Source organism: Schistocerca serialis, chromosome 8 (assembly GCF_023864345.2).
Source record: "Schistocerca serialis cubense isolate TAMUIC-IGC-003099 chromosome 8, iqSchSeri2.2, whole genome shotgun sequence".
Taxonomy (NCBI): domain Eukaryota; kingdom Metazoa; phylum Arthropoda; class Insecta; order Orthoptera; family Acrididae; genus Schistocerca; species Schistocerca serialis.
This window is the reverse complement of record NC_064645.1, coordinates 210539548-210605392: the sequence shown is the minus strand read 5'-3', so window position 1 is coordinate 210605392 and position 65845 is coordinate 210539548. Positions and strand designations below refer to the sequence as shown.

The window sequence follows — 65845 nt, the reverse complement described above, 5'->3', positions numbered from 1 at the left end:
ACACACTGTGTCTTCTTGTGCTGTACTTGATGTGTGAGTTAAAAGTTGCCTTGCACTCTGTCATTAAATCGATTAGTATCGTGAGAAAGTACCACTGAAAGAGTAATGAAATTTGTGTTAGCAGTGAAGACAGTTTCGCAAAAATATTCGCTTGTTTTGAGAGTCTTCAAGACCTGCTACCAGCTCCAATCAGCGCCATTTATCCCACACATTAGAGAAGTGTGTTTCATAGGTATGCCTATAAGACACTAAACTCGGAATGTGAGAACATGGCGACAATACGTGCCATCACGTATTGCTGCCGCCTAGCGGCAGCTGTGTGAACCTGCTGCTGCTGCTCTGGGTGGATGCTGCGAGAGCAAGCGACTCTACGATCTAAGTTTTACATCCAATACTGCCAAATAATACAGTTAACAGAGCTGCCACTTACTACGAACGACACCTCGCAGTAATTAATTCACAGATTAGCACTCGGCAGGCCTTGTGTTCCTCGCCAGAGCTGCGTAAAGCTACGTCCAAGCCGAACCATATTTGACGCGACGCCATAACTATATATACAATTTCAGAGGGCTCGCGCAAGGATGACACGCAAAATCGTGAAGCGTTCCACATTTTTTTCGCAATCTCACTCTCTCCTGTCTCACATCAGCTGCTAATACCCTCAGCCACCTACACAAGTTTCGCTTCATATCTGCACCCACTTGTCACAAACTATGCTGTCCATTTACGCAGTTCTCCTCCACTCTCTTTCATTCACAACAGAACATGATAAAACTGGCAATAAACCTATCCCTTACATCACCAATGCACATCTAAAATGTCACTCTAATAACAACTCAGCAAGCACACCAAAACCACAACTACACTGACACAAGTACATGTCACTAGCACCCCTTAAGCTCATTCACAAACCTGACACAAATCACAGCCAGTCTAAGACTAAGCCTAGCACAGGCAAAAGCCTCTTCTCTTCCTCAGTATCACACTCTGCTGTCACAACATCTCTTCCTACTGTCTCAATCACGTCATTTCATAACACACACCTACTGCCACACACAACATTTGGAAACCTTGCATCAACTTTACACAAGATAGCTGCATGTTCCAAATCTTTCTCACTCGCATACTTTCACTCACACTACTGCTTAAATACACTCTAGCGCTCTAAAATTAGCTTGCATTACCTAATATTTATTTTTCTCTAACGCCTACAAAGCTTCTGGTGCCTGTATGCCACTATCACATACTGACTGCACACAGACCCACAACATTTAACTTTATTCATCTTCATGGCTGCAGCTGATGCCATAATTGTTTCAGCACCATAAATAAACATGTGAAGGAAGATGTCTCTTTAATCATTAAGTGTGCAAGCTACCCCTTTACAGGAAGTTCATTTAACATTATGTTTCAAGTAACTTTCCTAGTGGCCTTGCTATCCAGCTGCAGCCTCATAATACAGACTGCAGGTGACACCTCATCAGATTCTTAACTGAAGCATATCTGCCTGTGTAATAAGCCACTGCCCTACACCTAAAAACCAACTATTACAGCAAATCTGTGGTGCACAAGCATGTCATGTACAAATTTCACTGGTGTGACGCACAAAGTATTTTCCCACATGTCTGGCAATCTGCCACTACATATAGTTACCTAAATTAAATTCAAAAGTGTCAGCCAATGAATACCACAACACTGAAGTGTTTAGAAAGCAGACCAGTATGCTAGTATTAACATATAGTATTTAGATGTGAGGCTCTACTATTTTGACAGCACTTTGAATCCCATCAATGTCATACAAGTCGATGCTGTTCACAATTACAGCTGATGCACCTCTCATCCTGTGTCTAGCAGAAAGAATGGACAAACCCTGCATGCAATATTCATCATGTCACATACACAGAAGCTCTAGCACATAAGCAGATACAGAGGCAGTCAAGACACAAAACACTAGCAAGCTTCAGGATTTTGGAATAGACAGCAACATCACAAACCAGTTTGTGTCACATGACACCAGTAGCTACTCAGTTATTAACTGCTTTCAGATACTAAATCTATCACTCTTTGTTTTGCACTAGCAATTCTTCCTGTAATAACAACATTCACCAAACTGGATTACATCTGACTGACATTTCACAGGAACATAACTACAGCTACTAACACAATGCTAACCTGGTTTCTCTTACCACATGTCCCCTCAACATTTTAGGCTCATTCACACATCTCCATCACAGTGTTTCACTGTTGCCAAGTAGACCTGCCCTGTGTAAACTTGGATCAACACAAATATATCACCTGGTATTGTACTGAAAACGGAACTATGTCCATCATTCCTACTACTACCTCACACAACTCGCATTCACCCATCCATGCGCTAGTAGTGACCTACACTGCTGTGTTTCAAAGTGTGCAATATGAATGGTGTTTTTAATGGTTCGTGAGGCTACTGTGTCTCCTTTTGCAGTCACAATTGTCTTCTGGCGCCATTGGATGAATAGGAGTTACTCAATAATTTACATGGTCACACACTGTGTCTTCTTGTGCTGTACTTGATGTGTGAGTTAAAAGTTGCCTTGCACTCTGTCATTAAATCGATTAGTATCGTGAGAAAGTACCACTGAAAGAGTAATGCAATTTGTGTTAGCAGTGAAGACAGTTTCGCAAAAATATTCGCTTGTTTTGAGAGTCTTCAAGACCTGCTACCAGCTCCAATCAGCGCCATTTATCCCACACATTAGAGAAGTGTGTTTCATAGGTATGCCTATAAGACACTAAACTCGGAATGTGAGAACATGGCGACAATACGTGCCATCACGTCTTGCTGCCGCCTAGCGGCAGCTGTGTGAACCTGCTGCTGCTGCTCTGGGTGGATGCTGCGAGAGCAAGCGACTCTACGATCTAAGTTTTACATCCAATACTGCCAAATAATACAGTTAACAGAGCTGCCACTTACTAAGAACGACACCTCGCAGTAATTAATTCACAGATTAGCACTCGGCAGGCCTTGTGTTCCTCGCCAGAGCTGTGTAAAGCTACGTCCAAGCCGAACCATATTTGACGCGACGCCATAACTATATATACAATTTCAGAGGGCTCGCGCAAGGATGACACGCAAAATCGTGAAGCGTTCCACATTTTTTTCGCAATCTCACTCTCTCCTGTCTCACATCAGCTGCTAATACCCTCAGCCACCTACACAAGTTTCGCTTCATATCTGCACCCACTTGTCACAAACTATGCTGTCCATTTACGCAGTTCTCCTCCACTCTCTTTCATTCACAACAGAACATGATAAAACTGGCGATAAACCTATCCCTTACATCACCAATGCACATCTAAAAATGTCACTCTAATAACAACTCAGCAAGCACACCAAAACCACAACTACACTGACACAAGTACATGTCACTAGCACCCCTTCAGCTCATTCACAAACCTGACACAAATCACAGCCAGTCTAAGACTAAGCCTAGCACAGGCAAAAGCCTCTTCTCTTCCTCAGTATTACACTCTGCTGTCACAACATCTCTTCCTACTGTCTCAATCACGTCATTTCATAACACACACCTACTGCCACACACAACATTTGGAAACCTTACATCAACTTTACACAAGATAGCTGCATGTTCCAAATCTTTCTCACTCACATACTTTCACTCACACTACTGCTTAAATACACTCTAGCGCTCTAAAATTAGCTTGCATTACCTAATATTTATTTTTCTCTAACGCCTACAAAGCTTCTGGTGCCTGTATGCCACTATCACATACTGACTGCACACAGACCCACAACATTTAACTTTATTCATCTTCATGGATGCAGCTGATGCCATAATTGTTTCAGCACCATAAATAAACATGTGAAGGAAGATGTCTCTTTAGTCATTAAGTGTGCAAGCTACCCCTTTACAGGAAGTTCATTTAACATTATGTTTCAAGTAACTTTCCTAGTGGCCTTGCTATCCAGCTGCAGCCTCATAATACAGACTGCAGGTGACACCTCATCAGATTCTTAACTGAAGCAAATCTGCCTGTGTAATAAGCCACTGCCCTTCACCTAAAAACCAACTATTACAGCAAATCTGTGGTGCACAAGCATGTCATGTACAAATTTCACTGGTGTGACGCACAAAGTATTTTCCCACATGTCTGGCAATCTGCCACTACATATAGTTACCTAAATTAAATTCAAAAGTGTCAGCCAATGAATACCACAACACTGAAGTGTTTAGAAAGCAGACCAGTATGCTAGTATTAACATATAGTATTTAGATGTGAGGCTCTACTATTTTGACAGCACTTTGAATCCCATCAATGTCATACAAGTCGATGCTGTTCACAATTACAGCTGATGCACCTCTCATCCTGTGTCTAGCAGAAAAATTGGTCAAACCCTGCATGCAATATTCATCATGTCACATACACAGAAGCTCTAGCACATAAGCAGATACAGAGGCAGTCAAGACACAAAACACTAGCAAGCTTCAGGATTTTGGAATAGACAGCAACATCACAAACCAGTTTGTGTCACATGACACCAGTAGCTACTCAGTTATTAACTGCTTTCAGATACTAAATCTATCACTCTTTGTTTTGCACTAGCAATTCTTCCTGTAATAACAACATTCACCAAACTGGATTACATCTGATTGACATTTCACAGGAACATAACTACAGCTACTAACACAATGCTAACCTGGTTTCTCTTACCACATGTCCCCTCAACATTTTAGGCTCATTCACACATCTCCATCACAGTGTTTCACTGTTGCCAAGTAGACCTGCCCTGTGTAAACTTGGATCAACACAAATATATCACCTGGTATTGTACTGAAAACGGAACTATGTCCATCATTCCTACTACTACCTCACACAACTCGCATTCACCCAACCATGCGCTAGTAGTGACCTACATTGCTGTGTTTCAAAGTGTGCAATATGAATGGTGTTTTTAATGGTTCGTGAGGCTACTGTGTCTCTTTTTGCAGTCACTATTGTCTTCTGGCGCCATTGGATGAATAGGAGTTACTCAATAATTTACATGGTCACACACTGTGTCTTCTTGTGCTGAACTTGATGTGTGAGTTAAAAGTTGCCTTGCACTCTGTCATTAAATCGATTAGTATCGTGAGAAAGTACCACTGAAAGAGTAATGCAATTTGTGTTAGCAGTGAAGACAGTTTCGCAAAAATATTCGCTTGTTTTGAGAGTCTTCAAGACCTGCTACCAGCTCCAATCAGCGCCATTTATCCCACACATTAGAGAAGTGTGTTTCATAGGTATGCCTATAAGACACTAAACTCGGAATGTGAGAACATGGCGACAATACGTGCCATCACGTCTTGCTGCCGCCTAGCGGCAGCTGTGTGAACCTGCTGCTGCTGCTCTGGGTGGATGCTGCGAGAGCAAGCGACTCTACGATCTAAGTTTTACATCCAATACTACCAAATAATACAGTTAACAGAGCTGCCACTTACTAAGAACGACACCTCGCAGTAATTAATTCACAGATTAGCACTCGGCAGGCCTTGTGTTCCTCGCCAGAGCTGTGTAAAGCTACGTCCAAGCCGAACCATATTTGACGCGACGCCATAACTATATATACAATTTCAGAGGGCTCGTGCAAGGATGACACGCAAAATCGTGAAGCGTTCCACATTTTTTTCGCAATCTCACTCTCTCATGTCTCACGTCAGCTGCTAATACCCTCAGCCACCTACACAAGTTTCGCTCATATCTGCACCCACTTGTCACAAACTATGCTGTCCATTTACGCAGTTCTCCTCCACTCTCTTTCATTCACAACAGAACATGATAAAACTGGCGATAAACCTATCCCTTACATCACCAATGCACATCTAAAAATGTCACTCTAATAACAACTCAGCAAGCACACCAAAACCACAACTACACTGACACAAGTACATGTCACTAGCACCCCTTTAGCTCATTCACAAACCTGACACAAATCACAGCCAGTCTAAGACTAAGCCTAGCACAGGCAAAAGCCTCTTCTCTTCCTCAGTATCACACTCTGCTGTCACAACATCTCTTCCTACTGTCTCAATCACGTCATTTCGTAACACACACCTACTGCCACACACAACATTTGGAAACCTTACATCAACTTTACACAAGATAGCTGCATGTTCCAAATCTTTCTCACTCACATACTTTCACTCACACTACTGCTTAAATACACTCTAGCGCTCTAAAATTAGCTTGCATTACCTAATATTTATTTTTCTCTAACGCCTACAAAGCTTCTGGTGCCTGTATGCCACTATCACATACTGACTGCACACAGACCCACAACATTTAACTTTATTCATCTTCATGGATGCAGCTGATGCCATAATTGTTTCAGCACCATAAATAAACATGTGAAGGAAGATGTCTCTTTAGTCATTAAGTGTGCAAGCTACCCCTTTACAGGAAGTTCATTTAACATTATGTTTCAAGTAACTTTCCTAGTGGCCTTGCTATCCAGCTGCAGCCTCATAATACAGACTGCAGGTGACACCTCATCAGATTCTTAACTGAAGCAAATCTGCCTGTGTAATAAGCCACTGCCCTTCACCTAAAAACCAACTATTACAGCAAATCTGTGGTGCACAAGCATGTCATGTACAAATTTCACTGGTGTGACGCACAAAGTATTTTCCCACATGTCTGGCAATCTGCCACTACATATAGTTACCTAAATTAAATTCAAAAGTGTCAGCCAATGAATACCACAACACTGAAGTGTTTAGAAAGCAGACCAGTATGCTAGTATTAACATATAGTATTTAGATGTGAGGCTCTACTATTTTGACAGCACTTTGAATCCCATCAATGTCATACAAGTCGATGCTGTTCACAATTACAGCTGATGCACCTCTCATCCTGTGTCTAGCAGAAAAATTGGTCAAACCCTGCATGCAATATTCATCATGTCACATACACAGAAGCTCTAGCACATAAGCAGATACAGAGGCAGTCAAGACACAAAACACTAGCAAGCTTCAGGATTTTGGAATAGACAGCAACATCACAAACCAGTTTGTGTCACATGACACCAGTAGCTACTCAGTTATTAACTGCTTTCAGATACTAAATCTATCACTCTTTGTTTTGCACTAGCAATTCTTCCTGTAATAACAACATTCACCAAACTGGATTACATCTGATTGACATTTCACAGGAACATAACTACAGCTACTAACACAATGCTAACCTGGTTTCTCTTACCACATGTCCCCTCAACATTTTAGGCTCATTCACACATCTCCATCACAGTGTTTCACTGTTGCCAAGTAGACCTGCCCTGTGTAAACTTGGATCAACACAAATATATCACCTGGTATTGTACTGAAAACGGAACTATGTCCATCATTCCTACTACTACCTCACACAACTCGCATTCACCCAACCATGCGCTAGTAGTGACCTACATTGCTGTGTTTCAAAGTGTGCAATATGAATGGTGTTTTTAATGGTTCGTGAGGCTACTGTGTCTCTTTTTGCAGTCACTATTGTCTTCTGGCGCCATTGGATGAATAGGAGTTACTCAATAATTTACATGGTCACACACTGTGTCTTCTTGTGCTGAACTTGATGTGTGAGTTAAAAGTTGCCTTTCACTCTGTCATTAAATCGATTAGTATCGTGAGAAAGTACCACTGAAAGAGTAATGCAATTTGTGTTAGCAGTGAAGACAGTTTCGCAAAAATATTCGCTTGTTTTGAGAGTCTTCAAGACCTGCTACCAGCTCCAATCAGCGCCATTTATCCCACACATTAGAGAAGTGTGTTTCATAGGTATGCCTATAAGACACTAAACTCGGAATGTGAGAACATGGCGACAATACGTGCCATGACGTCTTGTTGCCGCCTAGCGGCAGCTGTGTGAACCTGCTGCTGCTGCTCTGGGTGGATGCTGCGAGAGCAAGCGACTCTACGATCTAAGTTTTACATCGATTACTGCCAAATAATACAGTTAACAGAGCTGCCACTTACTAAGAACGACACCTCGCAGTAATTAATTCACAGATTAGCACTCGGCAGGCCTTGTGTTCCTCGCCAGAGCTGTGTAAAGCTACGTCCAAGCCGAACCATATTTGACGCGACGCCATAACTATATATACAATTTCAGAGGGCTCGCGCAAGGATGACACGCAAAATCGTGAAGCGTTCCACATTTTTTTCGCAATCTCACTCTCTCATGTCTCACATCAGCTGCTAATACCCTCAGCCACCTACACAAGTTTCGCTTCATATCTGCACCCACTTGTCACAAACTATGCTGTCCATTTACGCAGTTCTCCTCCACTCTCTTTCATTCACAACAGAACATGATAAAACTGGCGATAAACCTATCCCTTACATCACCAATGCACATCTAAAAATGTCACTCTAATAACAACTCAGCAAGCACACCAAAACCACAACTACACTGACACAAGTACATGTCACTAGCACCCCTTCAGCTCATTCACAAACCTGACACAAATCACAGCCAGTCTAAGACTAAGCCTAGCACAGGCAAAAGCCTCTTCTCTTCCTCAGTATCACACTCTGCTGTCACAACATCTCTTCCTACTGTCTCAATCACGTCATTTCATAACACACACCTACTGCCACACACAACATTTGGAAACCTTACATCAACTTTACACAAGATAGCTGCATGTTCCAAATCTTTCTCACTCACATACTTTCACTCACACTACTGCTTAAATACACTCTAGCGCTCTAAAATTAGCTTGCATTACCTAATATTTATTTTTCTCTAACGCCTACAAAGCTTCTGGTGCCTGTATGCCACTATCACGTACTGTCTGCACACAGACCCACAACATTTAACTTTATTCATCTTCATGGCTGCAGCTGATGCCATAATTGTTTCAGCACCATAAATAAACATGTGAAGAAAGATGTCTCTTTAATCATTAAGTGTGCAAGCTACCCCTTTACAGGAAGTTCATTTAACACTCTAAGCGCCAAGCCCGTAAAATTTACGTGCCTGGGATCGCGCGAAAATCACCAAGCCCGTAAAATTTACGGGCCGCTACATTTAATTTCATTCAAAACACTGCAACGTTATTTCTACGGGTTTGGCCAGCGCTATACGTTTTTCAGATGTTTATTAACAAAATGCGTCCATAGATGTCACGGCAGCGCTGTAATTCATGTTAAAACTTATCTTTGCGTTCTCAGTCTGTATATCATTCAGTTGTTTGTCATCATGTTTCGGCGCGGTTTATCAGACGCAGAAATTGCGGATTTGATCAATCATAGCGACACTCTGGATAATGTAGAGAGTGATTCAGACGATTCTGAATGCAATGGTGTGTTTGAAGGTACGTATTTCCGAATTTTCCACGTAATTGTGCAGTACGCACATATCTGTTGAACATGTGTAAACGATGTATGTAGTTACACATAATGTGATATTCTTTTTAGAAGACGAGATTGATGACAGTTTGTCTTCAGATGAAGACGAGAATGATGTTGAAGGTGTTGCTTCAAATCCAGCAGCTGTGCCGTATCCGAAAGACAGTGAGTGGACTGCAGTTGACACCTACCGACCTCTGCCTGTCAAGCTATTTCAGCAACTGGCAGAGAAAGGCACTGGAGCTGTTGGTACTGTGAACAAATCCAGGAAAGGATTGCCTAAAGATTTAGTATCTGCTAAGCTGAAAAAGGGCGAAATGTCTTTTCGGCGTAAAGATAATGTATTGGCAATGAAGTGGAAAGATAAGAGAGATGTGTATACATTGTCTACAAGGCATCAAGCAACATTTGGTACGCATACTAAGAGAAATGGGTCTGTAGTATTGAAACCACTTCAGGTACTTGATTACAACCTCAATAAAATTGGAGTGGATATTGGAGACCAACGCCTGCAGTACAATCCGTTCCAGCACAGAACTGTGAAATGGTGGCGAAAATTATATTTCCATTTGCTGCTTATGGGAGTATCAAATGCATTTTGGCTGTACAATGCAGTGCACAGGAAGAAAATTACAATAACAGACTTTATAACAGTGCTTGCAGTTCAGCTTGTTGAAGACGACACACTTGAATTCATTCCAAGAAATGAAGGAACTGTAGGTCGGCTAACAAAGAGACATTTTTTGCAGCACATACCTGCAACTACTAAGAAGTATGCTGCTCGTGTGTGTCACGTGTGCAGTTCCAGGAGCAAGAAACAGAGTGGCAAGGCTTCTCGCAAAGAGACACGATACGAATGTGAACAGTGTGGCGTTGCACTCTGCCTGGAACCTTGCTTTAAAATTTTCCACACTAAAAAACAATATGATTCTGTGTGAAATTTATATGTAATACTGTATACTATCAGAAACATGTAATGTAGTGCCACAATTTTGGTTAAAAATAAATCACAATTGTATTCCCTTATTCGTATGACTTTTTCTAAATTCTTAAAACATCTAAGTGATTTCTATAACTGTACCTTAAAGCTGTGCATTGTAAAGTAGTTTCTTTCACTCAGAATTAAAGTAGAAATGTGCAGCTTCAAGATGGTACCAAATTTGCCACAATCCAAACAGTAGATTTGATGCAGTAATTTTTTTAATATTGGTAAAATTGCCCGGTTTCTAGGGACGGGTGCATAAAATAGGCCTGGTACAGAGAGTGTTAACATTATGTTTCAAGTAACTTTCCTAGTGGCCTTGCTATCCAGCTGCAGCCTCATAATACAGACTGCAGGTGACACCTCATCAGATTCTTAACTGAAGCATATCTGCCTGTGTAATAAGCCACTGCCCTTCACCTAAAAACCAACTATTACAGCAAATCTGTGGTGCACAAGCATGTCATGTACAAATTTCACTGGTGTGATGCACAAAGTATTTTCCCACATGTCTGGCAATCTGCCACTACATATAGTTACCTAAATTAAATTCAAAAGTGTCAGCCAATGAATACCACAACACTGAAGTGTTTAGAAAGCAGACCAGTATGCTAGTATTAACATATAGTATTTAGATGTGAGGCTCTACTATTTTGACAGCACTTTGAATCCCATCAATGTCATACAAGTCGATGCTGTTCACAATTACAGCTGATGCACCTCTCATCCTGTGTCTAGCAGAAAGATTAGACAAACCCTGCATGCAATATTCATCATGTCACATACACAGAAGCTCTAGCACATAAGCAGATACAGAGGCAGTCAAGACACAAAACACTAGCAAGCTTCAGGATTTTGGAATAGATAGCAACATCACAAACCAGTTTGTGTCACATGACACCAGTAGCTACTCAGTTATTAACTGCTTTCAGATACTAAATCTATCACTCTTTGTTTTGCACTAGCAATTCTTCCTGTAATGACAACATTCACCAAACTGGATTACATCTGATTGACATTTCACAGGAACATAACTACAGCTACTAACACAATGCTAACCTGGTTTCTCTTACCACATGTCCCCTCAACATTTTAGGCTCATTCACACATCTCCATCACAGTGTTTCACTGTTGCCATGTAGACCTGCCCTGTGTAAACTTGGATCAACACAAATATATCACCTGGTATTGTACTGAAAACTTAACTATGTCCATCGTTCCTACTACTACTACCTCACACAACTCGCATTCACCCATCCATGCGCTAGTAGTGACCTACACTGCTGTGTTTCAAAGTGTGCAATATGAATGGTGTTTTTAATGGTTCGTGAGGCTACTGTGTCTCTTTTTGCAGTCACTATTGTCTTCTGGCGCCATTGGATGAATAGGAGCTACTCAATAATTTACATGGTCACACACTGTGTCTTCTTGTGCTGTACTTGATGTGTGAGTTAAAAGTTGCCTTGCACTCTGTCATTAAATCGATTAGTATCGTGAGAAAGTACCACTGAAAGAGTAATGCAATTTGTGTTAGCAGTGAAGACAGTTTCGCAAAAATATTCGCTTGTTTTGAGAGTCTTCAAGACCTGCTACCAGCTCCAATCAGCGCCATTTATCCCACACATTAGAGAAGTGTGTTTCATAGGTATGCCTATAAGACACTAAACTCGGAATGTGAGAACATGGCGACAATACGTGCCATCACGTATTGCTGCCGCCTAGCGGCAGCTGTGTGAACCTGCTGCTGCTGCTCTGGGTGGATGCTGCGAGAGCAAGCGACTCTACGATCTAAGTTTTACATCCAATACTGCCAAATAATACAGTTAACAGAGCTGCCACTTACTAAGAACGACACCTCGCAGTAATTAATTCACAGATTAGCACTCGGCAGGCCTTGTGTTCCTCGCCAGAGCTGTGTAAAGCTACGTCCAAGCCGAACCATATTTGACGCGACGCCATAACTATATATACAATTTCAGAGGGCTCGCGCAAGGATGACACGCAAAATCGTGAAGCGTTCCACATTTTTTTCGCAATCTCACTCTCTCATGTCTCACATCAGCTGCTAATACCCTCAGCCACCTACACAAGTTTCGCTTCATATCTGCACCCACTTGTCACAAACTATGCTGTCCATTTACGCAGTTCTCCTCCACTCTCTTTCATTCACAACAGAACATGATAAAACTGGCAATAAACCTATCCCTTACATCACCAATGCACATCTAAAATGTCACTCTAATAACAACTCAGCAAGCACACCAAAACCACAACTACACTGACACAAGTACATGTCACTAGCACCCCTTCAGCTCATTCACAAACCTGACACAAATCACAGCCAGTCTAAGACTAAGCCTAGCACAGGCAAAAGCCTCTTCTCTTCCTCAGTATCACACTCTGCTGTCACAACATCTCTTCCTACTGTCTCAATCACGTCATTTCATAACACACACCTACTGCCACACACAACATTTGGAAACCTTACATCAACTTTACACAAGATAGCTGCATGTTCCAAATCTTTCTCACTCACATACTTTCACTCACACTACTGCTTAAATACACTCTAGCGCTCTAAAATTAGCTTGCATTACCTAATATTTATTTTTCTCTAACGCCTACAAAGCTTCTGGTGCCTGTATGCCACTATCACATACTGTCTGCACACAGACCCACAACATTTAACTTTATTCATCTTCATGGCTGCAGCTGATGCCATAATTGTTTCAGCACCATAAATAAACATGTGAAGGAAGATGTCTCTTTAATCATTAAGTGTGCAAGCTACCCCTTTACAGGAAGTTCATTTAACATTATGTTTCAAGTAACTTTCCTAGTGGCCTTGCTATCCAGCTGCAGCCTCATAATACAGACTGCAGGTGACACCTCATCAGATTCTTAACTGAAGCATATCTGCCTGTGTAATAAGCCACTGCCCTTCACCTAAAAACCAACTATTACAGCAAATCTGTGGTGCACAAGCATGTCATGTACAAATTTCACTGGTGTGACACACGAAGTATTTTCCCACATGTCTGGCAATCTGCCACTACATATAGTTACCTAAATTAAATTCAAAAGCGTCAGCCAATGAATACCACAACACTGAAGTGTTTAGAAAGCAGACCAGTATGCTAGTATTAACATATAGTATTTAGATGTGAGGCTCTACTATTTTGACAGCACTTTGAATCCCATCAATGTCATACAAGTCGATGCTGTTCACAATTACAGCTGATGCACCTCTCATCCTGTGTCTAGCAGAAAAATTAGTCAAACCCTGCATGCAATATTCATCATGTCACATACACAGAAGCTCTAGCACATAAGCAGATACAGAGGCAGTCAAGACACAAAACACTAGCAAGCTTCAGGATTTTGGAATAGACAGCAACATCACAAACCAGTTTGTGTCACATGACACCAGTAGCTACTCAGTTATTAACTGCTTTCAGATACTAAATCTATCACTCTTTGTTTTGCACTAGCAATTCTTCCTGTAATAACAACATTCACCAAACTGGATTACATCTGATTGACATTTCACAGGAACATAACTACAGCTACTAACACAATGCTAACCTGGTTTCTCTTACCACATGTCCCCTCAACATTTTAGGCTCATTCACACATCTCCATCACAGTGTTTCACTGTTGCCAAGTAGACCTGCCCTGTGTAAACTTGGATCAACACAAATATATCACCTGGTATTGTACTGAAAACGGAACTATGTCCATCATTCCTACTACTACCTCACACAACTCGCATTCACCCAACCATGCGCTAGTAGTGACCTACATTGCTGTGTTTCAAAGTGTGCAATATGAATGGTGTTTTTAATGGTTCGTGAGGCTACTGTGTCTCTTTTTGCAGTCACTATTGTCTTCTGGCGCCATTGGATGAATAGGAGTTACTCAATAATTTACATGGTCACACACTGTGTCTTCTTGTGCTGTACTTGATGTGTGAGTTAAAAGTTGCCTTGCACTCTGTCATTATATCGATTAGTATCGTGAGAATGTACTACTAAAAGAGTAATGCAATTTGTGTTAGCAGTGAAGACAGTTTCGCAAAAATATTCGCTTGTTTTGAGAGTCATCAAGACCTACTACCAGCTCCAATCAGCGCCATTTATCCCACACATTAGAGAAGTGTGTTTCATAGGTATGCCTATAAGACACTAAACTCGGAATGTGAGAACATGGCGACAATACGTGCCATCACGTCTTGCTGCCGCCTAGCGGCAGCTGTGTGAACCTGCTGCTGCTGCTCTGGGTGGATGCTGCGAGAGCAAGCGACTCTACGATCTAAGTTTTACATCCAATACTGCCAAATAATACAGTTAACAGAGCTGCCACTTACTAAGAACGACACCTCGCAGTAATTAATTCACAGATTAGCACTCGGCAGGCCTTGTGTTCCTCGCCAGAGCTGCGTAAAGCTACGTCCAAGCCGAACCATATTTGACGCGACGCCATAACTATATATACAATTTCAGAGGGCTCCTCGATTGTACTCGCTTCGGCGGTACATATACTAAAATTGGAACGATACAGAGAAGATTAGCATGGCCCCTGCGCAAGGATGTCACGCAAAATCGTGAAGCGTTCCACATTTTTTTCGCAATCTCACTCTCTCATGTCTCACATCAGCTGCTAATACCCTCAGCCACCTACACAAGTTTCGCTTCATATCTGCACCAACTTGTCACAAACTATTCTGTCCATTTACGCAGTTCTCCTCCACTCTCTTTCATTCACAACAGAACATGATAAAACTGGCAATAAACCTATCCCTTACATCACCAATGCACATCCAAAATGTCACTCTAATAACAACTCAGCAAGCACACCAAAACCACAACTACACTGACACAAGTACATGTCACTAGCACCCCTTCAGCTCATTCACAAACCTGACACAAATCACAGCCAGTCTAAGACTAAGCCTAGCACAGGCAAAAGCCTCTTCTCTTCCTCAGTATCACACTCTGCTGTCACAACATCTCTTCCTACTGTCTCAATCACGTCATTTCATAACACACACCTACTGCCACACACAACATTTGGAAACCTTACATCAACTTTACACAAGATAGCTGCATGTTCCAAATCTTTCTCACTCACATACTTTCACTCACACTACTGATTAAATACACTCTAGCGCTCTAAAATTAGCTTGCATTACCTAATATTTATTTTTCTCTAACGCCTACAAAGCTTCTGGTGCCTGTATGCCACTATCACATACTGTCTGCACACAGACCCACAACATTTAACTTTATTCATCTTCATGGCTGCAGCTGATGCCATAATTGTTTCAGCACCATAAATAAACATGTGAAGGAAGATGTCTCTTTAATCATTAAGTGTGCAAGCTACCCCTTTACAGGAAGTTCATTTAACATTATGTTTCAAGTAACTTTCCTAGTGGCCTTGCTATCCAGCTGCAGCCTCATAATACAGACTGCAGGTGACACCTCATCAGATTCTTAACTGAAGCATATCTGCCTGTGTAATAAGCCACTGCCCTTCACCTAAAAACCAACTATTACAGCAAATCTGTGGTGCACAAGCATGTCATGTACAAATTTCACTGGTGTGACGCACAAAGTATTTTCCCACATGTCTGGCAATCTGCCACTACATATAGTTACCTAAATTAAATTCAAAAGTGTCAGCCAATGAATACCACAACACTGAAGTGTTTAGAAAGCAGACCAGTATGCTAGTATTAACATATAGTATTTAGATGTGAGGCTCTACTATTTTGACAGCACTTTGAATCCCATCAATGTCATACAAGTCGATGCTGTTCACAATTACAGCTGATGCACCTCTCATCCTGTGTCTAGCAGAAAGATTAGACAAACCCTGCATGCAATATTCATCATGTCACATACACAGAAGCTCTAGCACATAAGCAGATACAGAGGCAGTCAAGACACAAAACACTAGCAAGCCTCAGGATTTTGGAATAGACAGCAACATCACAAACCAGTTTGTGTCACATGACACCAGTAGCTACTCAGTTATTAACTGCTTTCAGATACTAAATCTATCACTCTTTGTTTTGCACTAGCAATTCTTCCTGTAATGACAACATTCACCAAACTGGATTACATCTGATTGACATTTCACAGGAACATAACTACAGCTACTAACACAATGCTAACCTGGTTTCTCTTACCACATGTCCCCTCAACATTTTAGGCTCATTCACACATCTCCATCACAGTGTTTCACTGTTGCCATGTAGACCTGCCCTGTGTAAACTTGGATCAACACAAATATATCACCTGGTATTGTACTGAAAACTTAACTATGTCCATCATTCCTACTACTACTACCTCACACAACTCGCATTCACCCATCCATGCGCTAGTAGTGACCTACACTGCTGTGTTTCAAAGTGTGCAATATGAATGGTGTTTTTAATGGTTCGTGAGGCTACTGTGTCTCTTTTTGCAGTCACTATTGTCTTCTGGCGCCATTGGATGAATAGGAGTTACTCAATAATTTACATGGTCACACACTGTGTCTTCTTGTGCTGTACTTGATGTGTGAGTCAAAAGTTGCCTTGCACTCTGTCATTAAATCGATTAGTATCGTGAGAAAGTACCACTGAAAGAGTAATGCAATTTGTGTTAGCAGTGAAGACAGTTTCGCAAAAATATTCGCTTGTTTTGAGAGTCTTCAAGACCTGCTACCAGCTCCAATCAGCGCCATTTATCCCACACATTAGAGAAGTGTGTTTCATAGGTATGCCTATAAGACACTAAACTCGGAATGTGAGAACATGGCGACAATACGTGCCATCACGTATTGCTGCCGCCTAGCGGCAGCTGTGTGAACCTGCTGCTGCTGCTCTGGGTGGATGCTGCGAGAGCAAGCGACTCTACGATCTAAGTTTTACATCCAATACTGCCAAATAATACAGTTAACAGAGCTGCCACTTACTAAGAACGACACCTCGCAGTAATTAATTCACAGATTAGCACTCGGCAGGCCTTGTGTTCCTCGCCAGAGCTGTGTAAAGCTACGTCCAAGCCGAACCATATTTGACGCGACGCCATAACTATATATACAATTTCAGAGGGCTCGCGCAAGGATGACACGCAAAATCGTGAAGCGTTCCACATTTTTTTCGCAATCTCACTCTCTCATGTCTCACATCAGCTGCTAATACCCTCAGCCACCTACACAAGTTTCGCTTCATATCTGCACCCACTTGTCACAAACTATGCTGTCCATTTACGCAGTTCTCCTCCACTCTCTTTCATTCACAACAGAACATGATAAAACTGGCAATAAACCTATCCCTTACATCACCAATGCACATCTAAAATGTCACTCTAATAACAACTCAGCAAGCACACCAAAACCACAACTACACTGACACAAGTACATGTCACTAGCACCCCTTCAGCTCATTCACAAACCTGACACAAATCACAGCCAGTCTAAGACTAAGCCTAGCACAGGCAAAAGCCTCTTCTCTTCCTCAGTATCACACTCTGCTGTCACAACATCTCTTCCTACTGTCTCAATCACGTCATTTCATAACACACACCTACTGCCACACACAACATTTGGAAACCTTACATCAACTTTACACAAGATAGATGCATGTTCCAAATCTTTCTCACTCACATACTTTCACTCACACTACTGCTTAAATACACTCTAGCGCTCTAAAATTAGCTTGCATTACCTAATATTTATTTTTCTCTAACGCCTACAAAGCTTCTGGTGCCTGTATGCCACTATCACATACTGTCTGCACACAGACCCACAACATTTAACTTTATTCATCTTCATGGCTGCAGCTGATGCCATAATTGTTTCAGCACCATAAATAAACATGTGAAGGAAGATGTCTCTTTAATCATTAAGTGTGTAAGCTACCCCTTTACAGGAAGTTCATTTAACATTATGTTTCAAGTAACTTTCCTAGTGGCCTTGCTATCCAGCTGCAGCCTCATAATACAGACTGCAGGTGACACCTCATCAGATTCTTAACTGAAGCATATCTGCCTGTGTAATAAGCCACTGCCCTTCACCTAAAAACCAACTATTACAGCAAATCTGTGGTGCACAAGCATGTCATGTACAAATTTCACTGGTGTGACGCACAAAGTATTTTCCCACATGTCTGGCAATCTGCCACTACATATAGTTACCTAAATTAAATTCAAAAGTGTCAGCCAATGAATACCACAACACTGAAGTGTTTAGAAAGCAGACCAGTATGCTAGTATTAACATATAGTATTTAGATGTGAGGCTCTACTATTTTGACAGCACTTTGAATCCCATCAATGTCATACAAGTCGATGCTGTTCACAATTACAGCTGATGCACCTCTCATCCTGTGTCTAGCAGAAAGATTGGACAAACCCTGCACGCAATATTCATCATGACACATACACAGAAGCTCTAGCACATAAGCAGATACAGAGGCAGTCAAGACACAAAACACTAGCAAGCTTCAGGATTTTGGAATAGACAGCAACATCACAAACCTGTTTGTGTCACATGACACCAGTAGCTACTCAGTTATTAACTGCTTTCAGATACTAAATCTATCACTCTTTGTTTTGCACTAGCAATTCTTCCTGTAATAACAACATTCACCAAACTGGATTACATCTGATTGACATTTCACAGGAACATAACTACAGCTACTAACACAATGCTAACCTGGTTTCTCTTACCACATGTCCCCTCAACATTTTAGGCTCATTCACACATCTCCATCACAGTGTTTCACTGTTGCCAAGTAGACCTGCCCTGTGTAAACTTGGATCAACACAAATATATCACCTGGTATTGTACTGAAAACGGAACTATGTCCATCATTCCTACTACTACCTCACACAACTCGCATTCACCCATCCATGCGCTAGTAGTGACCTACACTGCTGTGTTTCAAAGTGTGCAATATGAATGGTGTTTTTAATGGTTCGTGAGGCTACTGTGTCTCTTTTTGCAGTCACTATTGTCTTCTGGCGCCATTGGATGAATAGGAGTTACTCAATAATTTAGATGGTCACACACTGTGTCTTCTTGTGCTGTACTTGATGTGTGAGTTAAAAGTTGCCTTGCACTCTGTCATTAAATCGATTAGTATCGTGAGAAAGTACCACTGAAAGAGTAATGCAATTTGTGTTAGCAGTGAAGACAGTTTCGCAAAAATATTCGCTTGTTTTGAGAGTCTTCAAGACCTGCTACCAGCTCCAATCAGCGCCATTCATCCCACACATTAGAGTAGTGTGTTTCATAGGTATGCCTATAAGACACTAAACTCGGAATGTGAGAACATGGCGACAATACGTGCCATCACGTCTTGCTGCCGCCTAGCGGCAGCTGTGTGAACCTGCTGCTGCTGCTCTGGGTGGATGCTGCGAGAGCAAGCGACTCTACGATCTAAGTTTTACATCCAATACTGCCAAATAATACAGTTAACAGAGCTGCCACTTACTAAGAACGACACCTCGCAGTAATTAATTCACAGATTAGCACTCGGCAGGCCTTGTGTTCCTCGCCAGAGCTGCGTAAAGCTACGTCCAAGCCGAACCATATTTGACGCGACGCCATAACTATATATACAATTTCAGAGGGCTCCTCGAATGTACTCGCTTCGGCGGTACATATACTAAAATTGGAACGATACAGAGAAGATTAGCATGGCCCCTGCGCAAGAATGACACGCAAAATCGTGAAGCGTTCCACATTTTTTTCGCAATCTCACTCTCTCATGTCTCACATCAGCTGCTAATACCCTCAGCCACCTACACAAGTTTCGCTTCATACCTGCACCCACTTGTCACAAACTATGCTGTCCATTTCCGCAGTTCTCCTCCACTCTCTTTCATTCACAACAGAACATGATAAAACTGGCGATAAACCTATCCCTTACATCACCAATGCACATCTAAAATGTCACTCTAATAACAACTCAGCAAGCACACCAAAACCACAACTACACTGACACAAGTACATGTCACTAGCACCCCTTCAGCTCATTCACAAACCTGACACAAATCACAGCCAGTCTAAGACTAAGCCTAGCACAGGCAAAAGCCTCTTCTCTTCCTCAGTATCACACTCTGCTGTCACAACATCTCTTCCTACTGTCTCAATCACGTCATTTCATAACACACACCTACTGCCACACACAACATTTGGATACCTTACATCAACTTTACACAGGATAGCTGCATGTTCCAAATATTTCTCACTCACATACTTTCACTCACACTACTGCTTAAATACACTCTAGCGCTCTAAAATTAGCTTGCATTACCTAATATTTATTTTTCTCTAACGCCTACAAAGCTTCTGGTGCCTGTATGCCACTATCACATACTGACTGCACACAGACCCACAACATTTAACTTTATTCATCATCATGGCTGCAGCTGATGCCATAATTGTTTCAGCACCATAAATAAACATGTGAAGGAAGATGTCTCTTTAATCATTAAGTGTGCAAGCTACCCCTTTACAGGAAGTTCATTTAACATTATGTTTCAAGTAACTTTCCTAGTGGCCTTGCTATCCAGCTGCAGCCTCATAATACAGACTGCAGGTGACACCTCATCAGATTCTTAACTGAAGCATATCTGCCTGTGTAATAAGCCACTGCCCTTCACCTAAAAACCAACTATTACAGCAAATCTGTGGTGCACAAGCATGTCATGTACAAATTTCACTGGTGTGACGCACAAAGTATTTTCCCACATGTCTGGCAATCTGCCACTACATATAGTTACCTAAATTAAATTCAAAAGTGTCAGCCAATGAATACCACAACACTTAAGTGTTTAGAAAGCAGACCAGTATGCTAGTATTAACATATAGTATTTAGATGTGAGGCTCTACTATTTTGACAGCACTTTGAATCCCATCAATGTCATACAAGTCGATGCTGTTCACAATTACAGCTGACGCACCTCTCATCCTGTGTCTAGCAGAAAGATTAGACAAACCCTGCATGCAATATTCATCATGTCACATACACAGAAGCTCTAGCACATAAGTAGATACAGAGGCAGTCAAGACACAAAACACTAGCAAGCTTCAGGATTTTGGAATAGACAGCAGCATCACAAACCAGTTTGTGTCACATGACACCAGTAGCTACTCAGTTATTAACTGCTTTCAGATACTAAATCTATCACTCTTTGTTTCACACTAGCAATTCTTCCTGTAATAACAACATTCACCAAACTGGATTACATCTGACTGACATTTCACAGGAACATAACTACAGCTACTAACACAATGCTAACCTGGTTTCTCTTACCACATGTCCCCTCAACATTTTAGGCTCATTCACACATCTCCATCACAGTGTTTCACTGTTGCCAAGTAGACCTGCCCTGTGTAAACTTGGATCAACACAAATATATCACCTGGTGTTGTACTAAAAACGGAACTATGTCCATCATTCCTACTACTACCTCACACAACTCGCATTCACCCATCCATGCGCTAGTAGTGACCTACACTGCTGTGTTTCAAAGTGTGCAATATGAATGGTGTTTTTAATGGTTCGTGAGGCTACTGTGTCTCTTTTTGCAGTCACTATTGTCTTCTGGCGCCATTGGATGAATAGGAGTTACTCAATAATTTAGATGGTCACACACTGTGTCTTCTTGTGCTGTACTTGATGTGTGAGTTGAAAGTTGCCTTGCACTCTGTCATTAAATCGATTAGTATCGTGAGAAAGTACCACTGAAAGAGTAATGCAATTTGTGGTAGCAGTGAAGACAGTTTCGCAAAAATATTCGCTTGTTTTGAGAGTCTTCAAGACCTGCTACCAGCTCCAATCAGCGCCATTTATCCCACACATTAGAGAAGTGTGTTTCATAGGTATGCCTATAAGACACTAAACTCGGAATGTGAGAACATGGCGACAATACGTGCCATCACGTATTGCTGCCGCCTAGCGGCAGCTGTGTGAACCTGCTGCTGCTGCTCTGGGTGGATGCTGCGAGAGCAAGCGACTCTACGATCTAAGTTTTACATCCAATACTGCCTAATAATACAGTTAACAGAGCTGTCACTTACTAAGAACGACACCTCGCAGTAATTAATTCACAGATTAGCACTCGGCAGGCCTTGTGTTCCTCGCCAGAGCTGCGTAAAGCTACGTCCAAGCCGAACCATATTTGACGCGACGTCATAACTATATATACAATTTCAGAGGGCTCCTCGAATGTACTCGCTTCGGCGGTACATATACTCTGCTCTGGGTGGATGCTGAGAGAGCAAGCGACTCTACGATCTATGTTTTACATCCAATACTGCCAAATAATACAGTTAACAGAGCTGTCACTTACTAAGAACGACACCTCGCAGTAATTAATTCACAGATTAGCACTCGGCAGGCCTTGTGTTCCTCGCCAGAGCTGCGTAAAGCTACGTCCAAGCCGAACCACATTTGACGCGACGCCACAACTATATATACAATTTCAGACGGCTCCTCGAATGTACTCGCTTCGGCGGTACATATACTAAAATTGGAACGATACAGAGAAGATTAGCATGGCCCCTGCGCAAGGATGACACGCAAAATCGTGAAGCGTTCCACATTTTTTTCGCAATCTCACTCTCTCATGTCTCACATCAGCTGCTAATACCCTCAGCCACCTACACAAGTTTCGCTTCATATCTGCACCCACTTGTCACAAACTATGCTGTCCATTTACGCAGTTCTCCTCCACTCTCTTTCATTCACAACAGAACATGATAAAACTGGCAATAATCCTATCCCTTACATCACCAATGCACATCTAAAATGTCACTCTAATAACAACTAGGCAAGCACACCAAAACCACAACTACACTGACACAAGTACATGTCACTAGCACCCCTTCAGCTCAATCACAAACCTGACACAAATCACAGCCAGTCTAAGACTAAGCCTAGCACAGGCAAAAGCCTCTTCTCTTCCTCAGTATCACACTCTGCTGTCACAACATCTCTTCCTACTGTCTCAATCACGTCATTTCATAACACACACCTACTGCCACACACAACATTTGGAAACCTTACATCAACTTTACACAAGATAGCTGCATGTTCCAAATCTTTCTCACTCAAATTCTTTCACTCACACTACTGCTTAAATACACTCTAGCGCTCTAAAATTAGCTTGCATTACCTAATATTTATTTTTCTCTAACGCCTACAAAGCTTCTGGTGCCTGTATGCCACTATCACATACTGACTGCACACAGACCCACAACATTTAACTCTATTCATCTTCATGGCTGCAGCTGATGCCATAATTGTTTCAGCACCATAAATAAACATGTGAAGGAAGATGTCTCTTTAATCATTAAGTGTGCAAGCTACCCCTTTACAGGAAGTTCATTTAACATTATGTTTCAAGTAACTTTCCTAGTGGCCTTGCTATCCAGCTGCAGCCTCATAATACAGACTGCAGGTGACACCTCATCAGATTCTTAACTGAAGCATATCTGCCTCTGTATTAAGCCACTGCTCTTCACCTAAAAACCAACTATTACAGCAAATCTGTGGCGCACAAGCATGTCATGTACAAATTTCACTGGTGTGACGCACAAAGTATTTTCCCACATGTCTGGCAATCTGCCACTACATATAGTTACCTAAATTAAATTCAAAAGTGTCAGCCAATGAATACCACAACACTGAAGTGTTTAGAAAGCAGACCAGTATGCTAGTATTAACATATAGTATTTAGATGTGAGGCTCTACTATTTTGACAGTACTTTGAATCCCATCAATGTCATACAAGTCGATGCTGTTCACAATTACAGCTGATGCACCTCTCATCCTGTGTCTAGCAGAAAGATTGGAAAAACCCTGCATGCAATATTCATCATGTCACATACACAGAAGCTCTAGCACATAAGCAGATACAGAGGCAGTCAAGACACAAAACACTAGCAAGCTTCAGGATTTTGGAATAGACAGCAGCATTACAAACCAGTTTGTGTCACATGACACCAGTAGCTACTCAGTTATTAACTGCTTTCAGATACTAAATCTATCACTCTTTGTTTTGCACTAGCAATTCTTCCTGTAATAACAACATTCACCAAACTGGATTACATCTGATTGACATTTCACAGGAACATAACTACAGCTACTAACACAATGCTAACCTGGTTTCTCTTACCACATGTCCCCTCAACATTTTAGGCTCATTCACACATCTCCATCACAGTGTTTCACTGTTGCCAAGTAGACCTGCCCTGTGTAAACTTGGATCAACACAAATATATCACCTGGTATTGTACTGAAAACGGAACTATGTCCATCATTCCTACTACTACCTCACACAACTCGCATTCACCCATCCATGCGCTAGTAGTGACCTACACTGCTGTGTTTCAAAGTGTGCAATATGAATGGTGTTTTTAATGGTTCGTGAGGCTACTGCGTCTCTTTTTGCAGTCACTATTGTCTTCTGGCGCCATTGGATGAATAGGAGTTACTCAATAATTTACATGGTCACACACTGTGTCTTCTTGTGCTGTACTTGATGTGTGAGTTAAAAGTTGCCTTGCACTCTGTCATTAAATCGATTAGTATCCTGAGAAAGTACCACTGAAAGAGTAATGCAATTTGTGTTAGCAGTGAAGACAGTTTCGCAAAAATATTCGCTTGTTTTGAGAATCTTCAAGACCTGCTACCAGCTCCAATCAGCGCCATTTATCCCACACATTAGAGAAGTGTGTTTCATAGGTATGCCTATAAGACACTAAACTCGGAATGTGAGAACATGGCGACAATACGTGCCATCACGTCTTGCTGCCGCCTAGCGGCAGCTGTGTGAACCTGCTGCTGCTGCTCTGGGTGGATGCTGCGAGAGCAAGCGACTCTACGATCTAAGTTTTACATCCAATACTGCCAAATAATACAGTTAACAGAGCTGCCACTTACTAAGAACGACACCTCGCAGTAATTAATTCACAGATTAGCACTCGGCAGGCCTTGTGTTCCTCGCCAGAGCTGCGTAAAGCTACGTCCAAGCCGAACCATATTTGACGCGACGCCATAACTATATATACAATTTCAGAGGGCTCCTCGAATGTACTCGCTTCGGCGGTACATATACTAAAATTGGAACGATACAGAGAAGATTAGCATGGCCCCTGCGCAAGGATGACACGGAAAATCGTGAAGCGTTCCACATTTTTTTCGCAATCTCACTCTCTCATGTCTCACATCAGCTGCTAATACCCTCAGCCACCTACACAAGTTTCGCTTCATATCTGCACCCACTTGTCACAAACTACGCTGTCCATTTACGCAGTTCTCCTCCACTCTCTTTCATTCACAACAGAACATGATAAAACTGGCAATAAACCTATCCCTTACATCACCAATGCACATCTAAAATGTCACTCTAATAACAACTCAGCAAGCACACCAAAACCACAACTACACTGACACAAGTACATGTCACTAGCACCCCTTTAGCTCATTCACAAACCTGACACAAATCACAGCCAGTCTAAGACTAAGCCTAGCACAGGCAAAAGCCTCTTCTCTTCCTCAGTATCACACTCTGCTGTCACAACATCTCTTCCTACTGTCTCAATCACGTCATTTCATAACACACACCTACTGCCACACACAACATTTGGAAACTTTACATCAACTTTACACAAGATAGCTGCATGTTCCAAATCTTTCTCACTCACATACTTTCACTCACACTACTGCTTAAATACACTCTAGCGCTCTAAAATTAGCTTGCATTACCTAATATTTATTTTTCCCTAACGCCTACAAAGCTTCTGGTGCCTGTATGCCACTATCACATACTGACTGCACACAGACCCACAACATTTAACTTTATTCATCTTCATGGCTGCAGCTGATGCCATAATTGTTTCAGCACCATAAATAAACATGTGAAGGAAGATGTCTCTTTAATCATTAAGTGTGCAAGCTACCCCTTTACAGGAAGTTCATTTAACATTATGTTTCAAGTAACTATCCTAGTGGCCTTGCTATCCAGCTGCAGCCTCATAATACAGACTGCAGGTGACACCTCATCAGATTCTTAACTGAAGCATATCTGCCTGTGTAATAAGCCACTGCCCTTCACCTAAAAACCAACTATTACAGCAAATCTGTGGTGCACAAGCATGTCATGTACAAATTTCACTGGTGTGACGCACAAAGTATTTTCCCACATGTCTGGCAATCTGCCACTACATATAGTTACCTAAATTAAATTCAAAAGTGTCAGCCAATGAATACCACAACACTGAAGTGTTTAGAAAGCAGACCAGTATGCTAGTATTAACATATAGTATTTAGATGTGAGGCTCTACTATTTTGACAGCACTTTGAATCCCATCAATGTCATACAAGTCGATGCTGTTCACAATTACAGCTGATGCACCTCTCATCCTGTGTCTAGCAGAAAGATTGGACAAACCCTGCATGCAATATTCATCATGTCACATACACAGAAGCTCTAGCACATAAGCAGATACAGAGGCAGTCAAGACACAAAACACTAGCAAGCTTCAGGATTTTGGAATAGACAGCAACATCACAAACCAGTTTGTGTCACATGACACCAGTAGCTACTCAGTTATTAACTGCTTTCAGATACTAAATCTATCACTCTTTGTTTTGCACTAGCAATTCTTCCTGTAATAACAACATTCACCAAACTGGATTACATCTGACTGACATTTCACAGGAACATAACTACAGCTACTAACACAATGCTAACCTGGTTTCTCTTACCACATGTCCCCTCAACATTTTAGGCTCATTCACACATCTCCATCACAGTGTTTCACTGTTGCCAAGTAGACCTGCCCTGTGTAAACTTGGATCAACACAAATATATCACCTGGTATTGTACTGAAAACGGAACTATGTCCATCATTCCTACTACTACCTCACACAACTCGCATTCACCCATCCATGCGCTAGTAGTGACCTACACTGCTGTGTTTCAAAGTGTGCAATATGAATGGTGTTTTTAATGGTTCGTGAGGCTACTGCGTCTCTTTTTGCAGTCACTATTGTCTTCTGGCGCCATTGGATGAATAGGAGTTACTAAATAATTTACATGGTCACACACTGTGTCTTCTTGTGCTGTACTTGATGTGTGAGTTAAAAGTTGCCTTGCACTCTGTCATTAAATCGATTAGTATCCTGAGAAAGTACCACTGAAAGAGTAATGCAATTTGTGTTAGCAGTGAAGACAGTTTCGCAAAAATATTCGCTTGTTTTGAGAATCTTCAAGACCTGCTACCAGCTCCAATCAGCGCCATTTATCCCACACATTAGAGAAGTGTGTTTCATAGGTATGCCTATAAGACACTAAACTCGGAATGTGAGAACATGGCGACAATACGTGCCATCACGTCTTGCTGCCGCCTAGCGGCAGCTGTGTGAACCTGCTGCTGCTGCTCTGGGTGGATGCTGCGAGAGCAAGCGACTCTACGATCTAAGTTTTACATCCAATACTGCCAAATAATACAGTTAACAGAGCTGCCACTTACTAAGAACGACACCTCGCAGTAATTAATTCACAGATTAGCACTCGGCAGGCCTTGTGTTCCTCGCCAGAGCTGCGTAAAGCTACGTCCAAGCCGAACCATATTTGACGCGACGCCATAACTATATATACAATTTCAGAGGGCTCCTCGAATGTACTCGCTTCGGCGGTACATATACTAAAATTGGAACGATACAGAGAAGATTAGCATGGCCCCTGCGCAAGGATGACACGCAAAATCGTGAAGCGTTCCACATTTTTTTCGCAATCTCACTCTCTCATGTCTCACATCAGCTGCTAATACCCTCAGCCACCTACACAAGTTTCGCTTCATATCTGCACCCACTTGTCACAAACTACGCTGTCCATTTACGCAGTTCTCCTCCACTCTCTTTCATTCACAACAGAACATGATAAAACTGGCAATAAACCTATCCCTTACATCACCAATGCACATCTAAAATGTCACTCTAATAACAACTCAGCAAGCACACCAAAACCACAACTACACTGACACAAGTACATGTCACTAGCACCCCTTTAGCTCATTCACAAACCTGACACAAATCACAGCCAGTCTAAGACTAAGCCTAGCACAGGCAAAAGCCTCTTCTCTTCCTCAGTATCACACTCTGCTGTCACAACATCTCTTCCTACTGTCTCAATCACGTCATTTCATAACACACACCTACTGCCACACACAACATTTGGAAACCTTACATCAACTTTACACAAGATAGCTGCATGTTCCAAATCTTTCTCACTCACATACTTTCACTCACACTACTGCTTAAATACACTCTAGCGCTCTAAAATTAGCTTGCATTACCTAATATTTATTTTTCCCTAACGCCTACAAAGCTTCTGGTGCCTGTATGCCACTATCACATACTGACTGCACACAGACCCACAACATTTAACTTTATTCATCTTCATGGCTGCAGCTGATGCCATAATTGTTTCAGCACCATAAATAAACATGTGAAGGAAGATGTCTCTTTAATCATTAAGTGTGCAAGCTACCCCTTTACAGGAAGTTCATTTAACATTATGTTTCAAGTAACTTTCCTAGTGGCCTTGCTATCCAGCTGCAGCCTCATAATACAGACTGCAGGTGACACCTCATCAGATTCTTAACTGAAGCATATCTGCCTGTGTAATAAGCCACTGCCCTTCACCTAAAAACCAACTATTACAGCAAATCTGTGGTGCACAAGCATGTCATGTACAAATTTCACTGGTGTGACGCACAAAGTATTTTCCCACATGTCTGGCAATCTGCCACTACATATAGTTACCTAAATTAAATTCAAAAGTGTCAGCCAATGAATACCACAACACTGAAGTGTTTAGAAAGCAGACCAGTATGCTAGTATTAACATATAGTATTTAGATGTGAGGCTCTACTATTTTGACAGCACTTTGAATCCCATCAATGTCATACAAGTCGATGCTGTTCACAATTACAGCTGATGCACCTCTCATCCTGTGTCTAGCAGAAAGATTGGACAAACCCTGCATGCAATATTCATCATGTCACATACACAGAAGCTCTAGTACATAAGCAGATACAGAGGCAGTCAAGACACAAAACACTAGCAAGCTTCAGGATTTTGGAATAGACAGCAACATCACAAACCAGTTTGTGTCACATGACACCAGTAGCTACTCAGTTATTAACTGCTTTCAGATACTAAATCTATCACTCTTTGTTTTGCACTAGCAATTCTTCCTGTAATAACAACATTCACCAAACTGGATTACATCTGACTGACATTTCACAGGAACATAACTACAGCTACTAACACAATGCTAACCTGGTTTCTCTTACCACATGTCCCCTCAACATTTTAGGCTCATTCACACATCTCCATCACAGTGTTTCACTGTTGCCAAGTAGACCTGCCCTGTGTAAACTTGGATCAACACAAATATATCACCTGGTATTGTACTGAAAACGGAACTATGTCCATCATTCCTACTACTACCTCACACAACTCGCATTCACCCATCCATGCGCTAGTAGTGACCTACACTGCTGTGTTTCAAAGTGTGCAATATGAATGGTGTTTTTAATGGTTCGTGAGGCTACTGCGTCTCTTTTTGCAGTCACTATTGTCTTCTGGCGCCATTGGATGAATAGGAGTTACTAAATAATTTACATGGTCACACACTGTGTCTTCTTGTGCTGTACTTGATGTGTGAGTTAAAAGTTGCCTTGCACTCTGTCATTAAATCGATTAGTATCCTGAGAAAGTACCACTGAAAGAGAAATGCAATTTGTGTTAGCAGTGAAGACAGTTTCGCAAAAATATTCGCTTGTTTTGAGAATCTTCAAGACCTGCTACCAGCTCCAATCAGCGCCATTTATCCCACACATTAGAGAAGTGTGTTTCATAGGTATGCCTATAAGACACTAAACTCGGAATGTGAGAACATGGCGACAATACGTGCCATCACGTCTTGCTGCCGCCTAGCGGCAGCTGTGTGAACCTGCTGCTGCTGCTCTGGGTGGATGCTGCGAGAGCAAGCGACTCTACGATCTAAGTTTTACATCCAATACTGCCAAATAATACAGTTAACAGAGCTGCCACTTACTAAGAACGACACCTCGCAGTAATTAATTCACAGATTAGCACTCGGCAGGCCTTGTGTTCCTCGCCAGAGCTGCGTAAAGCTACGTCCAAGCCGAACCATATTTGACGCGACGCCATAACTATATATACAATTTCAGAGGGCTCCTCGAATGTACTCGCTTCGGCGGTACATATACTAAAATTGGAACGATACAGAGAAGATTAGCATGGCCCCTGCGCAAGGATGACACGCAAAATCGTGAAGCGTTCCACATTTTTTTCGCAATCTCACTCTCTCATGTCTCACATCAGCTGCTAATACCCTCAGCCACCTACACAAGTTTCGCTTCATATCTGCACCCACTTGTCACAAACTACGCTGTCCATTTACGCAGTTCTCCTCCACTCTCTTTCATTCACAACAGAACATGATAAAACTGGCGATAAACCTATCCCTTACATCACCAATGCACATCTAAAAATGTCACTCTAATAACAACTCAGCAAGCACACCAAAACCACAACTACACTGACACAAGTACATGTCACTAGCACCCCTTTAGCTCATTCACAAACCTGACACAAATCACAGCCAGTCTAAGACTAAGCCTAGCACAGGCAAAAGCCTCTTCTCTTCCTCAGTATCACACTCTGCTGTCACAACATCTCTTCCTACTGTCTCAATCACGTCATTTCATAACACACACCTACTGCCACACACAACATTTGGAAACCTTACATCAACTTTACACAAGATAGCTGCATGTTCCAAATCTTTCTCATTTACATACTTTCACTCACACTACTGCTTAAATACACTCTAGCGCTCTAAAATTAGCTTGCATTACCTAATATTTATTTTTCCCTAACGCCTACAAAGCTTCTGGTGCCTGTATGCCACTATCACATACTGACTGCACACAGACCCACAACATTTAACTTTATTCATCTTCATGGCTGCAGCTGATGCCATAATTGTTTCAGCACCATAAATAAACATGTGAAGGAAGATGTCTCTTTAATCATTAAGTGTGCAAGCTACCCCTTTACAGGAAGTTCATTTAACATTATGTTTCAAGTAACTTTCCTAGTGGCCTTGCTATCCAGCTGCAGCCTCATAATACAGACTGCAGGTGACACCTCATCAGATTCTTAACTGAAGCATATCTGCCTGTGTAATAAGCCACTGCCCTTCACCTAAAAACCAACTATTACAGCAAATCTGTGGTGCACAAGCATGTCATGTACAAATTTCACTGGTGTGACGCACAAAGTATTTTCCCACATGTCTGGCAATCTGCCACTACATATAGTTACCTAAATTAAATTCAAAAGTGTCAGCCAATGAATACCACAACACTGAAGTGTTTAGAAAGCAGACCAGTATGCTAGTATTAACATATAGTATTTAGATGTGAGGCTCTACTATTTTGACAGCACTTTGAATCCCATCAATGTCATACAAGTCGATGCTGTTCACAATTACAGCTGATGCACCTCTCATCCTGTGTCTAGCAGAAAGATTGGACAAACCCTGCATGCAATATTCATCATGTCACATACACAGAAGCTCTAGTACATAAGCAGATACAGAGGCAGTCAAGACACAAAACACTAGCAAGCTTCAGGATTTTGGAATAGACAGCAACATCACAAACCAGTTTGTGTCACATGACACCAGTAGCTACTCAGTTATTAACTGCTTTCAGATACTAAATCTATCACTCTTTGTTTTGCACTAGCAATTCTTCCTGTAATAACAACATTCACCAAACTGGATTACATCTGACTGACATTTCACAGGAACATAACTACAGCTACTAACACAATGCTAACCTGGTTTCTCTTACCACATGTCCCCTCAACATTTTAGGCTCATTCACACATCTCCATCACAGTGTTTCACTGTTGCCAAGTAGACCTGCCCTGTGTAAACTTGGATCAACACAAATATATCACCTGGTATTGTACTGAAAACGGAACTATGTCCATCATTCCTACTACTACCTCACACAACTCGCATTCACCCATCCATGCGCTAGTAGTGACCTACACTGCTGTGTTTCAAAGTGTGCAATATGAATGGTGTTTTTAATGGTTCGTGAGGCTACTGCGTCTCTTTTTGCAGTCACTATTGTCTTCTGGCGCCATTGGATGAATAGGAGTTACTAAATAATTTACATGGTCACACACTGTGTCTTCTTGTGCTGTACTTGATGTGTGAGTTAAAAGTTGCCTTGCACTCTGTCATTAAATCGATTAGTATCCTGAGAAAGTACCACTGAAAGAGTAATGCAATTTGTGTTAGCAGTGAAGACAGTTTCGCAAAAATATTCGCTTGTTTTGAGAATCTTCAAGACCTGCTACCAGCTCCAATCAGCGCCATTTATCCCACACATTAGAGAAGTGTGTTTCATAGGTATGCCTATAAGACACTAAACTCGGAATGTGAGAACATGGCGACAATACGTGCCATCACGTCTTGCTGCCGCCTAGCGGCAGCTGTGTGAACCTGCTGCTGCTGCTCTGGGTGGATGCTGCGAGAGCAAGCGACTCTACGATCTAAGTTTTACATCCAATACTGCCAAATAATACAGTTAACAGAGCTGCCACTTACTAAGAACGACACCTCGCAGTAATTAATTCACAGATTAGCACTCGGCAGGCCTTGTGTTCCTCGCCAGAGCTGCGTAAAGCTACGTCCAAGCCGAACCATATTTGACGCGACGCCATAACTATATATACAATTTCAGAGGGCTCCTCGAATGTACTCGCTTCGGCGGTACATATACTAAAATTGGAACGATACAGAGAAGATTAGCATATCCCCTGCGCAAGGATGACACGCAAAATCGTGAAGCGTTCCACATTTTTTTCGCAATCTCACTCTCTCATGTCTCACATCAGCTGCTAATACCCTCAGCCACCTACACAAGTTTCGCTTCATATCTGCACCCACTTGTCACAAACTACGCTGTCCATTTACGCAGTTCTCCTCCACTCTCTTTCATTCACAACAGAACATGATAAAACTGGCAATAAACCTATCCCTTACATCACCAATGCACATCTAAAATGTCACTCTAATAACAACTCAGCAAGCACACCAAAACCACAACTACACTGACACAAGTACATGTCACTAGCACCCCTTTAGCTCATTCACAAACCTGACACAAATCACAGCCAGTCTAAGACTAAGCCTAGCACAGGCAAAAGCCTCTTCTCTTCCTCAGTATCACACTCTGCTGTCACAACATCTCTTCCTACTGTCTCAATCACGTCATTTCATAACACACACCTACTGCCACACACAACATTTGGAAACCTTACATCAACTTTACACAAGATAGCTGCATGTTCCAAATCTTTCTCACTCACATACTTTCACTCACACTACTGCTTAAATACACTCTAGCGCTCTAAAATTAGCTTGCATTACCTAATATTTATTTTTCCCTAACGCCTACAAAGCTTCTGGTGCCTGTATGCCACTATCACATACTGACTGCACACAGACCCACAACATTTAACTTTATTCATCTTCATGGCTGCAGCTGATGCCATAATTGTTTCAGCACCATAAATAAACATGTGAAGGAAGATGTCTCTTTAATCATTAAGTGTGCAAGCTACCCCTTTACAGGAAGTTCATTTAACATTGTGTTTCAAGTAACTTTCCTAGTGGCCTTGCTATCCAGCTGCAGCCTCATAATACAGACTGCAGGTGACACCTCATCAGATTCTTAACTGAAGCATATCTGCCTGTGTAATAAGCCACTGCCCTTCACCTAAAAACCAACTATTACAGCAAATCTGTGGTGCACAAGCATGTCATGTACAAATTTCACTGGTGTGACGCACAAAGTATTTTCCCACATGTCTGGCAATCTGCCACTACATATAGTTACCTAAATTAAATTCAAAAGTGTCAGCCAATGAATACCACAACACTGAAGTGTTTAGAAAGCAGACCAGTATGCTAGTATTAACATATAGTATTTAGATGTGAGGCTCTACTATTTTGACAGCACTTTGAATCCCATCAATGTCATACAAGTCGATGCTGTTCACAATTACAGCTGATGCACCTCTCATCCTGTGTCTAGCAGAAAGATTGGACAAACCCTGCATGCAATATTCATCATGTCACATACACAGAAGCTCTAGTACATAAGCAGATACAGAGGCAGTCAAGACACAAAACACTAGCAAGCTTCAGGATTTTGGAATAGACAGCAACATCACAAACCAGATTGTGTCACATGACACCAGTAGCTACTCAGTTATTAACTGCTTTCAGATACTAAATCTATCACTCTTTGTTTTGCACTAGCAATTCTTCCTGTAATAACAACATTCACCAAACTGGATTACATCTGTCTGACATTTCACAGGAACATAACTACAGCTACTAACACAATGCTAACCTGGTTTCTCTTACCACATGTCCCCTCAACATTTTAGGCTCATTCACACATCTCCATCACAGTGTTTCACTGTTGCCAAGTAGACCTGCCCTGTGTAAACTTGGATCAACACAAATATATCACCTGGTATTGTACTGAAAACGGAACTATGTCCATCATTCCTACTACTACCTCACACAACTCGCATTCACCCATCCATGCGCTAGTAGTGACCTACACTGCTGTGTTTCAAAGTGTGCAATATGAATGGTGTTTTTAATGGTTCGTGAGGCTACTGTGTCACTTTTTGCAGTCACTATTGTCTTCTGGCGCCATTGGATGAATAGGAGTTACTAAATAATTTACATGGTCACACACTGTGTCTTCTTGTGCTGTACTTGATGTGTGAGTTAAAAGTTGCCTTGCACTCTGTCATTAAATCGATTAGTATCCTGAGAAAGTACCACTGAAAGAGTAATGCAATTTGTGTTAGCAGTGAAGACAGTTTCGCAAAAATATTCGCTTGTTTTGAGAATCTTCAAGACCTGCTACCAGCTCCAATCAGCGCCATTTATCCCACACATTAGAGAAGTGTGTTTCATAGGTATGCCTATAAGACACTAAACTCGGAATGTGAGAACATGGCGACAATACGTGCCATCACGTCTTGCTGCCGCCTAGCGGCAGCTGTGTGAACCTGCTGCTGCTGCTCTGGGTGGATGCTGCGAGAGCAAGCGACTCTACGATCTAAGTTTTACATCCAATACTGCCAAATAATACAGTTAACAGAGCTGCCACTTACTAAGAACGACACCTCGCAGTAATTAATTCACAGATTAGCACTCGGCAGGCCTTGTGTTCCTCGCCAGAGCTGCGTAAAGCTACGTCCAAGCCGAACCATATTTGACGCGACGCCATAACTATATATACAATTTCAGAGGGCTCCTCGAATGTACTCGCTTCGGCGGTACATATACTAAAATTGGAACGATACAGAGAAGATTAGCATGGCCCCTGCGCAAGGATGACACGCAAAATCGTGAAGCGTTCCACATTTTTTTCGCAATCTCACTCTCTCATGTCTCACATCAGCTGCTAATACCCTCAGCCACCTACACAAGTTTCGCTTCATATCTGCACCCACTTGTCACAAACTACGCTGTCCATTTACGCAGTTCTCCTCCACTCTCTTTCATTCACAACAGAACATGATAAAACTGGCAATAAACCTATCCCTTACATCACCAATGCACATCTAAAATGTCACTCTAATAACAACTCAGCAAGCACACCAAAACCACAACTACACTGACACAAGTACATGTCACTAGCACCCCTTTAGCTCATTCACAAACCTGACACAAATCACAGCCAGTCTAAGACTAAGCCTAGCACAGGCAAAAGCCTCTTCTCTTCCTCAGTATCACACTCTGCTGTCACAACATCTCTTCCTACTGTCTCAATCACGTCATTTCATAACACACACCTACTGCCACACACAACATTTGGAAACCTTACATCAACTTTACACAAGATAGCTGCATGTTCCAAATCTTTCTCACTCACATACTTTCACTCACACTACTGCTTAAATACACTCTAGCGCTCTAAAATTAGCTTGCATTACCTAATATTTATTTTTCCCTAACGCCTACAAAGCTTCTGGTGCCTGTATGCCACTATCACATACTGACTGCACACAGACCCACAACATTTAACTTTATTCATCTTCATGGCTGCAGCTGATGCCATAATTGTTTCAGCACCATAAATAAACATGTGAAGGAAGATGTCTCTTTAATCATTAAGTGTGCAAGCTACCCCTTTACAGGAAGTTCATTTAACATTATGTTTCAAGTAACTTTCCTAGTGGCCTTGCTATCCAGCTGCAGCCTCATAATACAGACTGCAGGTGACACCTCATCAGATTCTTAACTGAAGCATATCTGCCTGTGTAATAAGCCACTGCCCTTCACCTAAAAACCAACTATTACAGCAAATCTGTGGTGCACAAGCATGTCATGTACAAATTTCACTGGTGTGACGCACAAAGTATTTTCCCACATGTCTGGCAATCTGCCACTACATATAGTTACCTAAATTAAATTCAAAAGTGTCAGCCAATGAATACCACAACACTGAAGTGTTTAGAAAGCAGACCAGTATGCTAGTATTAACATATAGTATTTAGATGTGAGGCTCTACTATTTTGACAGCACTTTGAATCCCATCAATGTCATACAAGTCGATGCTGTTCACAATTACAGCTGATGCACCTCTCATCCTGTGTCTAGCAGAAAGATTGGACAAACCCTGCATGCAATATTCATCATGTCACATACACAGAAGCTCTAGTACATAAGCAGATACAGAGGCAGTCAAGACACAATACACTAGCAAGCTTCAGGATTTTGGAATAGACAGCAACATCACAAACCAGTTTGTGTCACATGACACCAGTAGCTACTCAGTTATTAACTGCTTTCAGATACTAAATCTATCACTCTTTGTTTTGCACTAGCAATTCTTCCTGTAATAACAACATTCACCAAACTGGATTACATCTGATTGACATTTCACAGGAACATAACTACAGCTACTAACACAATGCTAACCTGGTTTCTCTTACCACATGTCCCCTCAACATTTTAGGCTCATTCACACATCTCCATCACAGTGTTTCACTGTTGCCAAGTAGACCTGCCCTGTGTAAACTTGGATCAACACAAATATATCACCTGGTATTGTACTGAAAACGGAACTATGTCCATCATTCCTACTACTACCTCACACAACTCGCATTCACCCATCCATGCGCTAGTAGTGACCTACACTGCTGTGTTTCAAAGTGTGCAATATGAATGGTGTTTTTAATGGTTCGTGAGGCTACTGCGTCTCTTTTTGCAGTCACTATTGTCTTCTGGCGCCATTGGATGAATAGGAGTTACTAAATAATTTACATGGTCACACACTGTGTCTTCTTGTGCTGTACTTGATGTGTGAGTTAAAAGTTGCCTTGCACTCTGTCATTAAATCGATTAGTATCCTGAGAAAGTACCACTGAAAGAGTAATGCAATTTGTGTTAGCAGTGAAGACAGTTTCGCAAAAATATTCGCTTGTTTTGAGAATCTTCAAGACCTGCTACCAGCTCCAATCAGCGCCATTTATCCCACACATTAGAGAAGTGTGTTTCATAGGTATGCCTATAAGACACTAAACTCGGAATGTGAGAACATGGCGACAATACGTGCCATCACGTCTTGCTGCCGCCTAGCGGCAGCTGTGTGAACCTGCTGCTGCTGCTCTGGGTGGATGCTGCGAGAGCAAGCGACTCTACGATCTAAGTTTTACATCCAATACTGCCAAATAATACAGTTAACAGAGCTGCCACTTACTAAGAACGACACCTCGCAGTAATTAATTCACAGATTAGCACTCGGCAGGCCTTGTGTTCCTCGCCAGAGCTGCGTAAAGCTACGTCCAAGCCGAACCATATTTGACGCGACGCCATAACTATATATACAATTTCAGAGGGCTCCTCGAATGTACTCGCTTCGGCGGTACATATACTAAAATTGGAACGATACAGAGAAGATTAGCATGGCCCCTGCGCAAGGATGACACGCAAAATCGTGAAGCGTTCCACATTTTTTTCGCAATCTCACTCTCTCATGTCTCACATCAGCTGCTAATACCCTCAGCCACCTACACAAGTTTCGCTTCATATCTGCACCCACTTGTCACAAACTACGCTGTCCATTTACGCAGTTCTCCTCCACTCTCTTTCATTCACAACAGAACATGATAAAACTGGCAATAAACCTATCCCTTACATCACCAATGCACATCTAAAATGTCACTCTAATAACAACTCAGCAAGCACACCAAAACCACAACTACACTGACACAAGTACATGTCACTAGCACCCCTTTAGCTCATTCACAAACCTGACACAAATCACAGCCAGTCTAAGACTAAGCCTAGCACAGGCAAAAGCCTCTTCTCTTCCTCAGTATCACACTCTGCTGTCACAACATCTCTTCCTACTGTCTCAATCACGTCATTTCATAACACACACCTACTGCCACACACAACATTTGGAAACCTTACATCAACTTTACACAAGATAGCTGCATGTTCCAAATCTTTCTCACTCACATACTTTCACTCACACTACTGCTTAAATACACTCTAGCGCTCTAAAATTAGCTTGCATTACCTAATATTTATTTTTCCCTAACGCCTACAAAGCTTCTGGTGCCTGTATGCCACTATCACATACTGACTGCACACAGACCCACAACATTTAACTTTATTCATCTTCATGGCTGCAGCTGATGCCATAATTGTTTCAGCACCATAAATAAACATGTGAAGGAAGATGTCTCTTTAATCATTAAGTGTGCAAGCTACCCCTTTACAGGAAGTTCATTTAACATTATGTTTCAAGTAACTTTCCTAGTGGCCTTGCTATCCAGCTGCAGCCTCATAATACAGACTGCAGGTGACACCTCATCAGATTCTTAACTGAAGCATATCTGCCTGTGTAATAAGCCACTGCCCTTCACCTAAAAACCAACTATTACAGCAAATCTGTGGTGCACAAGCATGTCATGTACAAATTTCACTGGTGTGACGCACAAAGTATTTTCCCACATGTCTGGCAATCTGCCACTACATATAGTTACCTAAATTAAATTCAAAAGTGTCAGCCAATGAATACCACAACACTGAAGTGTTTAGAAAGCAGACCAGTATGCTAGTATTAACATATAGTATTTAGATGTGAGGCTCTACTATTTTGACAGCACTTTGAATCCCATCAATGTCATACAAGTCGATGCTGTTCACAATTACAGCTGATGCACCTCTCATCCTGTGTCTAGCAGAAAGATTGGACAAACCCTGCATGCAATATTCATCATGTCACATACACAGAAGCTCTAGTACATAAGCAGATACAGAGGCAGTCAAGACACAAAACACTAGCAAGCTTCAGGATTTTGGAATAGACAGCAACATCACAAACCAGTTTGTGTCACATGACACCAGTAGCTACTCAGTTATTAACTGCTTTCAGATACTAAATCTATCACTCTTTGTTTTGCACTAGCAATTCTTCCTGTAATAACAACATTCACCAAACTGGATTACATCTGATTGACATTTCACAGGAACATAACTACAGCTACTAACACAATGCTAACCTGGTTTCTCTTACCACATGTCCCCTCAACATTTTAGGCTCATTCACACATCTCCATCACAGTGTTTCACTGTTGCCAAGTAGACCTGCCCTGTGTAAACTTGGATCAACACAAATATATCACCTGGTATTGTACTGAAAACGGAACTATGTCCATCATTCCTACTACTACCTCACACAACTCGCATTCACCCATCCATGCGCTAGTAGTGACCTACACTGCTGTGTTTCAAAGTGTGCAATATGAATGGTGTTTTTAATGGTTCGTGAGGCTACTGCGTCTCTTTTTGCAGTCACTATTGTCTTCTGGCGCCATTGGATGAATAGGAGTTACTAAATAATTTACATGGTCACACACTGTGTCTTCTTGTGCTGTACTTGATGTGTGAGTTAAAAGTTGCCTTGCACTCTGTCATTAAATCGATTAGTATCCTGAGAAAGTACCACTGAAAGAGTAATGCAATTTGTGTTAGCAGTGAAGACAGTTTCGCAAAAATATTCGCTTGTTTTGAGAATCTTCAAGACCTGCTACCAGCTCCAATCAGCGCCATTTATCCCACACATTAGAGAAGTGTGTTTCATAGGTATGCCTATAAGACACTAAACTCGGAATGTGAGAACATGGCGACAATACGTGCCATCACGTCTTGCTGCCGCCTAGCGGCAGCTGTGTGAACCTGCTGCTGCTGCTCTGGGTGGATGCTGCGAGAGCAAGCGACTCTACGATCTAAGTTTTACATCCAATACTGCCAAATACTACAGTTAACAGAGCTGCCACTTACTAAGAACGACACCTCGCAGTAATTAATTCACAGATTAGCACTCGGCAGGCCTTGTGTTCCTCGCCAGAGCTGCGTAAAGCTACGTCCAAGCCGAACCATATTTGACGCGACGCCATAACTATATATACAATTTCAGACGGCTCCTCGAATGTACTCGCTTCGGCGGTACATATACTAAAATTGGAACGATACAGAGAAGATTAGCATGGCCCCTGCGCAAGGATGACACGCAAAATCGTGAAGCGTTCCACATTTTTTTCGCAATCTCACTCTCTCATGTCTCACATCAGCTGCTAATACCCTCAGCCACCTACACAAGTTTCGCTTCATATCTGCACCCACTTGTCACAAACTATGCTGTCCATTTACGCAGTTCTCCTCCACTCTCTTTCATTCACAACAGAACATGATAAAACTGGCAATAAACCTATCCCTTACATCACCAATGCACATCTAAAATGTCACTCTAATAACAACTCAGAAAGCACACCAAAACCACAACTACACTGACACAAGTACATGTCACTAGCACCCCTTTAGCTCATTCACAAACCTGACACAAATCACAGCCAGTCTAAGACTAAGCCTAGCACAGGCAAAAGCCTCTTCTCTTCCTCAGTATCACACTCTGCTGTCACAACATCTCTTCCTACTGTCTCAATCACGTCATTTCATAACACACACCTACTGCCACACACAACATTTGGAAACCTTACATCAACTTTACACAAGATAGCTGCATGTTCCAAATCTGTCTCACTCACATACTTTCACTCACACTACTGCTTAAATACACTCTAGCGCTCTAAAATTAGCTTGCATTACCTAATATTTATTTTTCCCTAACGCCTACAAAGCTTCTGGTGCCTGTATGCCACTATCACATACTGACTGCACACAGACCCACAACATTTAACTTTATTCATCTTCATGGCTGCAGCTGATGCCATAATTGTTTCAGCACCGTAAATAAACATGTGAAGGAAGATGTCTCTTTAATCATTAAGTGTGCAAGCTACCCCTTTACAGGAAGTTCATTTAACATTATGTTTCAAGTAACTTTCCTAGTGGCCTTGCTATCCAGCTGCAGCCTCATAATACAGACTGCAGGTGACACCTCATCAGATTCTTAACTGAAGCATATCTGCCTGTGTAATAAGCCACTGCCCTTCACCTAAAAACCAACTATTACAGCAAATCTGTGGTGCACAAGCATGTCATGTACAAATTTCACTGGTGTGACGCACAAAGTATTTTCCCACATGTCTGGCAATCTGCCACTACATATAGTTACCTAAATTAAATTCAAAAGTGTCAGCCAATGAATACCACAACACTGAAGTGTTTAGAAAGCAGACCAGTATGCTAGTATTAACATATAGTATTTAGATGTGAGGCTCTACTATTTTGACAGCACTTTGAATCCCATCAATGTCATACAAGTCGATGCTGTTCACAATTACAGCTGATGCACCTCTCATCCTGTGTCTAGCAGAAAGATTGGACAAACCCTGCATGCAATATTCATCATGTCACATACACAGAAGCTCTAGTACATAAGCAGATACAGAGGCAGTCAAGACACAAAACACTAGCAAGCTTCAGGATTTTGGAATAGACAGCAACATCACAAACCAGTTTGTGTCACATGACACCAGTAGCTACTCAGTTATTAACTGCTTTCAGATACTAAATCTATCACTCTTTGTTTTGCACTAGCAATTCTTCCTGTAATAACAACATTCACCAAACTGGATTACATCTGATTGACATTTCACAGGAACATAACTACAGCTACTAACACAATGCTAACCTGGTTTCTCTTACCACATGTCCCCTCAACATTTTAGGCTCATTCACACATCTCCATCACAGTGTTTCACTGTTGCCAAGTAGACCTGCCCTGTGTAAACTTGGATCAACACAAATATATCACCTGGTATTGTACTGAAAACGGAACTATGTCCATCATTCCTACTACTACCTCACACAACTCGCATTCACCCATCCATGCGCTAGTAGTGACCTACACTGCTGTGTTTCAAAGTGTGCAATATGAATGGTGTTTTTAATGGTTCGTGAGGCTACTGCGTCTCTTTTTGCAGTCACTATTGTCTTCTGGCGCCATTGGATGAATAGGAGTTACTAAATAATTTACATGGTCACACACTGTGTCTTCTTGTGCTGTACTTGATGTGTGAGTTAAAAGTTGCCTTGCACTCTGTCATTAAATCGATTAGTATCCTGAGAAAGTACCACTGAAAGAGTAATGCAATTTGTGTTAGCAGTGAAGACAGTTTCGCAAAAATATTCGCTTGTTTTGAGAATCTTCAAGACCTGCTACCAGCTCCAATCAGCGCCATTTATCCCACACATTAGAGAAGTGTGTTTCACAGGTATGCCTATAAGACACTAAACTCGGAATGTGAGAACATGGCGACAATACGTGCCATCACGTCTTGCTGCCGCCTAGCGGCAGCTGTGTGAACCTGCTGCTGCTGCTCTGGGTGGATGCTGCGAGAGCAAGCGACTCTACGATCTAAGTTTTACATCCAATACTGCCAAATAATACAGTTAACAGAGCTGCCACTTACTAAGAACGACACCTCGCAGTAATTAATTCACAGATTAGCACTCGGCAGGCCTTGTGTTCCTCGCCAGAGCTGCGTAAAGCTACGTCCAAGCCGAACCATATTTGACGCGACGCCATAACTATATATACAATTTCAGACGGCTCCTCGAATGTACTCGCTTCGGCGGTACATATACTAAAATTGGAACGATACAGAGAAGATTAGCATGGCCCCTGCGCAAGGATGACACGCAAAATCGTGAAGCGTTCCACATTTTTTTCGCAATCTCACTCTCTCATGTCTCACATCAGCTGCTAATACCCTCAGCCACCTACACAAGTTTCGCTTCATATCTGCACCCACTTGTCACAAACTATGCTGTCCATTTACGCAGTTCTCCTCCACTCTCTTTCATTCACAACAGAACATGATAAAACTGGCAATAAACCTATCCCTTACATCACCAATGCACATCTAAAATGTCACTCTAATAACAACTCAGAAAGCACACCAAAACCACAACTACACTGACACAAGTACATGTCACTAGCACCCCTTTAGCTCATTCACAAACCTGACACAAATCACAGCCAGTCTAAGACTAAGCCTAGCACAGGCAAAAGCCTCTTCTCTTCCTCAGTATCACACTCTGCTGTCACAACATCTCTTCCTACTGTCTCAATCACGTCATTTCATAACACACACCTACTGCCACACACAACATTTGGAAACCTTACATCAACTTTACACAAGATAGCTGCATGTTCCAAATCTGTCTCACTCACATACTTTCACTCACACTACTGCTTAAATACACTCTAGCGCTCTAAAATTAGCTTGCATTACCTAATATTTATTTTTCCCTAACGCCTACAAAGCTTCTGGTGCCTGTATGCCACTATCACATACTGACTGCACACAGACCCACAACATTTAACTTTATTCATCTTCATGGCTGCAGCTGATGCCATAATTGTTTCAGCACCGTAAATAAACATGTGAAGGAAGATGTCTCTTTAATCATTAAGTGTGCAAGCTACCCCTTTACAGGAAGTTCATTTAACATTATGTTTCAAGTAACTTTCCTAGTGGCCTTGCTATCCAGCTGCAGCCTCATAATACAGACTGCAGGTGACACCTCATCAGATTCTTAACTGAAGCATATCTGCCTGTGTAATAAGCCACTGCCCTTCACCTAAAAACCAACTATTACAGCAAATCTGTGGTGCACAAGCATGTCATGTACAAATTTCACTGGTGTGACGCACAAAGTATTTTCCCACATGTCTGGCAATCTGCCACTACATATAGTTACCTAAATTAAATTCAAAAGTGTCAGCCAATGAATACCACAACACTGAAGTGTTTAGAAAGCAGACCAGTATGCTAGTATTAACATATAGTATTTAGATGTGAGGCTCTACTATTTTGACAGCACTTTGAATCCCATCAATGTCATACAAGTCGATGCTGTTCACAATTACAGCTGATGCACCTCTCATCCTGTGTCTAGCAGAAAGATTGGACAAACCCTGCATGCAATATTCATCATGTCACATACACAGAAGCTCTAGTACATAAGCAGATACAGAGGCAGTCAAGACACAAAACACTAGCAAGCTTCAGGATTTTGGAATAGACAGCAACATCACAAACCAGTTTGTGTCACATGACACCAGTAGCTACTCAGTTATTAACTGCTTTCAGATACTAAATCTATCACTCTTTGTTTTGCACTAGCAATTCTTCCTGTAATAACAACATTCACCAAACTGGATTACATCTGATTGACATTTCACAGGAACATAACTACAGCTACTAACACAATGCTAACCTGGTTTCTCTTACCACATGTCCCCTCAACATTTTAGGCTCATTCACACATCTCCATCACAGTGTTTCACTGTTGCCAAGTAGACCTGCCCTGTGTAAACTTGGATCAACACAAATATATCACCTGGTATTGTACTGAAAACGGAACTATGTCCATCATTCCTACTACTACCTCACACAACTCGCATTCACCCATCCATGCGCTAGTAGTGACCTACACTGCTGTGTTTCAAAGTGTGCAATATGAATGGTGTTTTTAATGGTTCGTGAGGCTACTGCGTCTCTTTTTGCAGTCACTATTGTCTTCTGGCGCCATTGGATGAATATGAGTTACTAAATAATTTACATGGTCACACACTGTGTCTTCTTGTGCTGTACTTGATGTGTGAGTTAAAAGTTGCCTTGCACTCTGTCATTAAATCGATTAGTATCCTGAGAAAGTACCACTGAAAGAGTAATGCAATTTGTGTTAGCAGTGAAGACAGTTTCGCAAAAATATTCGCTTGTTTTGAGAATCTTCAAGACCTGCTACCAGCTCCAATCAGCGCCATTTATCCCACACATTAGAGAAGTGTGTTTCATAGGTATGCCTATAAGACACTAAACTCGGAATGTGAGAACATGGCGACAATACGTGCCATCACGTCTTGCTGCCGCCTAGCGGCAGCTGTGTGAACCTGCTGCTGCTGCTCTGGGTGGATGCTGCGAGAGCAAGCGACTCTACGATCTAAGTTTTACATCCAATACTGCCAAATAATACAGTTAACAGAGCTGCCACTTACTAAGAACGACACCTCGCAGTAATTAATTCACAGATTAGCACTCGGCAGGCCTTGTGTTCCTCGCCAGAGCTGCGTAAAGCTACGTCCAAGCCGAACCATATTTGACGCGACGCCATAACTATATACACAATTTCAGAGGGCTCCTCGAATGTACTCGCTTCGGCGGTACATATACTAAAATTGGAACGATACAGAGAAGATTAGCATGGCCCCTGCGCAAGGATGACACGCAAAATCGTGAAGCGTTCCACATTTTTTTCGCAATCTCACTCTCTCATGTCTCACATCAGCTGCTAATACCCTCAGCCACCTACACAAGTTTCGCTTCATATCTGCACCCACTTGTCACAAACTATGCTGTCCATTTACGCAGTTCTCCTCCACTCTCTTTCATTCACAACAGAACATGATAAAACTGGCAATAAACCTATCCCTTACATCACCAATGCACATCTAAAATGTCACTCTAATAACAACTCAGCAAGCACACCAAAACCACAACTACACTGACACAAGTACATGTCACTAGCACCCCTTTAGCTCATTCACAAACCTGACACAAATCACAGCCAGTCTAAGACTAAGCCTAGCACAGGCAAAAGCCTCTTCTCTTCCTCAGTATCACACTCTGCTGTCACAACATCTCTTCCTACTGTCTCAATCACGTCATTTCATAACACACACCTACTGCCACACACAACATTTGGAAACCTTACATCAACTTTACACAAGATAGCTGCATGTTCCAAATCTTTCTCACTCACATACTTTCACTCACACTACTGCTTAAATACACTCTAGCGCTCTAAAATTAGCTTGCATTACCTAATATTTATTTTTCCCTAACGCCTACAAAGCTTCTGGTGCCTGTATGCCACTATCACATACTGACTGCACACAGACCCACAACATTTAACTTTATTCATCTTCATGGCTGCAGCTGATGCCATAATTGTTTCAGCACCATAAATAAACATGTGAAGGAAGATGTCTCTTTAATCATTAAGTGTGCAAGCTACCCCTTTACAGGAAGTTCATTTAACATTATGTTTCAAGTAACTTTCCTAGTGGCCTTGCTATCCAACTGCAGCCTCATAATACAGACTGCAGGTGACACCTCATCAGATTCTTAACTGAAGCATATCTGCCTGTGTAATAAGCCACTGCCCTTCACCTAAAAACCAACTATTACAGCAAATCTGTGGTGCACAAGCATGTCATGTACAAATTTCACTGGTGTGACGCACAAAGTATTTTCCCACATGTCTGGCAATCTGCCACTACATATAGTTACCTAAATTAAATTCAAAAGTGTCAGCCAATGAATACCACAACACTGAAGTGTTTAGAAAGCAGACCAGTATGCTAGTATTAACATATAGTATTTAGATGTGAGGCTCTACTATTTTGACAGCACTTTGAATCCCATCAATGTCATACAAGTCGATGCTGTTCACAATTACAGCTGATGCACCTCTCATCCTGTGTCTAGCAGAAAGATTGGACAAACCCTGCATGCAATATTCATCATGTCACATACACAGAAGCTCTAGTACATAAGCAGATACAGAGGCAGTCAAGACACAAAACACTAGCAAGCTTCAGGATTTTGGAATAGACAGCAACATCACAAACCAGTTTGTGTCACATGACACCAGTAGCTACTCAGTTATTAACTGCTTCAGATACTAAATCTTTCACTCTTTGTTTTGCACTAGCCATTATTCCTGTAATAACAACATTCACCAAACAGGATTACATCTGACTGACATTTCACAGGAACATAACTACAGCTACTAACACAATGCTAACCTGGTTTCTCTTACCACATGTCCCCTCAACATTTTAGGCTCATTCACACATCTCCATCACAGTGTTTCACTGTTGCCAAGTAGACCTGCCCTGTGTAAACTTGGTTCAACACAAATATATCACCTGGTATTGTACTGAAAACGGAACTATGTCCATCATTCCTACTACTACCTCACACAACTCGCATTCACCCATCCATGCGCTAGTAGTGACCTACACTGCTGTGTTTCAAAGTGTGCAATATGAATGGTGTTTCTAATGGTTCGTGAGGCTGCTGCGTCTCTTTTTGCAGTCACTATTGTCTTCTGGCGCCATTGGATGAATAGGAGTTACTCAATAATTTACATGGTCACACACTGTGTCTTCTTGTGCTGTACTTGATGTGTGAGTTAAAAGTTGCCTTGCACTCTGTCATTAAATCGATTAGTATCGTGAGCAAGTACCACTGAAAGAGTAATGCAATTTGTGTTAGCAGTGAAGACAGTTTCGCAAAAATATTCGCTTGTTTTGAGAGTCTTAAAGACCTGCTACCAGCTCCAATCAGCGCCATTTATCCCACACATTAGAGAAGTGTGTTTCATAGGTATGCCTATAAGACACTAAACTCGGAATGTGAGAACATGGCGACAATACGTGCCATCACGTCTTGCTGCCGCCTAGCGGCAGCTGTGTGAACCTGCTGCTGCTGCTCTGGGTGGATGCTGCGAGAGCAAGCGACTCTACGATCTAAGTTTTACATCCAATACTGCCAAATACTACAGTTAACAGAGCTGCCACTTACTAAGAACGACACCTCGCAGTAATTAATTCACAGATTAGCACTCGGCAGGCCTTGTGTTCCTCGCCAGAGCTGCGTAAAGCTACGTCCAAGCCGAACCATATTTGACGCGACGCCATAACTATATATACAATTTCAGAGGGCTCCTCGAATGTACTTGCTTCGGCGGTACATACACTAAAATTGGAATGATACAGAGAAGATTAGCATGGCCCCTGCGCAAGGATGACACGCAAAATCGTGAAGCGTTCCACATTTTTTTCGCAATCTCACTCTCTCATGTCTCACATCAGCTGCTAATACCCTCAGCCACCTACACAAGTTTCGCTTCATATCTGCACCCACTTGTCACAAACTATGCTGTCCATTTACGCAGTTCTCCTCCACTCTCTTTCATTCACAACAGAACATGATAAAACTGGCAATAATCCTATCCCTTACATCACCAATGCACATCTAAAATGTCACTCTAATAACAACTGAGCAAGCACACCAAAACCACAACTACACTGACACAAGTACATGTCACTAGCACCCCTCCAGCTCATTCACAAACCTGACACAAATCACAGCCAGTCTAAGACTAAGCCTAGCACAGGCAAAAGCCTCTTCTCTTCCTCAGTATCACACTCTGCTGTCACAACATCTCTTCCTACTGTCTCAATCACGTCATTTCATAACACACACCTACTGCCTTACACAACATTTGGAAACCTTACATCAACTTTACACAAGATAGCTGCATGTTCCAAATCTTTCTCACTCACATACTTTCACTCACACTACTGCTTAAATACACTCTAGCGCTCTAAAATTAGCTTGCATTACCTAATATTTATTTTTCTTTAACGCCTACAAAGCTTCTGGTGCCTGTATGCCACTATCACATACTGACTGCACACAGACCCACAACATTGAACTTTATTCATCTTCATGGCTGCAGCTGATGCCATAATTGTTTCAGCACCATAAATAAACACGTGAAGGAAGATGTCTCTTTAATCATTAAGTGTGCAAGCTACCCCTTTACAGGAAGTTCATTTAACATTATGTTTCAAGTAACTTTCCTAGTGGCCTTGCTATCCAGCTGCAGCCTCATAATACAGACTGCAGGTGACACCTCATCAGATTCTTAACTGAAGCATATCTGCCTGTGTAATAAGCCACTGCCCTTCACCTAAAAACTGACTATTACAGCAAATCTGTGGTGCACAAGCATGTCATGTACAAATTTCACTGGTGTGACGCACAAAGTATTTTCCCACATGTCTGGCAATCTGCCACTACATATAGTTACCTAAATTAAATTCAAAAGTGTCAGCCAATGAATACCACAACACTGAAGTGTTTAGAAAGCAGACCAGTATGCTAGTATTAACATATAGTATTTAGATGTGAGGCTCTACTATTTTGACAGCACTTTGAATCCCATCAATGTCATACAAGTCGATGCTGTTCACAATTACAGCTGATGCACCTCTCATCCTGTGTCTAGCAGAAAGATTGGACAAACCCTGCATGCAATATTCATCATGTCACATACACAGAAGCTCTAGCACATAAGTAGATACAGAGGCAGTTAAGACACAAAACACTAGCAAGCTTCAGGATTTTGGAATAGACAGCAGCATCACAAACCAGTTTGTGTCACATGACACCAGTAGCTACTCAGTTATTAACTGCTTTCAGATACTAAATCTATCACTCTTTGTTTTGCACTAGCCATTATTCCTGTAATAACAACATTCACCAAACTGGATTACATCTGACTGACATTTCACAGGAACATAACTACAGCTACTAACACAATGCTAACCTGGTTTCTCTTACCACATGTCCCCTCAACATTTTAGGCTCATTCACACATCTCCATCACAGTGTTTCACTGTTGCCAAGTAGACCTGCCCTGTGTAAACTTGGATCAACACAAATATATCACCTGCTATTGTACTGAAAACGGAACTATGTCCATCATTCCTACTACTACCTCACACAACTCGCATTCACCCATCCATGCGCTAGTAGTGACCTACACTGCTGTGTTTCAAAGTGTGCAATATGAATGGCACCGAGCGAGGTGGCGCAGTGGTTAGCACACTGGACTCGCATTCGGGAGGACGACGGTTCAATCCCGCGTCCGGCCATCCTGATTTAGGTTTTCCGTGATTTCCCTAAATCGCTCCAGGCAAATGCCGGGATGGTTCCTCTGAAAGGGCACGGCCGACTTCCTTCCCTGTCCTTCCCTAATCCGATGAGACCGATGACCTCGCTGTTTGGTCTCTTTCCCCAAAACCAACCAACCAATATGAATGGTGTTTTTAATGGTTCGTGAGGCTGCTGCGTCTCTTTTTGCAGTCACTATTGTCTTCTGGGGCCATTGGATGAATAGGAGTTACTCAATAATTTACATGGTCACACACTGTGTCTTCTTGTGCTGTACTTGATGTGTGAGTTAAAAGTTGCCTTGCACTCTGTCATTAAATCGATTAGTATCGTGAGAAAGTACCACTGAAAGAGTAATGCAATTTGTGTTAGCAGTGAAGACAGTTTCGCAAAAATATTCGCTTGTTTTGAGAGTCTTAAAGACCTGCTACCAGCTCCAATCAGCGCCATTTATCCCACACATTAGAGAAGTGTGTTTCATAGGTATGCCTATAAGACACTAAACTCGGAATGTGAGAACATGGCGACAATACGTGCCATCACGTCTTGCTGCCGCCTAGCGGCAGCTGTGTGAACCTGCTGCTGCTGCTCTGGGTGGATGCTGCGAGAGCAAGCGACTCTACGATCTAAGTTTTACATCCAATACTGCCAAATACTACAGTTAACAGAGCTGCCACTTACTAAGAACGACACCTCGCAGTAATTAATTCACAGATTAGCACTCGGCAGGCCTTGTGTTCCTCGCCAGAGCTGCGTAAAGCTACGTCCAAGCCGAACCATATTTGACGCGACGCCATAACTATATATACAATTTCAGAGGGCTCCTCGAATGTACTTGCTTCGGCGGTACATACACTAAAATTGGAACGATACAGAGAAGATTAGCATGGCCCCTGCGCAAGGATGACACGCAAAATCGTGAAGCGTTCCACATTTTTTTCGCAATCTCACTCTCTCATGTCTCACATCAGCTGCTAATACCCTCAGCCACCTACACAAGTTTCGCTTCATATCTGCACCCACTTGTCACAAACTATGCTGTCCATTTACGCAGTTCTCCTCCACTCTCTTTCATTCACAACAGAACATGATAAAACTGGCAATAATCCTATCCCTTACATCACCAATGCACATCTAAAATGTCACTCTAATAACAACTGAGCAAGCACACCAAAACCACAACTACACTGACACAAGTACATGTCACTAGCACCCCTCCAGCTCATTCACAAACCTGACACAAATCACAGCCAGTCTAAGACTAAGCCTAGCACAGGCAAAAGCCTCTTCTCTTCCTCAGTATCACACTCTGCTGTCACAACATCTCTTCCTACTGTCTCAATCACGTCATTTCATAACACACACCTACTGCCTTACACAACATTTGGAAACCTTACATCAACTTTACGCAAGATAGCTGCATGTTCCAAATCTTTCTCACTCACATACTTTCACTCACACTACTGCTTAAATACACTCTAGCGCTCTAAAATTAGCTTGCATTACCTAATATTTATTTTTCTCTAACGCCTACAAAGCTTCTGGTGCCTGTATGCCACTATCACATACTGACTGCACACAGACCCACAACATTGAACTTTATTCATCTTCATGGCTGCAGCTGATGCCATAATTGTTTCAGCACCATAAATAAACATGTGAAGGAAGATGTCTCTTTAATCATTAAGTGTGCAAGCTACCCCTTTACAGGAAGTTCATTTAACATTATGTTTCAAGTAACTTTCCTAGTGGCCTTGCTATCCAGCTGCAGCCTCATAATACAGACTGCAGGTGACACCTCATCAGATTCTTAACTGAAGCATATCTGCCTGTGTAATAAGCCACTGCCCTTCACCTAAAAACTGACTATTACAGCAAATCTGTGGTGCACAAGCATGTCATGTACAAATTTCACTGGTGTGACGCACAAAGTATTTTCCCACATGTCTGGCAATCTGCCACTACATATAGTTACCTAAATTAAATTCAAAAGTGTCAGCCAATGAATACCACAACACTGAAGTGTTTAGAAAGCAGACCAGTATGCTAGTATTAACATATAGTATTTAGATGTGAGGCTCTACTATTTTGACAGCACTTTGAATCCCATCAATGTCATACAAGTCGATGCTGTTCACAATTACAGCTGATGCACCTCTCATCCTGTGTCTAGCAGAAAGATTGGACAAACCCTGCATGCAATATTCATCATGTCACATACACAGAAGCTCTAGCACATAAGTAGATACAGAGGCAGTTAAGACACAAAACACTAGCAAGCTTCAGGATTTTGGAATAGACAGCAGCATCACAAACCAGTTTGTGTCACATGACACCAGTAGCTACTCAGTTATTAACTGCTTTCAGATACTAAATCTATCACTCTTTGTTTTGCACTAGCAATTCTTCCTGTAATAACAACATTCACCAAACTGGATTACATCTGACTGACATTTCACAGGAACATAACTACAGCTACTAACACAATGCTAACCTGGTTTCTCTTACCACATGTCCCCTCAACATTTTAGGCTCATTCACACATCTCCATCACAGTGTTTCACTGTTGCCAAGTAGACCTGCTCTGTGTAAACTTGGATCAACACAAATATATCACCTGCTATTGTACTGAAAACGGAACTATGTCCATCATTCCTACTACTACCTCACACAACTCGCATTCACCCATCCATGCGCTAGTAGTGACCTACACTGCTGTGTTTCAAAGTGTGCAATATGAATGGTGTTTTTAATGGTTCGTGAGGCTGCTGCGTCTCTTTTTGCAGTCACTATTGTCTTCTGGCGCCATTGGATGAATAGGAGTTACTCAATAATTTACATGGTCACACACTGTGTCTTCTTGTGCTGTACTTGATGTGTGAGTTAAAAGTTGCCTTGCACTCTGTCATTAAATCGATTAGTATCGTGAGAAAGTACCACTGAAAGAGTAATGCAATTTGTGTTAGCAGTGAAGACAGTTTCGCAAAAATATTCGCTTGTTTTGAGAGTCTTCAAGACCTGCTACCAGCTCCAATCAGCGCCATTTATCCCACACATTAGAGAAGTGTGTTTCATAGGCATGCCTATAAGACACTAAACTCGGAATGTGAGAACATGGCGACAATACGTGCCATCACGTCTTGCTGCCGCCTAGCGGCAGCTGTGTGAACCTGCTGCTGCTGCTCTGGGTGGATGCTGCGAGAGCAAGCGACTCTACGATCTAAGTTTAACATCCAATACTGCCAAATAATACAGTTCACAGAGCTGCCACTTACTATGAACGACACCTCGCAGTAATTAATTCACAGATTAGCACTCGGCAGGCCTTGTGTTCCTCGCCAGAACTGCGTAAAGCTACGTCCAAGCCGAACCATATTTGACGCGACGCCATAACTATATATACAATTTCAGAGGGCTCCTCGAATGTACTCGCTTCGGCGGTACATATACTAAAATTGGAACGATACAGAGAAGATTAGCATGGCCCCTGCGCAAGGATGACACGCAAAGTCGTGAAGCGCTCCACATTTTTTTTCGCAATCTCACTCTCTCGTGTCTCACATCAGCTGCTAATACCCTCAGCCACCTACACAAGTTTCGCTTCATATCTGCACCCACTTGTCACAAACTGTGCTGTCCATTTACGCAGTTCTCCTCCACTCTCTTTCATTCACAACAGAACATGATAAAACTGGCAATAAACCTATCCCTTACATCACCAATGCACATCTAAAATGTCACTCTAATAACAACTCAGCAAGCACACCAAAACCACAACTACACTGACACAAGTACATGTCACTAGCACCCCTTTAGCTCATTCACAAACCTGACACAAATCACAGCCAGTCTAAGACTAAGCCTAGCACAGGCAAAAGCCTCTTCTCTTCCTCAGTATCACACTCTGCTGTCACAACATCTCTTCCTACTGTCTCAATCACGTCATTTCATAACACACACCTACTGCCACACACAACATTTGGAAACCTTACATCAACTTTACACAAGATAGCTGCATGTTCCAAATCTTTCTCACTCACATACTTTCACTCACACTACTGCTTAAATACACTCTAGCGCTCTAAAATAGCTTGCATTACCTAATATTTATTTTTCTCTAACGCCTACAAAGCTTCTGGTGCCTGTATGCCACTATCACATACTGACTGCACACAGACCCACAACATTGAACTTTATTCATCTTCATGGCTGCAGCTGATGCCATAATTGTTTCAGCACCATAAATAAACATGTGAAGGAAGATGTCTCTTTAATCATTAAGTGTGCAAGCTACCCCTTTACAGGAAGTTCATTTAACATTATGTTTCAAGTAACTTTCCTAGTGGCCTTGCTATCCAGCTGCAGCCTCATAATACAGACTGCAGGTGGCACCTCATCAGATTCTTAACTGAAGCATATCTGCCTGTGTAATAAGCCACTGCCCTTCACCTAAAAACCAACTATTACAGCAAATCTGTGGTGCACAAGCATGTCATGTACAAATTTCACTGGTGTGACGCACAAAGTATTTTCCCACATGTCTGGCAATCTGCCACTACATATAGTTACCTAAATTAAATTCAAAAGTGTCAGCCAATGAATACCACAACACTGAAGTGTTTAGAAAGCAGACCAGTATGCTAGTATTAACATATAGTATTTAGATGTGAGGCTCTACTATTTTGACAGCACTTTGAATCCCATCAATGTCATACAAGTCGATGCTGTTCACAATTACAGCTGATGCACCTCTCATCCTGTGTCTAGCAGAAAGATTGGACAAACCCTGCATGCAATATTCATCATGTCACATACACAGAAGCTCTAGCACATAAGCAGATACAGAGGCAGTCAAGACGCGAAACACTAGCAAGCTTCAGGATTTTGGAATAGACAGCAACATCACAAACCAGTTTGTGTCACATGACACCAGTAGCTACTCAGTTACTAACTGCCTTCAGATACTAAATCTATCACTCTTTGTTTTGCACTAGCAATTCTTCCTGTAATAACAACATTCACCAAACTGGATTACATCTGATTGACATTTCACAGGAACATAACTACAGCTACTAACACAATGCTAACCTGGTTTCTCTTACCACATGTCCCCTCAACATTTTAGGCTCATTCACACATCTCCATCACAGTGTTTCACTGTTGCCAAGTAGACCAGCCCTGTGTAAACTTGGATCAACACAAATATATCACCTGGTATTGTACTGAAAACGGAACTATGTCCATCATTCCTACTACTACCTCACACAACTCGCATTCACCCATCCATGCGCTAGTAGTGACCTACACTGCTGTGTTTCAAAGTGTGCAATATGAATGGTGTTTTTAATGGTTCGTGAGGCTACTGTGTCTCTTTTTGCAGTCACTATTGTCTTCTGGCGCCATTGGATGAATAGGAGTTACTCAATAATTTAGATGGTCACACACTGTGTCTTCTTGTGCTGTACTTGATGTGTGAGTTAAAAGTTTCCTTGCACTCTGTCATTAAATCGATTAGTATCGTGAGAAAGTACCACTGAAAGAGTAATGCAATTTGTGTTAGCAGTGAAGACAGTTTCGCAAAAATATTCGCTTGTTTTGAGAGTCTTAAAGACCTGCTACCAGCTCCAATCAGCGCCATTTATCCCACACATTAGAGAAGTGTGTTTCATAGGTATGCCTATAAGACACTAAACTCGGAATGTGAGAACATGGCGACAATACGTGCCATCACGTCTTGCTGCCGCCTAGCAGCAGCTGTGTGAACCTGCTGCTGCTGCTCTGGGTGGATGCTGCGAGAGCAAGCGACTCTACGATCTAAGTTTTACATCCAATACTGCCAAATAATACAGTTAACAGAGCTGCCACTTACTAGGAACGACACCTCGCAGTAATTAATTCACAGATTAGCACTCGGCAGGCCTTGTGTTCCTCGCCAGAGCTGCGTAAAGCTACGTCCAAGCCGAACCATATTTGACGCGACGCCATAACTATATATACAATTTCAGAGGGCTCCTCCCTCCCTGCAAACAAATACCTCTTCATGCATACCCTCTCCCAGCACGAGGTTGACTCCTTCATCCTTAATGAAACCTTCCTCCAACCCCACCATGTGGTCCACATCTCCCCTTATCTCCTTCACCGCACTGACAATCCCCTTCCCCTAGCTCGAGGCGGGGTCGCTATCGGCCACCTCAGGCGTCTCCCTGTACGGCCACAACCCCTCCTCAATGGCCCAACCTAACACCTGCTCCTCAGCCTCTATTTTCCCTCCCTCACCGTCACCATTGCCACTATCTATATTCACCCCGCAGCTCCTCTGCCCTTTGACTTCATTTCCCATGGTCACCGTACCTTCTCCACCTAGGTGATTGCCGCTGACCTCAACATCCACAGCCGTGACCCTGCCACCCTTCGGTGGTGGCATCAGTTCCTTGCCACCCTCCATGGTGACCTTGTTCCTCTCCCACAGCAGACCCGTCCTGAAAGTAACTCCACGCCCGATGTTATCCTCGCTTCCCCCAACCTCCTCGGTCGCATTGCCGTTGATGTCCTCGATCCCGTCGGTAGTGACCATCTCCCTGTCCTTCTCACCATCTCCTCTACCCGTCCTGCCACTGCAGCCACCCGCCCACCTGCCCCTCCAAAATCTGTCCATGACTACCACCGTGCCAATTGGGATGCCTACCGGGAAACCATTGACTTATAGGTCGAAAGCCACCCCCGACACTTTCCACCACCCTGATGACATCACCCATGCCTCTTCCTTCCTTCAGAAGACCATCACTGACACTGTGGAGCCTCATGTCCCTACCAAACTCATCCACCCTCACCACCCTACGCTTCCTCCACAGGCCGTCCTTCTTCTGTGTGAATCCCGCAGGCTCTACTGCTCCTTCCTCCGCACTCGTGACCGGGATACTCTCACCCGCCACCGGCAATTACAGTGACATATCCGGAACCTCCTCACCACAAAGAAACGCCGGGACTGGCGTCAGACATGCACACGCCTCAACTCCACCCTCCCTGTCAACTCCTCCAAGTACTGGTCAGCCTTCCACCGCCTTACTGGTAGCGATCCCACCCCGCATTACCCCATCCTCCATGACGATCGACCCTTTCCTGACAACCTCAGTAAGGCTAACCATTTTGCTTCCCACCTGTCCGAGGTCTTCTCCATTCCTGACGATCCCCATTTTGATTACTCCCTCTTCCCCACTGTCCTTGACTGCACTGACACCTCTGTCCCCCCGCTCGCCCCTAGCTTCCAGTACTTGGATCAGCTACCGCCCTCCGACATCAACACTCCCATCACCATGCAAGACATCACACTCGTCCTCCGCTCCAAATGCAACACCGCCCCTGGTCATGATGGCGTCACCTACCATCACCTCAAGGAATCCCCTCCATCCTTCCTGCCTGTCCTTGCTACCCTGTACAATGTCCTCTTCTCCACTGGATTTTACCCTGACCTGTGGAAGACTTCCCGTGTCCTGCTGTTCCCTAAGCCTAACAAATCCCCCTCTGCTACCTCTTCCTATCGTCCCATCTGCCTCACCTCCGTGTTCAGTAAGGTCTTTGAGGCCATCCTCTCTCGCCGTATCCACCACCACCTTCACCAGCACCGCCTCCTTCCTCTTACCCAATGTGGCTTCCGGCCTTCCTTCTCTGCTGACGACCAGCTCCTTAACCTTACCCATCTTCTTTCCCTCCAACTTAACTCCCGTCGCTCTGCTATCTTTGTTTCCCTTGATCTCCAGAACGCCTATGACTGTGTCTGGCATCCTGGGCTCCTTTTCAAACTCCAGACCTATGCTCTCCCCATCAACTTCGTCCGTCTTGTTGCTTCCTTCCTCTCCCATCGTCCCTCCTATGTGACTATCCACAATTCCAACTCCCGTACTTTCTACCCCTCTGCCGGCGTGCCCCAAGGTTCTGTCCTTTCCCCTCTCCTCTATCTCCTGTACACTGCTGATATGTCCAAACCTCCCCCTCCTGTTCATCTTCTCCAGTTCGCTGATGACACCGCCATCCTAGCCCTTTATCCTACCCTTCAACGGTCCCAACGTGCCCTCCAAACCCACCTTGACCAATTCACCGCTTGGTGCAACCAGTGGTTCCTCCGTGTTAATCCCTCCAAGACCCAGGCGATCATCATAGGCTGCACCACCCGCTCCTTCCGCCTCCATGATTTCTACCTCACCATTTACGGCTGTCCTATCCACCTCATTCCTACCCTCAAATACCTTGGCCTCACACTCGACCGCCACCTCACCTGGACTCCCCATCTCCTTACCATCTAAAACAAAGCTCACAACCACCTCCGCCTCCTGAGACTCCTGTCCGGCCGGACGTGGGGTTTGCATCCTTCCACCATCCTTCACACCTACAAATCCATGATCCGCCCCATCCTTTGTTATGCCAGCATCGCTTGGATTTCCGCCCCTCCCCGGTTCTATAAAGCCCTCCAAATCCTCGAACGCCATGCACTCCGCCTCGCCCTCCGCATTCGCCTTCTGTCCCCCACGCACATCCTCTATGACCCCATCCCCTTCCCCCACCTTCTCCTTTTCCTTGAACACATCCGCACACTATATATTGTCCGCCGCCTTGATCCCCCTCACCCCCTGGTGTCTCCCTTCCTCTCCACTCCCAACCAGTTGCCGCGCCTTTACCGTTGTGTCCCTCCCTCTCTCCATCTCCACACCCTCCATCTCCTTTCCCAAAACAACTTCCACCGTCTACCACTCCCGGATGATGAGCTTCGTCCTGACATTTACCCTTCCTACCAACTCTAACCCCCTCTTCCTGCCTCCTCCTCAGGGCTCCCTCTCCTCCCCCTCCCTCCTTCTGAGCGGATTTCCCCTCCTACTCCCCGTCCATCTCTTGTGCCTTCTTTCAGTGTCTCTGCGCTCCCTCCTGCCCTGTCTTCCCTTTCCCTCTCCCGCCCCATGTATCTCCTGCCTCTTCGTGAACCCACGGTTGCCCCTCCTCTCTTCATCCCACCGCTTCCCCAGCAGCCCCATGCTCTCCCCTCCTTTTCCATCCTCTCTGACCTATTACTCGGCAGGTCCCGCCTGGTAGTTTTATTCTTCGTCGTGTGTGCTCCAAGTGGGTTTTAAGTGAGTTGTTTCGGAGTGTTTTTAATACTGTGGCCAACTTTTAACCTGTGCATACGCATCCAGTGTCTTCTCTGTGTTTAAAGAATCGCCAACTGTGTTTTTAACTTTCTGGTGACTTTTTTAACTGTCCCTGATGAACGTCTACATGTCAGTGTATTTTTACCTCCATTTTCACCCCTTACTCTGTTTTATGTTCCCCTTTTTTACCTCCTTATGTATGTATTATTTTATTCTTGTTTTAGTCGTCACGTCACTCGGCTGAAGAGCGGCAGATTGTGCTGCTGACAGCCCTCCCCACCCCTATGGGGCAGGGGCATGAAAGCACAATTAAAAAAAAAAAAAAAAAAAAGAGGGCTCCTCGAATGTACTCGCTTCGGCGGTACATATACTAAAATTGGAACGATACAGAGAAGATTAGCATGGCCCCTGCGCAAGGATGACACGCAAAATCGTGAAGCGTTCCACATTTTTTTCGCAATCTCACTCTCTCATGTCTCACATCAGCTGCTAATACCCTCAGCCACCAACACAAGTTTCGCTTCATATCTGCACCCACTTGTCACAAACTATGCTGTCCATTTTAGCAGTTCTCCTTCACTCTCTTTCATTCACAACAGAACATGATAAAACTGGCAATAAACCTATCCCTTACATCACCAATGCACATCTAAAGCCTACAAAGCTTCTGGTGCCTGTATGCCACTATCACATACTGACTGCACACAGACCCACAACATTTAACTTTATTCATCTTCATGGATGCAGCTGATGCCATAATTGTTTCAGCAGCATAAATAAACATGTGAAGGAAGATGTCTCTTTAATCATTAAGTGTGCAAGCTACCCCTTTACAGGAAGTTCATTTAACATTACGTTTCAAGTAACTTTCCTAGTGGCCTTGCTACGCAGCTGCAGCCTCATAATACAGACTGCAGATGACACCTCATCAGATTCTTAACTGAAGCATATCTGCCTGTGTAATAAGCCACTGCCCTTCACCTAAAAACCAACTATTACAGCAAATCTGTGGTGCACCAGCATGTCATGTACAAATTTCACTGGTGTGACGCACAAAGTATTTTCCCACATGTCTGGCAATCTGCCACTACATATAGTTACCTAAATTAAATTCAAAAGTGTCAGCCAATGAATACCACAACACTGAAGTGTTTAGAAAGCAGACCAGTATGCTAGTATTAACATATAGTATTTAGATGTGAGGCTCTACTATTTTGACAGCACTTTCAATCCCATCAATGTCATACAAGTCGATGCTGTTCACAATTACAGCTGATGCACCTCTCATCCTGTGTCTAGCAGAAAGATTGGATAAACCCTGCATGCAATATTCATCATGTCATATACACAGAAGCTCTAGCACATAAGCAGACATAGAGGCAGTGAAGACACAAAACACTAGCAAGCTTGAGGATTTTGGAATAGACAGCAACATCATAAACCAGTTTGTGTCACATGACACCAGTAGCTACTCAGTTATTAACTGCTTTCAGATACTAAATCTATCACTCTTTGTTTTACACTAGCAATTCTTCCTGCAATAACAACATTCACCAAACTGGATTACACCTGATTGACATTTCATAGGAACATAACTACAGCTACTAACACAATGCTAACCTGGTTTCTCTTACCACATGTCCCCTCAATATTTTAGGCTCATTCACAAATCTCCAACACAGTGTTTCACTGTCGTAAAGTAGACCTGCCCTGTGTATACCTGGATCAACACAATTATATCACCTGGTATTGTACTGAAAACCGAAATATTTCCATCATAACTACTATCGCACACAACTCGCATTCACCCACCCATGCCCTAGTAATGACCTACACTTCTGTGTTTCAAAGTGTGTAATATGAATGCTGTTTTTAATGGTTCATGAGGCTACTGTGTCTCTTCTTGCAGTCACTATTGTCTTCTGGCACCATTGGATGAAAAGGACCATGCTTGGTCTCTGTGGAGTTACTCAATAATTTACATGGTCACAGCCTGTGTCTTCTTGTTGTGTACTTCATGTGTGAGTTAAAAGTTGCCTTCCAGATGCACACTCTGTAATTAAAAAGATTAGTATCATAAGAAAGTACCACTACAAGAGTAATGAAATTTGTGTTAGCAGTGAAGACAGTTTCGCAAATATATTCGCTTGTTTTGAGAGTCTTGAAGACTGCTTCAATCAGAGTTATTTATCCCACACATTAGAGAAGTGTGTTTCATAGGTATGCCTATAAGACACTAAACTCGGATTGTGAGAACATGGCGACACCTCATCAGATACTTAACTGAAGCATATCTGCCTGTGTAATAAGCCACTGCCCTTTACCCAAAAACTAACTATTACAGCCAATCCGTGGTGCATCAGCATGACATGTACAAATTTCATTGGTGTGACCCACAAAGTATTTTCCCACATGTCTGGCAATCTGCCACTACATATAATTACCTAAATTAATTTCAAAAGTGTCATCCAATGATTACCACAACACTGAAGAGTTTAGAAAGCAGTCCAGTATGCTAATATTAACATATAGTATTTAGATGTGAGGCTCTACTATTTTGATGGCACTTTGAATCCCATCAATGTCATACAAGTCGATGCTGTTCACAATTTCAGCTGATGCATTTCTTATCCTGTTTCGAGGAGAAAGATTGGACTAACTCTGCTTGCAAATATTCAGCATGTTACATAGTTCCCAATACGCTGTGCTGCCGCCTAGCGGCAGCTGTGTGAAACTGCTGCTGCTCTGGGTGAATGCTGCGAGTGCATGCAACTGTACGATATAATTTTTATGTCCAGTACTGCCAAATATGCAGTTGACAGCACTGCGATTTACTAGGAACAACACCTTGCAGTAATTAGTTTACATATTAGCACTTGACAGGCCTTGTGTTCCTCACCAGAGCTGCGGATAGCTACACCCAAGCTGAACCATGTTAGACACAACTGTGTATACAACTTCATGGGGCTCCTCGAACGTACTCGCTTCGGCGGCACATATGCTGAAACTGGAACGGTACAGAGAAGATTAGCACGGCTACTGCGCAAGGATGACACCCAAAATCGCGAAGTGTTTCACATTATTTTAGCAATCTCACTCTCTTATGTCTCTCATCAGCTGCTAATACCCTCAGCCTCCTACACAAGTTTCGGTTTTATATCTGCACCAACTTGTCACAAACTATGCTTTCCATTTACTGACTTCTCCTCCACTCTCTTTTATTCACAGCAGAACATAAGAAAACTTGTAATGAACATATACCTCACATTATCAATGCACATCTAAAATTTCAGTCTACTAACAAGTCAGCAATCTCATCGAATCCACCATGCACACTAACACAAGTACCTGTCACTAGCACCCATTCAGCTCATTGGCAAATGTGACACAATTCGCAGCTAGTGTAAACCTAAGCCCAGTACAGGCAATAGCCTCTTCTTTTCCTTAGTATCACACTTGCCTGTCACAACGTCTCTTACTACTGTCTCAATGATGTTATTTCATGACACACGCTCACTGCCACATACAACATTTGAAAACCTTTCATCAACTTTACGCAAGATAGCTGCATTTTCCAGATCTTTCTCACTCACATACTTTGACCCAACCTGATGGACTGATATGAATGGCCCCTCCTTCAAGACATGCCAATAAATTATACTTCAAAACTCGTACTTTTGGAGGTACTGTACGTTTATTTTATATCGGTTATCATTGGTTTACATTTATCTACATATATTTAACGTTGTTTCTTTTACCTTTATTTTACAATAGCTTTCTTAAAATACTTACATTGAAAAGTATACCGTTAGTAGAGAAACTATGTAAATGTTGCATATGTTAAATAAATGTAAACATCTGAAGATGAGTGCCATGAAGTTTCAAATGCCATCATCGAAAAATTAATGCCTATAAATGCAACTGCTAGCAGATAATTCATTACGTTTACCTTCAGTTTCAACAGTTGCATTTTCTAATGCATCTACAATGGACAAGAATTATTTGCTAATGTTAATACGAGAAAGGACAGAAAAACAAAATATGGCAATGAGACAGGGGCAGTCTCAGTCGACAAGCAGTTACGGGTAGGTTTTCGAGTTTTGAACATAAGAAGGCCAGTAGTGTGAGATTTAGCGTTTAACTTTCGGCGAAGTTTATTAGCAAGCTTTTTTTTAATATTCTTCCAGAAGTACTTTTGATGGCTGATCGCCTAGGTATGGGTTGTTTCTACATTACAGTTTGTCAGAAAAGGGTACAGTCAGAAGCAGTGGTCTGCAACATTCCACGATAATAGGACTTGTAGAACAGCAAGGTCATTATAAGAGATTTAAATGGTAGAGAGGTAGTGGCCACGCAGGCTCAACAGCACCCTCTTTTGTGTGACCGGACAGGTCAGTGTTACACAACACTCAGTCTGTGCAGAGCCATAATATGGAGTGGAAACGTGTAACCAACTACCACTATGTCTCACCAACATCACAGGGTGGAATATCGGCATGTGAATGCGTTCAAACAGGGTGGATGGACCAGTCACCAAGAGCCAGGTTTGTTGTGCCGAGAAATTGCGGCTCGTACAGGTCGTGTTGCTTCAAGAGTGAGGCATATATTGAACCAGAGAGAATGGGGACTATACAGCGCCGTCAGGGCACTGGATGACACAATTTGACGCAGGTCTATCTGACTGCCATTTTTTCCACTTGGCCGTAACGGGCAGAACAGTGTCATTCACAAGTGTTGACACAATGTTGGAGCACTGCAGTTGGTATGGTCATGTATGTGGTTTGACACCATCTTCTGGGAGCTGGACTGGTGGCATGCATGCCATGGCGTCAACTTCCACTGACCAGACCCCACCAGTGCCACAGGCTTCAGTTGGCACGTGAAACCAACACTTTTGTAATCAGTGGCAAAATATAGTATTTGTGGACGAATCCCACTTCAGCTTGTTCTAAAGTGATGGCCACGTATACTTTCGGCACCACCAGGTTGAACAAAAATTGATCGACCGTACTGTTGAGCGGCATAGAATGCAAACGCCAAGGGAGATTGTTTGGGGTGCCATTGCATATAAAAAATGATATCTTTTCCTATGTCTCGAGAGCAATTTGAATAGCTACCACTACATCAGAAAGGTTTTAAAGCTTGAGGCATTGCTGCTGCTGCAGACTATTCCACATGCCATATTTCAGAAGGACAACACCTGACCACATGTGGTGAAGAATGTAAATGCTTTCTTCGAAGAACAATGGGTGCCACTGCTCGCCTGGCCTGCATGTTGTTGGTTGGGATCTTGTTTGTTCAGAACCTCCTACAGCCACAGCTGATGCCATGTGGATGTGGCTACAAACTATGTGGCAGAGAATTCCCCAGCATCGTATCCAGGAGGTCTTTCATTCCATGCCGCAACATCTAGTGTCTCTGATTGCATGACATGGTGGACATGCCCTGTACCGAATTTCCACAGTCGTATTGCATGTACAGGTCTGTAAATCTAATCATTTGTGCAGTGTTATGTCCATAATAGGTGGAATAAAATTCATTGTGATCACATGTCTCAGAGTTACACTTTCTTCTGACAGTAAATAGGTTGAGCCACCATTTCGTTGCTCATTTTAAAAAAGTTTAAAAATCGAAGTCACTTGAACTTAACGTATTATATCAACTGTATTGTTCAGAAGTCAAATTGTAAAAATGGAAACAACAGACTGGCGCATACCTGAATATTCGTCACAGGTGGCGGCAATGCGATGGCCTCGCTCTCTCTCCATGAATTTCTTCGTCGCTCCGGATTGAAAATAATGGCCGGCAGTATTAACAGGGAGAGTAAAGCATGAAGAATATACAGTACTCTAGCAGCTGCCCAGCCCTACGCTGTTTGCTCCGCCATGAATCAGTGC

General features: G+C 42.5%; 1 protein-coding gene and 17 non-coding genes across 18 annotated transcripts; all 18 read left to right on the top strand.

Annotated features, from left to right (window-relative positions):
* The first annotated feature begins 9409 nt into the window (after window positions 1–9409).
* On the top strand, window positions 9410–10315 carry LOC126416927 (piggyBac transposable element-derived protein 4-like). The gene has a single exon (XM_050084810.1). The coding sequence runs from the start codon at window positions 9410–9412 to the stop codon at window positions 10313–10315; it is 906 nt and encodes a 301-aa protein (XP_049940767.1).
* Window positions 10316–14875: 4560 nt separating this feature from the next.
* On the top strand, window positions 14876–14982 carry LOC126417644 (U6 spliceosomal RNA). Its single transcript, XR_007575725.1, has one exon. It is a non-coding gene; the product is annotated as a U6 spliceosomal RNA (small nuclear RNA).
* Window positions 14983–19995: 5013 nt separating this feature from the next.
* LOC126417647 (U6 spliceosomal RNA) lies at window positions 19996–20102 on the top strand. Its single transcript, XR_007575727.1, has one exon. It is a non-coding gene; the product is annotated as a U6 spliceosomal RNA (small nuclear RNA).
* A 2759-nt stretch (window positions 20103–22861) lies between these two features.
* Window positions 22862–22968, top strand: LOC126417556 (U6 spliceosomal RNA). The gene has a single exon (XR_007575648.1). It is a non-coding gene; the product is annotated as a U6 spliceosomal RNA (small nuclear RNA).
* Window positions 22969–25455: 2487 nt separating this feature from the next.
* On the top strand, window positions 25456–25562 carry LOC126417628 (U6 spliceosomal RNA). Its single transcript, XR_007575710.1, has one exon. It is a non-coding gene; the product is annotated as a U6 spliceosomal RNA (small nuclear RNA).
* A 2487-nt stretch (window positions 25563–28049) lies between these two features.
* LOC126417555 (U6 spliceosomal RNA) lies at window positions 28050–28156 on the top strand. Its single transcript, XR_007575647.1, has one exon. It is a non-coding gene; the product is annotated as a U6 spliceosomal RNA (small nuclear RNA).
* A 2487-nt stretch (window positions 28157–30643) lies between these two features.
* Window positions 30644–30750, top strand: LOC126417554 (U6 spliceosomal RNA). Its single transcript, XR_007575646.1, has one exon. It is a non-coding gene; the product is annotated as a U6 spliceosomal RNA (small nuclear RNA).
* A 2488-nt stretch (window positions 30751–33238) lies between these two features.
* LOC126417650 (U6 spliceosomal RNA) lies at window positions 33239–33345 on the top strand. Its single transcript, XR_007575730.1, has one exon. It is a non-coding gene; the product is annotated as a U6 spliceosomal RNA (small nuclear RNA).
* A 2487-nt stretch (window positions 33346–35832) lies between these two features.
* On the top strand, window positions 35833–35939 carry LOC126417552 (U6 spliceosomal RNA). The gene has a single exon (XR_007575645.1). It is a non-coding gene; the product is annotated as a U6 spliceosomal RNA (small nuclear RNA).
* Window positions 35940–38426: 2487 nt separating this feature from the next.
* Window positions 38427–38533, top strand: LOC126417551 (U6 spliceosomal RNA). The gene has a single exon (XR_007575644.1). It is a non-coding gene; the product is annotated as a U6 spliceosomal RNA (small nuclear RNA).
* Window positions 38534–41020: 2487 nt separating this feature from the next.
* Window positions 41021–41127, top strand: LOC126417550 (U6 spliceosomal RNA). Its single transcript, XR_007575643.1, has one exon. It is a non-coding gene; the product is annotated as a U6 spliceosomal RNA (small nuclear RNA).
* A 2487-nt stretch (window positions 41128–43614) lies between these two features.
* On the top strand, window positions 43615–43721 carry LOC126417549 (U6 spliceosomal RNA). Its single transcript, XR_007575642.1, has one exon. It is a non-coding gene; the product is annotated as a U6 spliceosomal RNA (small nuclear RNA).
* Window positions 43722–46208: 2487 nt separating this feature from the next.
* LOC126417548 (U6 spliceosomal RNA) lies at window positions 46209–46315 on the top strand. Its single transcript, XR_007575641.1, has one exon. It is a non-coding gene; the product is annotated as a U6 spliceosomal RNA (small nuclear RNA).
* Window positions 46316–48801: 2486 nt separating this feature from the next.
* LOC126417646 (U6 spliceosomal RNA) lies at window positions 48802–48908 on the top strand. Its single transcript, XR_007575726.1, has one exon. It is a non-coding gene; the product is annotated as a U6 spliceosomal RNA (small nuclear RNA).
* Window positions 48909–51642: 2734 nt separating this feature from the next.
* On the top strand, window positions 51643–51749 carry LOC126417629 (U6 spliceosomal RNA). The gene has a single exon (XR_007575711.1). It is a non-coding gene; the product is annotated as a U6 spliceosomal RNA (small nuclear RNA).
* Window positions 51750–54236: 2487 nt separating this feature from the next.
* On the top strand, window positions 54237–54343 carry LOC126417642 (U6 spliceosomal RNA). The gene has a single exon (XR_007575723.1). It is a non-coding gene; the product is annotated as a U6 spliceosomal RNA (small nuclear RNA).
* A 5951-nt stretch (window positions 54344–60294) lies between these two features.
* LOC126417547 (U6 spliceosomal RNA) lies at window positions 60295–60401 on the top strand. Its single transcript, XR_007575640.1, has one exon. It is a non-coding gene; the product is annotated as a U6 spliceosomal RNA (small nuclear RNA).
* Window positions 60402–62925: 2524 nt separating this feature from the next.
* LOC126417670 (U6 spliceosomal RNA) lies at window positions 62926–63032 on the top strand. The gene has a single exon (XR_007575748.1). It is a non-coding gene; the product is annotated as a U6 spliceosomal RNA (small nuclear RNA).
* The last annotated feature ends 2813 nt before the right edge of the window (window positions 63033–65845 follow it).

Excerpts from the sequence above, each read along its gene's own strand:
- LOC126416927 (XM_050084810.1), top strand. The coding sequence starts at position 9,410 with ATGTATGTAGTTACACATAATGTGATATTCTTTTTAGAAGACGAGATT.